General features: G+C 46.2%; 4 protein-coding genes and 1 pseudogene across 5 annotated transcripts; 3 read left to right on the top strand and 2 right to left on the bottom strand.

Annotated features, from left to right (window-relative positions):
* The first annotated feature begins 9,681 nt into the window (after nucleotides 1-9,681).
* On the top strand, nucleotides 9,682-13,499 carry LOC123101942 (LRR receptor-like serine/threonine-protein kinase FEI 1). 2 transcript variants are annotated; one of them, XM_044523188.1, is made up of 13 exons: nucleotides 9,682-9,884; nucleotides 9,969-10,107; nucleotides 10,358-10,429; nucleotides 10,549-10,620; nucleotides 10,774-10,845; nucleotides 10,939-11,010; nucleotides 11,100-11,171; nucleotides 11,343-11,449; nucleotides 11,561-11,743; nucleotides 11,829-12,161; nucleotides 12,283-12,537; nucleotides 12,763-12,896; nucleotides 13,040-13,499. In XM_044523188.1, the coding sequence occupies exons 1-13, from the start codon at nucleotides 9,767-9,769 to the stop codon at nucleotides 13,262-13,264; spliced, it is 1,854 nt and encodes a 617-aa protein (XP_044379123.1). In that variant the 5' UTR covers nucleotides 9,682-9,766; the 3' UTR covers nucleotides 13,265-13,499. The 2 variants fall into 2 exon arrangements, with proteins under 2 accessions (XP_044379123.1, XP_044379122.1); XM_044523187.1 differs by having other exon boundaries at nucleotides 13,028-13,499.
* A 9,204-nt stretch (nucleotides 13,500-22,703) lies between these two features.
* On the top strand, nucleotides 22,704-23,848 carry LOC123106272 (coiled-coil-helix-coiled-coil-helix domain-containing protein 10, mitochondrial). Its single transcript, XM_044528478.1, has 4 exons — nucleotides 22,704-22,845; nucleotides 23,053-23,226; nucleotides 23,311-23,447; nucleotides 23,533-23,848. The coding sequence occupies exons 1-4, from the start codon at nucleotides 22,830-22,832 to the stop codon at nucleotides 23,644-23,646; spliced, it is 441 nt and encodes a 146-aa protein (XP_044384413.1). The 5' UTR covers nucleotides 22,704-22,829; the 3' UTR covers nucleotides 23,647-23,848.
* Nucleotides 23,849-33,300: 9,452 nt separating this feature from the next.
* LOC123106224 (protein SRG1-like) lies at nucleotides 33,301-34,461 on the bottom strand (annotated as a pseudogene).
* A 402-nt stretch (nucleotides 34,462-34,863) lies between these two features.
* Nucleotides 34,864-37,951, bottom strand: LOC123106223 (2-oxoglutarate-dependent dioxygenase 11-like). Its single transcript, XM_044528448.1, has 3 exons — nucleotides 37,739-37,951; nucleotides 36,029-36,292; nucleotides 34,864-34,956 (listed from the first exon to the last, which is right to left on the bottom strand). Exons 1-3 carry the CDS (start codon nucleotides 37,949-37,951, stop codon nucleotides 34,864-34,866), a joined length of 570 nt encoding a protein of 189 aa, XP_044384383.1.
* A 22,306-nt stretch (nucleotides 37,952-60,257) lies between these two features.
* Nucleotides 60,258-63,890, top strand: LOC123106222 (uncharacterized). Its single transcript, XM_044528447.1, has 4 exons — nucleotides 60,258-60,282; nucleotides 61,652-62,114; nucleotides 62,609-62,673; nucleotides 63,498-63,890. Exons 1-4 carry the CDS (start codon nucleotides 60,258-60,260, stop codon nucleotides 63,620-63,622), a joined length of 678 nt encoding a protein of 225 aa, XP_044384382.1. The 3' UTR covers nucleotides 63,623-63,890.
* The last annotated feature ends 1,893 nt before the right edge of the window (nucleotides 63,891-65,783 follow it).

Genomic DNA, 65,783 nt, shown 5'->3' with positions numbered 1-65,783 from the left:
CCGAAGCCACCATCACCTCCATGACCATCACCATCAACATCATCACTCTCCACCACCACCACCCATTCTCCCACCGGCACCGAAGCCATCAGACCTTGCGGCTATCATCCTTCTCTTCAAGACCTCTCTCCTTGCGATATCATGTCATTCTTTGGTGATGTCGTCCATGTCATTGCGGTTCATAGTCATGATCTTGTTCTCCTCGGCAAGGGCTTTTCTCTCCTCAATGGCGGCCTTGCACAACCCCTCTTCCTTCAGTAGTTGCCACTTTTCTTACTTCTCTTGTGCCTTCTTCTCGGCCAACTCCTTCTTTACCTCCAATGTCTTGGCCACCACCAACTCATTTGATTGCACCATGGCATCTATCTTGTCACGCAAGCTTGATGCCTCTAATTCCCTCTTGATCTTGTCCTTGGCTTTCTTATTTCCATCGGGCTCGTTCTTGTTTCTTGGGCCATCTTCATCATCATCATCCATCTCGGTGAGTGAACCTCTTCTCAAGGGGGTTCTTTATCAATCAACTCCCACTTTTGGCTATGTTGAAGCAATTTCCAACAATGCTTTAGTGCAAATGACCTGCCATTGGAAGCTTCCATGTCCTTGTACGTTTCTTGCACAATTTTGTCCTACAAAATGAAAACAATGTCAAATATGTCACATGCTACCACTCCAACGGCTACAAATAATTTGCACTACAATGTGAAAACAAACTCACATAATCGGATTCAATGGTACCACATGGAGGTGCATTGCGTACTTATTCCAAGCAAGCAACCCACCGGCTACAAATAGGCTTGATCACGTCCCAACGACCATGAAGTGACCTAAAGGTGCATGGTGTTCTGTTGGGATACTTTGTCATCATGCGAAAGAACCAATCCTCTGTCGTTTGCCAATACCGCTTGGCGGTTTGGTCAGTGTCGGTGCACACATCAAGAGACACCGATTCCCAAGCCTTGATCTTCCAAATACGTGTAGTTCTTCAATCTTGCACACGCTTTTGCTTGCTTTTGGTCGAACACCCCCTTCTCAACCTCCTCCACCTCATCTTCTTCCTCACCGTGACCATGCACGCCACCATCCATCTCATTGTAACCGTAGTCATCGATAGAGCTTGATCGATGTCGACGGTGTTGTCATCCAACAAGTGCACAAACTCGTCAGTCGCATCATGCAAGCCGTCGCTACAGTTTCACTCAACAAGTCACGGACAAGTGCAATGGCAAATAGTGAAACATGTAGAAGAAATCGAAGTATCATACCTTGCGCCCATTTCGTCGAACACGTTGGCAGCGGCGGCAGCAGCTCGTCGGCGGGTATCCTTGGGGTAGCTCTTGCCGGGGCTATAGGGGGAGCTATTGGCGGGGTAGCTCTTGCGGTCGCCTTCGTGCGTTTCACACCCAAAACCTTGCCTTTATTCGTCGGTGTGGGCCGGACCGGATTCACTACGGTGGCGGAGGCGGGCGCGCGTGCCTTCCCGGCAGGGGCTGCGGGAGCGCCGCCCTGGACGACGACGTTACCCTGCCGCTTGCGAGGATGCGACATGGCGGGTGAGGAGATCTGCCGGAGGGGTTGGCGCGTGGATGACTTCAATGGTGACGGGCGATGGCTGGGAGGCTTCCATGACAGCGACAGGGCGGCCGGGGATGGTGGTCCGGAGCGGGCAGAGGAGGATCAATGGCGGTGGAGGGAAGGGGAAGCGGGAACTGCCGCTCTCCCACCGAAAATCGTTACCGATAGGGGTCAAGCTCAGGTCGGCTCCCAGCCCGTGTATCTAAAGGTTGAAGACGAAGATTAATCGCGCCCCGTAAGTTTTTTTACAGGCCACGGGCCGATATGGTGTCTATTTGGATCATTTTTTTTTTGCGCAAAACCATAAACTGACGGTTATTTTGCAAGTCGGCGCGATATAAGGGGTCTGCTAGAGATGCTCTATATAGCCCGAAAAATGCAAATGGAGGTCGAGACCCTGGTATCCGGAATCCTGCCACCATGTGGATCTGTGCCGAGCGTGTAATCCGCGTCCTCCGCGCGCTATATCTCGCTCAACATGAGTGAGAAGAAAGTCTCGCCTTTTTCTGAGACATGGAAGATAGTCACGAATGAAGCTTTTTGTTCCCCGCGTATTAATGGGCTAGCCCATTTTCAGCGGTTGTTCACGCTCTCTCGCTCGCTCGCTCGATTGTGCTTTTTCTTCGTTTCTTTTTTTGTTTTTCTTATGCTTTTCATCTTTAGGGGTTTCTTCGGGTTTTTTATTTGTTTTTCACCATTTCTCTGCTTTATTCCGGTTTTACTAGTTGTTCATTTCGTTCTTATTTCTTCGGCTTTATTTGTTCCTTTCTCCATTTTTATTGTTTTTTCCTATTTCCTATATTTCTCTTTGTTTTTTGTTTCTTTATTAGTTTTTGTTTTTCTTGGTTTTTTTTGTCGGGGGGCGCGCCCTTCATCCTTGTGGCTGGCTGGTGATCCCTCTCTGGTTTTTTCTTCGTTAAATATTTTTTATATATTTTAAAAATAAGCTTCATGAAGTTTCATGACTTTTGAAGTTGTGTAAAATAGGTCTCTAATATTTGCTCATTTTTCAGTTCAGAATTTCAGCTGCCGGCATTTTTCCTTTTTATGTAAACCTTGTAAAATAAGGAAGAATAGACATAAATATTGTGATATAATGTATAATAACAACCCCTGATGCAATAAATATCAACATAAAAGCATGATGCAAAATTAACATATCACTAGTGCACCAGAGTAACAACCATCACCGACGAGTAAATTCATAGATCGGAAGGATCAAACCTATAAACACCTAAACAAAGACGAACGACGACCGAATCCAAACAGATCCACCAAAGACCAGCATTGACCAAATCCACGAGATCTGAAGACATGCTTGTCAGTGCTAAATCCAACAGTCTTGGGTAGAGGGTCCTGAGATGATGATCTCGGCTAGATGGTAACATGAGACACGATATTTATCTAGGTTCAGTCCCTCTCAAAAAGCTAAAACCCTACGTCGTGTTTTTATTGTATTGATTGTGATGGGGTACAAAGTATATGATGATATAACTCGAGATTGTATGCGAATGTAGCTAAGTTTCTTTGACTGTACGAACTAAAACCTGATGCGGAGCATCCCTCGACCATCCCCACGGACGTTAGGTCAACTCCACCGCGCGACCCCAAACGGACGTCCGGTTTGGCCGGATTTTGTCCCTTTGGGGCGCCGATGGGTTCGCCCATATCCGCGTTTGTCCGATGGGTCGTGGGTGCGCCCAACATGCGGCCGCACCCCAATACCTGTTCGGGATGGACGTGAATAAAAAAATTAAAAACATAAATAAAATGACTAAAAAAGTAAATAAACGTAGTTAAAAAAACATAAAACGTATATATAGGGGTTACAGCCACAAAGCGGCCTAGTTTATCGGCCCACTTAAATGGCCCAGTTCATAATTAACATAAAACCAAAAAAACGCCTCTCGCGCGCTCCTGCCGCGCCCGTCGATGCCGTGGCCGTCGCCGTCTTCACTGGCCGCCGGTGTCGTCGTCGTCGCTGACGAGGTCGACATATTCCGGCGGCGTCCACAGGTGAGCCGGCGGTCCGTGGTGCACGGGGGCAGCGGGCTGCAAGGTGGCCGGTGGTGCCTGCACCACTTCCTCCCGAGGCGAGGCCTCCCGCTCCGGCGACCGCGGCGGTGTGGGGCACCAGTTCACGGCCCCCAGGGCGGCCACCATCTGCTTAGCGGAGCACGACCAGCTCCATCCCTGGCCCACCAGGTCAGGGTGCAACGCGGCCACCGGCGGCTTCTCGGGGATGGCGACGTCGCCAGCCGCAGAGAGGGCCATCGTCGCCTCGAGGTCCGCCCATTGGCGCTCGTCGTGCGTGTGCATGGAGTCCTCCAGCACACGCGCCATGAGCTGGCCCTCCTCCTCCGCCGTCATGCAAGGGGGTAGGGGTGGCGATGGAGATGGCGACGGCGGCGGTGTGGGCGTCAGGCCGCGGACCCGCGTACGCCCGTGCGCCCGCCTGGGGAGCCGCTCGGGGCTCACGTGGCCGCCGCGGCCCCGTTGACGTGCCGGCGAAGAACGACGCCCGCCGCACGTCATGCTCATCGCGGAACCACGTGTCCCACAATGTCGAGTCGGGGCGTACCTCTCGTCGTGGTAGAGGTCGTCCGGGAGGAGGCGGCGGCGGCGCTCGATCTCCTGGCAGCGTGCACGGCCGCTCTGCGGGACGGGCGAGATCGGCACGCGGTCGGCTGACAGATGCCAGTTATTGGGGAGGTGGACGTCGCTCCAGGGCAGCGGCATCCTCGTCTCCCAATAACGGCGGCAGGCGGCCGCCTTGATGTAGTGCCGGTCGCGCGAGCCGGCCGCCGTGGGCGCGATGGAGAAGGCGGGCGGCGCGGGGGCCCGACGTGGTGGCGATGGCGACGCGGGCTCCTCTTTCTTCACCGAGCTGCGGCGGCGTCACGACGAGGAACCAGCCTCGCGGTCGTGCTTGCCTTTGCGGCCGTAGTTCCAGAGGCCCATGGCTGCGGGCGGCCGGCCGACGAGTTCTTGGCTAGGGTTTGGATTCGGCGCTGTCGGGTTTCGAGGAGGCCGCGGGGTGGCGTGGGGCAGTGTGGACGACGATCCGTCCATGCTTCCCACTTAAAGAAGGACGGCGACCGTTCGACGTGCGGATGACAGGTGGGGCCGCCCGCTCGTGCGCATTGATGTGGGCGGGTGGGAGGTAGGTGGCCGCCTGCCACGCGGCCCCGACGCAGACGAGGCACGCGTCCGTTTGGTGTCCATCGCGACCCAAACCTGGCGCAAGTTTGCGCTCGAAATGGGCCGGCTCGGACACAAAACGGACAAGATGGGCCCGGGCCGTCGCGCGCTGGGCCGCCTCCTTTGTCTGTTTTACCCCAAACAGACGGGGCCGGACAGGATAGGGTCGCGCGGTGGAGTTGGCCTTACGTCGCCACCGCAAACACGAAGAGGCCCAATGACAAGAGCTCGCGCACGTGCCATCAAAATCGGGGTTAACTCCTTCCTCTTCGAACTCCATTCGAATTCACACGAGAGTTGGGTCCTACCTCAAACGGAAGTGTTATGCATTCTTAGGTACCAAGGAGATGATCGTGACAAGGTGAGAATGGAGACGCCAGCATCTACGGAGCAAGAGAGAGAAGAGAAGGACGAGAAGAACGAGGAATCGGAGTTCCTGGACACTCCCGGTGCCCAGGCCCTCTACCCCCGGGTGCCCGGCCACCGGCTGGAAACCGGTCCTGGCCTAGGGACATGGATGTTGGGGCGGCAGTTCCGGGCAGCGGGCTTCACGGTTGGCTTTCCGGCAGGCTCCGTGGTGGCGGTGGTGGCTCCATCTCTTGGTCATGTGGGCGACAAGGGGTGTAGTGGCGGGAGGCTCAGATCTGCACTAGCAGTGCCCAGCTCTGGGGTGGACAAGTTGGCCATTGTTGGGGTGGTGGCTCGGACTCCTCTTGGTGGTGTAGTTGAGTGTCCGAGTGAAAGGTTCGCACTTCTGGCGTCGGCGTCGGTGACGCCTGTGGGCGCCGCTTGCTTCTTAAATGCGTTGTCGTGGATCTCGTCCTTGTGCCAGGGCTTCAGGTGAAAACCTTTGTCTGTCATCAGACTCGGCAGCGGCAACGCTTTGCGCCGCCATCCTCCTGGGGGTGTTGTCATGGAGCTCAGGAGTCTTCGCTCGGGATTGGAAATGTATCTGGCTTGTTCTAGGTTTTTCTTATATCTTTTGATCTGCTTTGTAAGGGGGCTCCCCACTATATTATATCTTTTGGCCATGTACTTTGATTTGTTGCTTTATGTATAAAGCGGGGCGAAGCCTATTTCAAGAGATGGGTTCATTATCGGTAGGCCTGGTCATTTTTTTGGGAAAAGGAAGTCCACTAGAGACGATGTTACACTTAGTAGAGCGTGCCATAGTGTAATCTCTAAGGATGTACTCTCTTCATTCCAAAATATAGTGTGCCCGCGCTTTCCGAGGTCTAACTTTGACCATAAATTTAACCAACGAGACCAACTGCGGCGGGAGAAAAAATTATATAATTGAAAACTTCTTTCGAATATGAATTCACTGATATAATTTTTGCTTCCGCTGCAATCGGTCTTGGTAGTTAAATTTACGGTCAAAATTGAAGCACGGGGATAGAGGAAGCACTGCATTATGGAATAGAGGGAGTAGTGATTTTCTGTCATGAGCTGAGTCACTAGTGTTGAAGGTGCATATGAGATTCTTTTTGAAAAGAAAGGATTGCCCCGGCCTCAGCATATAAATGATGCATGCATCCATATTATTAATCAAAAGGTTGCACAAAAGGTCTGTGACATAGTCGTTGCTTTAAAAAAAAGCCAAAATAAGATGATAAATAAAGTTGTCACAACCGGCAAAAATTGAACAAGATGACTAAACACGTAGTCTATTATTCAGCTGTCATCCAAACCAGTTATAAGTATCCCGTGCTACCATCTTCCACTGATTACACCCAATAGCCATATGATCTTTGGCTTCCACATGATTGAGTAACGACCAGATACGGATCCAAGCAGTGACTTTGTATTTAACCTGGAAAAGAATTATAAGAGTTTGTCTGTTAAAAATGATGCCATTTGTGTAGTTCCATATAGCCCCGAGCAATGCACATACTCCTATCCGAATATGTCCTGCAATACTTGGCTCCACTCCATCTAGCCACGATCCAAATAACGTGTTAATACTAGTTGGTGGGTTAACATTAAAGGATACATGAACCGTACCCCACAAAAGTTTGATGAGAGGACATTTGAGAAAGAGGTGTTATATATTTTCCATTGTTGAGGAAATCGTTAACTGGTAGCTGCTCGGTCGACTGGTGAATAGGGGATTAATAGGCTAATCGGCAAGTTAATCGGCCATTTAATCAATTAATCGGACGATTTATCAGGTAATCGGCTACTCGGGGACCCTATGAGTAGGGATTAATCGGCAAGTTAACTGGTTAATCGGATGAATTCTTGAACAGGGATATTTTCACCTTGATCATAAAAACAACATCATTTACACCCCCCATCTTCGCTTGACTAAGTTAACCTTAATTAGAATAACTTCCTTGTGCACAAACCAGAGAAGGGTATCGTGTGGCTAGTGGCGTCTTCCCCAATCAAGTACTCCCCCGTCCCAAAATTCTTGTCTTAAATTTGTCTAAATACGAATGTATCAAGTCACGTTTAGTATTAGATACACCTATATCTAGACGAATGTAAGACAAGATTTTTGGAACTGAGGGAGTATCTTTCCAGAATGTAGTCTTGGTACCGTTCTCAAATATAAATTCAGTTTTATGGAAGAAGCAGCTCTCGCTCTCATCAGCGCTTCCCAGAAAGGAGAGTCATTGGGTCTGACCGTAACCCGGCCAGAGCCTTTGAACGCAGATACTTATTTCGCAAAATTTGCACCCCACATTCTTTCGGTCTCAACAGAAAAGTGTGTACAACCATTTGCCGAGCAAGCATCTGTTCTTGACCTCTGAGCTCCTAATCCTTACCCTGCCCTGGCCCTTGGGTCTATAGATAAAATCCCACTTGAAAGCCGAGTCACTAGTGTTGAAAGAGCATATGAGATGATATATTGATTACACTTATCATTGTTTGGTTTAATTCTTGTGCGTAATGCTGGATGGAACCGGGCAGTGGGCGCTCCTTTGTTTGTCTGTCATTTTATATTTTTCAAACGTGAGTGAGTGGGTGAATACTTTGGCCTCGGTTTCATCCTTTCCCATCCCATCATCAACGGCTAGCTGAGTCAATCCGTTTCCGTTGTTGAGGTTTTTTGGATTTGGATCTTGCTCCCCGCCCTTCCACACTCCCCTCAGTGCTCTACTGAACTGCTGCGTCATACTACTAAGGAAAGCACAAATTGCCACCTTTGGAGTTCATCGTCTCATCTCTGGTTAGGGCATCTTCAACGCTAGTCACCGAGTGGGCATCTTGAAATGTCCAAGTCTACTTATCCGCCCATTGACCAATGAAGGGACAAGGAAAAAAAAAGAGAGAAAAGATACCAAACAGTTGATGGATGGCACTAGTTCCTCCAGTTGAGCTGAGCTGAAGCCACTTCTCACTGCTTTTTTTTGTCTAAAGCCAACTCCAGCGCGTGACCCCATCTTGTTCGGATGCGTTCGTTTAGGATAAAATGAACATACCAAACAGCCCAGCGCGCGGACGTAAACGGATTTTTATCCGTTTTTGTCCGCTTTTGACCCATCCCCAGTTCAAGTTTGGGTCGCTTTTAAGGTGAAACGGACAGCGCGGATGGGCGGCCATGTGCGTGTGTCCTCCCTTGGCTCGCCCGTCGATGGCACAGGGATCCATTTTTCTATCCGCCACTCCCCCTCCAGCCGCACCCCCTCCAATCTTGCCCCTCGGCGCCGCCGCCGCTGCCATTGTAGTGTGCAGCTAGGACGCGCGCTCGCGCACCCCCCTTTTCCTCGACACCCCCGAGCTACCCAACCACGGTCACCTGATTTGCACACCCTGTGGCCGGATTTGGAGCGGATCCAGTCGGGTTTGAGCTCGTTCAACTGTGGAAGGTCGCGCCGTGCCATGGACTGGCCGTGCACCGGGCCAGAAGGCCCCGGCAAGGCCACATGCAGGTACTGACTCCGCCTCTAGCCGCTCGGATCTACACCGTCGACGGTCCGCCAGTAGATACATGAACGGCGGTCGGCCGGACTCGGTGCTGACCCAAAAGCTCGCCGGCACGCCGTTGCCACTCATTAAGTGCGACGACTGCCCAAAGAAGGTCTTGCGTCGCGTGTCTACAATGCCGAAACATTCCGGATGAGTGTTCATCAAGTGCTCAACCGATGAGGTATGTGCTACTTTAGCTTCGGTTGTGCTCTCGAATTTGACTAGTTGTGCCAACTTAAAATTTTATTGTGTAGAATGGATGCAAGTTTGGGTATTGGAAAAAAGAGTACATCGATATATTGATAGAGCGCAATTTAGTAGATGTTCGCGCATTTTTATCTAGCATAGAGGCTAGAGATGAGACTAGTGCACATGTTGCTAGAATAGGGGCTAGACATAAGACTAGATGCGAGGAAGCAACGTATACTTCTTTAGACTCGAAGAAGAAAGAAGCACGCAAGATCGAGCCTCCGCAGATCAACAATGAATGCATCGAGAAGGCACCGATCCAACTTACGAGAACAATTATGGAGGCTGGTTATCTTCTAAATTATATTCTTGTGGTTCTTGTTTTTTCTTATCTTGCTTTTCTAGTCAACATTTGGTGATATATTTTCATGTATCAAAAATCAATGATGAAAAAAAAGATATGTGCTTGAAAAAAATATACATCAACGGGATACGACTGAGATGTGTCCGCGTGTTGGACGCACGGTCACCGCATCCTAAAAATGACTCGGACATAATTTCATGGCTCTATCCAAACGGACAGAATCCGAATAAAACAGATGTCCGTTTGGGATCGTGCGGTCTAATCTTGAAAGCTCCCACTTTTTCGAAAGCGGCCACGACCCCGCCGCGTGGACCACGAGCCCCTGCGTATCTGACTGGGCAGCGGGACCACGGACAAGCATGGCCCCACGGGTCAGGCGCTCTACAGTGCCCCGCCGTCAGCCCTCCCACACATGCGCAGCAATCCAATAATTAAAGCCTTGCCTTGGCTAGCTTCTCCCACACCTCACTCTCACTCCCCAAGCTCACTCACTCACTCAGCCACCCCAAACCCCAGCCACCCACCATGGCCGCCAACCCCGGGAGCGGGACCAAGAAGCTGAGCGGCGGCAATGGGGGCGCCGCGGCCCTCCTCCTCTTCCTCCTCCTCTGCTGCACCGCGTCCATGGCGCTCACTCCGGACGGTACCGCATCCGCCGCGTTCCATTTCCAATCCATCTACTGTGCTGAATAAATCTTCGCTGACGTGACGTGGTGGTCGGTCGCAGGGGAGGCGCTGCTGGAGCTCAAGGTGGCCTTCAACGCCACGGCGGGGCAGCGGCTGGGGAGCTGGCGGGCCGCCGACCCTAACCCCTGCGGCTGGGAGGGCGTCTCCTGCTCCTTCCCGGACCTCAGGGTCCAGTCCATGTACGCTCCTGCCTCCTCCTCCTTCTTCTTCCCCGCTTCCTCCTTCTCCATTTTAGATCAGATTCATTAGACCGAGTAGTGGCATTTTTGGTTTCTCTGGATTGGATTGTTGCGTGGGTGCTCGCTGGCACGGTTCCCCATGCATATGTGTGTGTGTTCCTTCTTGGATTCCTTCCTTGCTTTCTAGCCCCACCCGTGAATGAATGAATAACCTCTCCCTTTGTTTTTTGGGTGTGTGTTTGTGTGGCAGAAATCTGCCCTACATGCAGTTCGGAGGCATCATCTCCCCCAGCATCGGCAGGCTCACCAAGCTGCAGAGACTGTAAGATTTGATTGGTTTCATAGCTTCCCCCACAAACGAAATCCACTCTGTTCAATTTTTCAGAGCTCTGAAACCACCTGTTTTATTGGCCTCACACCCCCTGTTTCCTCTTTCTTCAGAGCTCTGCACCAGAACAGCCTGCACGGCCCCATCCCCGCCGAGATCAGGAACTGCACCGAGCTCAGAGCCATGTACGTATGCCACCAGGATACCATCTACATTTTCTTTATACTACTAGTAGTAGTTCATTGGATTGGATTTGTTTTATTTTGTCTGCTAGATTATCAGTTTGCTGAAATAAAAAAAATGTTGGTGCTCTGATTGTCTGCCTGCATGTTCTTCAGTTACCTGAGAGCCAACTACCTGCAAGGGGGCATCCCTCCGGGGATCGGCGACCTCACTCACCTCACCATCCTGTAGGTTCTTGGCACCACCATGGTCCCCTTTGTTACACATTTGGATGCTCTAATGTGTTGTCAGTCTGATTACGTGTGTCAAATAAAATGCAGGGACCTGTCCAGCAATCTGCTGCGGGGCGCGATACCGGCGACGATCGGAAGCCTAACTCATCTGCGGTTCCTGTAAGTTGATGCTGGTGTGAATCTCCATGGCAGTGTTTACAACTTGAATTGACAAGAATGCTGATGCTGAACTTGATTTCACAATGTAGGAACCTCTCCACCAACTTCTTCTCGGGAGAGATCCCGAATGTCGGCGTCCTCGGAACCTTCAAGAGCAGCTCGTAAGCTTAGCACTGGCCTCATCTCCATCCAGTTTGTGTGCCTTTCTTTTTGATGATGTCGGTACATGTTGCAAATATGAATGAGTGGTATCTTTTACGTAGTTTGTACCACAACCATACAGTACTGGATCAGCCTGTTTTTAATGCTCTGGTGTGTTTCAAATGCTGCAGGTATGTCGGAAATCTGGAGCTTTGTGGGCTGCCCATCCAGAAAGGTTGCCGTGGAACCCTCGGGTTCCCTGCGGTGCTGCCGCACTCTGACCCCCTCTCCTCCTCTGGCAAGTCTTTTAAATTCTAATGCTGCCTTGGCAATGTGGGGACTAATTTTTGAATTTTGCTAGGATCTGTGCCACTGACTGATGTGTTCATTTCTTTTGGTCACAAAACAGGTGTTTCTCCAATCACCAACAATAATAAAACCTCGCACTTTCTGAATGGCGTTGTGATCGGTTCAATGTCAACCATGGCCGTCGCGCTGGTCGCGGTGCTAGGCTTCCTCTGGGTATGCTTGCTGTCCAGGAAGAAGACTGGTGTCAACTATGAGAAAATGGACAAGCAAACTCTCCCAGATGGTAATGAAAAACCGACACCAACTATGTCACTTGATTAAATTTGTCAAGTCTCACTAACTAACTGCGTGATGCCTTGACGACTTAGGTGCAAAGCTTGTGACATACCAGTGGAATCTTCCGTATTCGTCGGGCGAGATCATTAGAAGGCTGGAGCTGCTTGATGAAGAGGATGTGGTTGGTTGTGGCGGGTTTGGTACGGTGTACAAGATGGTGATGGACGACGGCACGGCATTCGCTGTCAAGAGGATTGACCTCAACCGAGAGAGGCGAGACAAGACTTTCGAGAAGGAGCTCGAGATCCTGGGCAGCATTAGGCATATCAACCTTGTCAATCTGCGAGGATACTGCCGGCTCTCCACAGCTAAGCTACTCATATATGATTTCATGGAGCTTGGCAGCTTGGATAGCTACCTCCATGGTAAGGCCCACTATATCTATATATCTCTCAAACATACTAACTAACATTTCATCATTATGGTTGCAATGCCATCTTATGTTGACTGGTGCTTACTCTGCTGTGTTACCATTACCAATGGCAGGAGATGCGCAGGAGGATCAGCCATTGAACTGGAATGCACGTATGAAGATTGCCCTGGGCTCCGCTAGAGGGCTGGCGTATTTGCACCATGATTGCTCGCCGGGGATCGTCCACCGGGACATCAAAGCCAGCAACGTCCTTCTGGACAGATGCTTGGAGCCACGCGTGTCTGATTTCGGCCTCGCGAGGCTGCTGGTAGACAACGAGACCCACGTAACCACCGTCGTGGCGGGTACCTTCGGGTACCTTGCACCAGGTACTCGTTCTCTCTATGCTAGTTCACATTGTAACACATTTGTTAACTAATATTTGTGCATTACTTTGAGGGAAAGATGTCTTGTTAATTCCTGTAAATTCCTTCGACACCATGGAATTGTTGTGTAGCTTATTGTTAAGAAATTTGGCAAGTTCTGGACAATAAATAAGTAGCTTATCTTTTCATCTAATCTGATAAGAGAGGTCATTTTAACTTTGCTGCCAGAGTACCTGCAAAACGGGCACTCGACCGAGAAATCAGACGTGTATAGCTTTGGGGTGCTTTTGCTGGAACTGGTGACCGGAAAGCGGCCTACGGATTCTTGCTTCCTCAGCAAGGGTCTCAACATCGTCGGCTGGGTAAGTAAAGCAGTCTTGTTCCAAAGCTGTAACCAACTCCAAAGAAGCCTCCATCCATGGCCTGGATCCCAAAACAAGACACTCTGATGAATAATCCACTGTGTGATGTCTGAACTTTTGGTTTACTGTGGCAATGCATGCAGCTGAACACGCTGAGCGGTGAGCACCGTCTGGAGGAGATCCTGGACGAGCGGTCGGGCGACGCGGAGGTGGAGGCGGTGGAGGGGATCCTGGACATCGCGGCCATGTGCACGGACGCCGACCCGGGGCAGCGGCCGTCGATGGGGGCGGTGCTCAAGATGCTGGAGGAGGAGATCCTGTCGCCCTGCCTCAGCGAGCTCTACTACGAGCAGCACCTGGAGCTGTGAGCTCTCTGGGCCGGCGAGTGGGTTAGCTAGCGCTAGCATAACAGTGCCTGTTGTGGTAGTGATGCGCATGGCCGACCACCGTGTGTGTAGGATGGACTCAAGTTGGCATCTCTAGACTAGTGTGTGGTTCTTGGGTCAGAACCAATGCAGCAACCGACTGTGCTTTTTGTACATAGGGTTCGGGATCTTTGAACATTTTCTTTCATCCCTTTTTTACGATGCGGTTGCTTCTTCATTTGCTGCGTTTCCCCCCTTTTTCTTTTACCCCCTTTTCCATTTTTCCTTTTCATTTTAGCTGCATTTTGACTGCATTGCCACTTTCTTCATTTTGACTGCAGCTGCTAGTTGGTGGTCTCACCTTTGTCAACAGCTTAATGGTGGTTTAGGAGTAGTACTAGTATCATGCAGTGGCATTAGCCTTTATGATTAGTTTATGAGAGGCCGTGCGTGCGTGCATTAGTTTATTATTGTTAGAGAATCTGTTGCCGATGGAGTGGCTCCAAATATTCCAGCTTTTCTTGGGCGAGCAGGAATCCTGGCTGCTGCACAATGCTCTAAGATTAAATGAGTGGCCACGCTTGGAAAGCCGAGCGAGCCCCTCCTACTCGAAATCGCCATCGCTTTGGAGACAAACTAGTGCAGCTTGCTTCATGGGGCGTGAGATCTGAATGTATGAATGTTGACGCCATGTTCAAGATGGAGAATGCCACTAAGTACATCTTGCTTCTGCTGTTAAAACATCTGCACACCAATCCATTTTCCAATTCCCTCCAACAATAAATCTTCCTTTATCATCTCAGCTCCCGCTGTGCCTCTAAGCATGTCTTGATTGAAAGAAGCATCGACATTTAATTTCACAAAACCTAGAGGGGGTCTCATCCATCCCTCTATTTTATTTGTTGCCTTGGAGGATTGGGCAATAACATAGTTCGTCGTTATAGCACGGGCTCCCATCGAAATTTGGTATGTATCTTGGGTCTTCTCCTGATGGACTAGCGAACGTCTTTCCCATCATAAATACCAGGCTGTTACAGCGGTCAGTTCGCGAACATTCTGTATGCCCACTGTAGATAGCTCATGTTCTGGCATAAAAAGTAGAAATTCAAGTACTGCCTCTCCTGCACGATCGACCGCACATGCTTTTTTAATGGCTTCGTGTAGTCCCAGTTTCTCCCACGCCTCTTTTGCCTTTTGACATAAAAATAATAAGTGTTTAGTATCTTCATGCCCGTTCGAACATGATGGGCAGGTGGGCGAAACTTTCATATGTCTATTAGCAAGTGTAACACGACACGGGAGGGTTCCATGTAAGGTACGCCAAATAAAAATCTTCACTTTTGGTGGACAATATAATTTCCAAATCTTGCTCCAAATAGTATTGACATTTATTCCTCCCATGCCATCTGAGTGTTGCAATTTCCTCCCATGTTGCGTTTTCCATTCCTCCAGATAAGAAGAACGAACCGTGAACAGTCCATTCTTTGTAAAACTCCAAGCTATGAAATCCGACATGTCATACGTGGGGAGAGGGATCATAAGCACCCTCTGGACATCAATTGGCCACAATGTTTGTCTTACCAAATCTTCATCCCAGCAATTGTTGATTGGATCTATAAGATCAACAACTTTTGTTAGAATCTGCCCTTTTCTAGGAGTGATAATTTTCCTATTTGCCCCATTCGGGATCCATGCATCTCTCCAGATATCAATATTCTGTCCATTACCAACTCTTCAAATATAACCTTTTTTGAGAGAATCCACTCCGGCCATAATGCTTTGCCAAGTGAAAGAGGATCCTTTTTTCAGACCCGCATTCATTAAATCTCCATCTGGAAAATATTTAGCTCTCAAAATGGTGGCACATAGGGAATCAGGGTTATCAAGCAGGCGCCACGCTTGTTTGGCTAACAAGGCCAGATTGAAACAATGTATGTCTCGAAAACCCATTCCTCCTTGGTCTTTAGGTAAACACATCTTCCACCATGCCATCCAATGCATTCTCTTCTGATTGTCTTCGTCACCCCACCAAAAATGCGACATCGCGTCAATGATTCCTTTACAAATCTTTTTAGGAATTTTAAAGACGGACATTGCATAAGTTGGGATAGCTTGTACAACCGATTTGAGAAGGATTTCTTTTCCTCCTGCTGATAGCAACTTTTCCTTCCAACCACTGATTTTCATAACAATTCGATCTATTAAGAGTTGGAAACAATCATTTTTGTCCATACCCACATTTGAAGGCAGACCCAAATATTTGTCATTGAGAGCTTCAGTCATAATGTTCAGAATAGTACATATATGTGCCTTATCTTCCACTTTCGTGTTGGAACTAAAATATATACTAGATTTTTCAACACTCACCATTTGCCCTGATGCAACACAATAAGCATCCAAAACTGCTTTCAGCGCCTCCACGTTCATGGAATTAGCTTGCATCAGGATTAATGAATCATCCGCGAATAGGAGATTTGAAATAGATGGGGCATCTCTGCTAACTTTAATTCCGGAAATTGTCGACAACACAACATGCTCTTGTTGCTTCTCCCATTCCTCCTGAATGCTCATTATTATTATCATTTCGACATCCTTGTCGTCTAAATCCGATGAGTCAATGAACTCTTTTGTATATGAATTCGTCAAGGTCCTATCATTTCTTCTGTTTGACTCCTCCTCTACCGACCTTCTCTCTCTGTACCTCTCGATCAAACTCTTGATCGATCATCTTGTAAGCCACGACAACATCCATATAAATACAAGTGCGGCTCGAGAAAAGGGTTTAACGCTTCCCACAATATTTTACAAAGCTATTCATTTTTTGAATATTTGAGAAATAGGACCACCCACAGGATGGATCCGTTGAAGAAGTGGATTGAGCCTAACCGGGCGGCTAATGCTCAAGGGTCTGAGCTTGTCACGGCTAACCTGCTTATAACGCTCAAGGGTCTGGCCTTGTCACTTATATACATACTTTTAAATCGCGGGCGAAATTACCGCTATAGCGGCGCTATCGGGGTTCAGAATCTTCCCCGCGATTTGCTTCCTTCCCAAAGTCATGGGTGATCGCGCCAATTTCGCCGGAGATCGTGACCTTCCTTCCTATAATTTCGCTGCCAATTTCCTTCAGCTAAACTCCTTCGCCCGCGATTTAAAAGTATGCTTATGTCGGGTTTCCTCTGATTGTTCCACATATGCAGGTGGAGCTTTACAAGAGGAACGAGCATCGTAAAATTCCTATGGACGAGCACATATGCAGGTGGAGCTTTACAAGAGGAACGAGCATCGTAAAATTCCTATGGACGAGTTATTTTAAATCATCCGCCCAACATGAGTGCATAAGCAACATTGGAGGGCTGTATAGAAGGACGTTTCATGAAGCTTGCTGCATAGAACTACGATCAAGTTGTCGAAGGTGGTGTCTGAAGCATTCCATTCAAATCCTGGCTCTTGTCCTGTCACGCGAAGGCCTGGAAAATGGATAGCGTACTGTCTTTAGTTTCAGCTGTGATTTAGCAGTTGATGGATATGTTTTGGTTCATTGTTCTGCTTGTAACAATGGTACTAGAAGTGAAGCTGTTTGTGCTTTGTCGGCCGGCGTGCTGGTTTGGCGCTCGGTGATGTGTTGTTATCTTTGTTCCAGACCTCTAAATCATGTGAATCTAGTTTCATTATTAGAAGGGTTAACAGTTAGTAATTTGCTTCGAAATATCTTGTCTGCCGTGCGGTATGTGCCTTTTGTTAGTTGGTATCTTGGCTACTCGTATGCTTCCTTTTCTCTTTGGAATTACATCTTTACTAGTGAATACCGGTTGCTATTTCAACCATTTTTGTATGCTACTCCCTCTGTCCCATAATATAAAAATATTTTTTTTACTTTTTTACTCCACTGGAACCAATGGATGCTTAAGTTGATAAGTAGTTGTCTTTGTTTTAGATTCTAGATGTTCTAACCCATTTCTTTGTTTTGTTGCCACGGAAGAACAAAAAATAATGAGATTAAATAACTTTTCAAGTAAAAAAAAAGTGTCAACCATACCAACTCATGGCTTCAAGTCCTATACAAGAAAATTGTTTCTCACTCCCTCTTCCTTCTTCCCAGGCAATCATCTTTTCCCCCTTCACCTTTTTTCTCACCATCGGACATCGGTGTGTGAGCACTCTTTTCAATCTTGTACTTTTATGTATTATATATACTCCTCCCATTTCATATTAGTTATGGTTGATTTAGTATAAAGTTGCTAGGTCGTACTAGTAATATATTTTTGAGGGAGAAGAAAGACAAAGGATTAAATAAAAGGAGTGCCAAGAACTCATTCAGCTAAGATATAATTTGGTCTCATTCACCTCATATCATTTTTGTTGTTGTAGCCTGTTTTTGTTGTGCAGGCCACACCCATAGTTGCTTCTAGTTTCATTGGGCCACTGGGCTGATTGTTGGTTGTCATTTTTTTTAGATTGTTGATTTGTCTAAAAATTAGCTTGGGCAGTTAAGGAGCGGTGACAGTTAAGTCGTGGGTGCCCCTACATCTCGCATTCAGCAAGACAAGAGGAAGTCTCACAGAAGGTGACTCTCTATTGGGCTGGCCCATCGCACCGCCGATCACAGGCCACAAGACATATTCTCGTTTTTTTTATGTTTTTATGTTTTTTACTTTATTTTTATTCCCAAATATTCTATATTACAATAAATACTTTACATAAAATATTTCAATAAATTTTAATCAAGCATTTAAAAAATGTTAAATGTTAAATGCATATAAATAAATGTTCATTATGTATACAAAAATATACAACATGAAATGTGTATAGAAAAAATGTTGATCATGAACTTGAAAAAGGTTAATCTATGTATTTAAAAAAATGTTCAACAAGTGTTCAAAAAATGTTAAACATGTATATACATTTTTTGACCATGTATTCAAAAGATATTAAACTTGTATTTGAAAAAGAAAACTTAAATGTGTATATAAAAATGTTGACCATGTATTAGAAAATGTTAAACTTTTTTTTGAGCAAACACGGTGGGGAAGGTCCCCACTGTAACTCTATTTTCATTAATATGATGAGGCAATTACATGAGGCTTTACAAGGATGTGTTCAAAGTAAGACCAAATCTACAAGTAATCTAGCCAAGACTGCATTTCTTGTTTCAAGCTAGGTTTTGCCTTTTTGAAGATCATATCAAAGTGTTCCTTGAAACTTGATGTACATAATGCCATGCTCTTTGCTTTGTGATCAAATATGATGCTATTTCTATGTTTCCATAGGCTCCACAAACCTGCAATTAGGCATTCTTTGAAGCAGCTGACATTATTCTGCCTTTTTCCATCCATGAGCATCTCTGTGAGGTCATAGTTTGTGTTCCATCGAAAACTAATGGCCAGCCAAAAATTCTGGCTGAAATCACAACTGAAAAATAGGTGAAGTAGGTATTCATTAGGCTTATCATCACATAATACACATCTACAGGTCTCAAAAAAATGTTAAACTTGTCTTTCGAAAATGTTAAATATGTATAGAAAAATCCAAATGATAAGTGTCACACGTGTGGGACGAAGCACTCCGGCCCTGACATTTTTTACAACTAAAGTTGCAATCCGAAAAGAGAAAACAAACCAAAAAAAGAAAAAAAAACTAAAACTTGCCCTCCGAAAAGAAGTTGCCATGCTTGACTACTAAAGTTGCCATCCTCGCATCACTAAACTTGCCTTCAAAAATATTTTGAGTTGCCATGTGTCCGTGCCACACGTGTGGCACTTATTAGGTTCCTAAAAAAATCTTGACCATGTAATCAAAGAATGATGGAAAAAAATGATCATGTATATAAAAATGTTAGCCAAGCATTAATAGAATGTTTAACAAGTATTTGAAAAATGTTAATCAAGCATTTTTAAAATGTTAAACGTGTTTAGAAAAAATGTTGACCATCTATTCGATATTTTTAATATTGTATTAAAACATGTTAATTAAGCATTTGAAAATGTTAAATGTGCACAGAAAAAAATTGACCATATATTACAAAATGGTAATCTTGTATTTAAAAAGTTTTAATCAAACATTTGAAGGACTTTGAAAGTGTGTATAGGAGAAAAGTTGACCATGTATTAAAAAAATTAATCTTGTATTTGAAAAAGAAAGTTCATCAAGCATTTGAAAAATGTTTAAAATGTGTATATAAAAAGTGTTGACCGGATATTAAAAAAAATTAAATGAGTATTGTAGCAATGTTAAACGTTTATTGGGAAAAATAAAAAAATAAAAAATAAAATAAAAAAATAGAAACAAAGATTTTTTTTGAAAAAAGCATGAAAAAAATGGGAGAAAAATAAATAAAAGAAACACAAGAAACCAAAGGAAAAATAAAATAAAAAAAACAAAGAAACAAATGCAAAAAATAAAAAGTTCAGAGAAGAAAAAAGAAAAGAAACAAAAAAAACATAAAAAGGAAGAAAAAACTCAGAGAAAACCGGTTCGAATCGCCTCGGTCACTCCTCTAGTACTAACCATGAAGGAAAAAACAAAAAGTATAGTGAAAAGACTAAACAATCAATTTTTCAATATATGGTAAGAAGTGAATATTAAGTAAAAATATAGTATATTGGGAAAAGGGAAAAGAGTGGGACAATGTTCTACGGCAACGAGAGCGACATCAGCAGGTGCCAGAACTACTTCGACCTGCTCTGCCAGTGCCGCCGAGGAGGAGGAGGAGGAGGAGCAGGAGGAGCGTCCACCATCGCCTGAGGGTTAACCCTAAGATCGATTATTACAGAGCCCTACGTCTCAGCCAGATTGATAGCCAGATGACCCTACTAGCTTGTTTCCTTCCGGGTCTTCAGTTTCCTCGTATTGCTCATTGACTTGTCAGCCAGTCAGCCGTTCGTCCTTGAATAATAGAGTGAACAAGATATGCCTTATCTTTGTAACAGACCATTTTATAACTCTTTGGTTGTGCCCTACGTGGTAGACCAATGGACCACCGAGAAAAAAAATTGATTTTGGGAAATATTAACGGGCGGTCGTCAGATATTAAGACACTTAATTCCATCGATTGCATCAGCTACCGTTCCATCTAAAGTACGCGTCTTAAGGCTCAAAGCAGCAGCCACGTCACCGCTGTCTTCTCAATCGCTGTGGGTTCTGTTGGTGCGAACGCACACTTTATCCTTTTCTCTACTCTCTCCTGCATACTCATACACCAGGCCATTTCCACTCCGGCAACTGCTGGTTCCCGATCCTACTACCCTTCTCCTCTCCGGCGATCGCTGGTTCCTGAGGCCACCACCCCTCTACTCTCCGGCGACCGGTGCTACCCCGAGGTCACCGGCCATCAAATCCTCGACGACGACATCTGCACGCGCTAGGTTTTACCGCTTTCCATTGCTCGAATTTTGCTCATGTTGCTATTTGGCTTGCATAACAAAGAAATCCTGCTGTTGAGCCAAGGCGCCCTTCATTTGTAGCAGACTAGCCCGCGCCTCCTCCCGCCATCTGACTTCTTCCAGGCGGCCTATAGTAAAGAATGTCATCATCGTTGCAATGCATAAATGGGCTTTCATGTACGTGGAAGAATGAAGATCAATGAAGCAGAACATACCTGCACTTGGCAGGTCATAGGGACATGTCAAACCAAGATTGAGCCCATGTCTTCACATGATTCCCTCTCTTCACCTTGAAGTGGGGGATTAGCACTCTAAGTCCAAAACCTTTGTGCTGGATAGTCCTGCTTGTTTGTGAAGGAAGTGCCACATCAAAGTTGTGTATTAGATCTTTTCACATCACACCACCCTTGTATACATATATTAGGGATACATGCAAGTGGGGATGGATTTCCGACACTCCCTCGCGCGTTTCCGGGCCAAAGCCCTGATCCGTGGGCCACACGACGTCCATCCCTTTGACTAGCTTCAAAAGGGTTTAGACAATGGGGCCTTTCTCTTTGTTTCCATTAGGGTAGGCCATAGGGACATGGAAGAGAAATATTGAGCCCAAGTCTTTAAAAGATTCCCTTTGATCGCCTCGAAGTGCGGGATTCATACTAAAAGTTCACAAGATTCCCTCTCGATAGCTAAATCATATGCCCCTAGCCGAATTCTTATAAGTATTTGTCCTCTTTTTTGTTGCTCAGGGTTCTATGACCAATTATAACACACACAAAAAGGATAGTCCAGATGGAACCACTCCTTTTCAAGAAAAGCTAGGGGGTAGACGATTATGGGCTTATCGAACAGAAGACTCATCAAATCGCTTGAATTATGGTCGGAACAACTTATCTTTTTTGCATGTGGTCCTAATATGGGTACACTACAGGGTGTGAAGATTACAAGGCAATACCACAACTTTAAAGTGGCAAAGTGGCGGTAATTAGAAAGCGAATGTGAAATAAATTGAGGGCATCGAAAGGCGACGAAATCTAGCCAGGAGAGATTGAGTGAGAAAGAGAGGAGAAAGAAATAGAATGCAATAAGTATAACCGCAATGAAAAACCTCAAGTTATTTTTGCACTAAGATAAACTCCCTCCTTTTCGGTTTATAGGGCTTAAATCTAAAGTCTCATCAACCAAGGTAGATGGTGAGTGGAGGAATGTATGTCGTAGTTTACAAAAGTACTCAAACTTTAATCTGCATTAACTACGGTGTATGCATGGATGACCACAAAATGAGTAGTAGGATTGTTACATGCATTGATTGGTTTTTTTTAATCCTTGCATGCACCAATTTATGCACCTCGGAATATGAACATGTGGTGAAAATAAGTGAAAACAAGACTTATAAAATGGAAAAACCAAGAAAATGAGATGAGCCTAATAAACCGGAAAGGAGGGAGTAGTTTTTATAAAAATAGGTAAAAAGCCAAGTGTAATATATCGAGTGGCTTATATTTTGCTATCTTTTGTAAAATGAGATAATTTTGTAATATAAGTCGAGCACCTTTAGGCCCTGTTTGTTTGAGCTTCAGGAACCAGATTCAGCTATGCCGGTGAAGCTGAATCTAGAATATGAAGCAAACAGTAACTTTGAATAAGCTTTACCAGTGAAGCCAACTTTGCTAGTGAAACTGAATCTGGAATCTGAAACAAACAACTATTTCAAATCAGCTTTGCCAGTGAAGCTCAATCTTGATTTGAGTCATTTTTAGTGCAAATTGTTGAAACACCTTTTCGGTTGATATAATTATGTTTAATTCGTAATAAAACTAGTCATGATGGTCTGTCCTTAAAAAAGAAAAAGAAAAGAAAATGGAGTCTGGGACCGTCACGACTCATGAAGCGCGCGGTTTTGCATGCGCGGCACCATGCACTACCATTGTTATTATTAAGTTAGCGAGGATCGATATCGACTGGACCCGACGGATTAATCCATCACCTTGCGGGAGAAGAAAGACAAAATGGACGATAATGTCACCCCCTTGATTAGCGGAGAGATCGCCGCCAGCCAGCCTGCCTGCCTGCGTATAAAAGGGCTGTGCTCTCGTCCGCGCTTGATTACCATCATCATCTGAAAAGGCTGAAACACACAAGCAAACTTTGTCTCCTGCTGATCCGTCCGGCCGGCCGATCGATCGACCATGGGGCGCCGCTCTGGTACGTCTCCGGCCGATCTCCTCTTCTCAGCATCCATCCTACAGACCGAACCATCTGATGCAGTTTTGCTTTACTTGCTATACGAACTTTGTTACGACCTACGCTACGATGATGCATGCATATATGTTGGAGAATACCGGCCAAGATCGTGACTAAATTTTTACTCTCGGCCGCTTGATCAATGCAATGAAATTCGCATGCGTGCAGGAGGAGGCGGCGGTTCCCGCAGTGCGCCACGTCCCGCAGCCCCGGCACCCAAGCCGGCGGCCAAGCCAGCGTCCGCTTCGGCGCCGGCCAAGAACTCGTCCGCGCCGGCGCCGGATAAGAAACCGTCCGCGCTGGCCCCGGCCCAGAGCTCCTTCCTCGGATCCGTTAACGACGGTACGTCGGTGAACCGAAATTCTCAGTCCGGGTGACGATCGATGCGATGGAGGTGATGATTTGATCATTTGATTTGTCGGCCAGGGTTCGGATTTGCCGTCGGGATGAGCATGGCGCGCTCCTTATTGGGCGGGCGCAGAGAGGAGCCGGCGCCCGCCTCTCCCGCCCACGCCGACGCCGACGCCGACGCGTGCGGCATCCACAACCAGGACTTCACCAATGTACGTGCGTTCATTTTTTGCAAGGAATTGGACCAGTTTTTGCCATGATCGATCTAAATCTAATTGTACGTGGATTGATGTGCAGTGCATCTACACGAACGCGAGCGACATCAGCCGGTGCCAGAACTACTTCGACCTCCTCTACCAGTGCCGCCGCGGAGGAGGCGCAGGAGCAGGAGAGGCCTCCACCATCGCCTAAACCCTAAGATCTCGAGATCTAGCTCGTCGACTTATCAGCCAGCCAGTCAGCCGTCCTTGAAGAGTAGAGTCAACAACAAATGAGATAGATAGATAGTCAAGAGTCAGAGAGAGAATGAGACGGATATGTCTGTCTTCGTAAAACATTTGTATCTTGTCTCCATTAGCTCAATGGATCGAAGAACAAATTTGTTCATGCTCTTTGGTTTTGCCATGGGTCGATCGATGAACCAATGGATGAGAGTCAATTTGATTTCTGCATCATTGCAGTAGCGTATGAGGAGATGTGGTTTCGCCAACCAAGACATTAGCGGCTGCCTTTACTTTGGGTCCAGTATGTCCATGACTTCAAGTCCGAAATAAAGGTTCTAACAATAGAATGGGATGGTTGTCGTTGTTATGTTTCCCAAAGACGAAGATGACCGACGGGCAAATGTTGTTGTCGAGGCTATGTCGCGTTCTAAACCGGTTGCAAGTGGAAGTGGGAGGCAATTGCCAAGAGCGCAAGTTTGCATGGAGAATATCTATCTTGCACTATTTGGTTTGCGTAGGCCGGTAGCGTGTATTGATCCATCGCACGTGTGATGCACGCACATATGTACAATATATGACCAACAAGTGTGCATACATACATGGACAAGTGATATATGTTGGTCCACGTAGATAGGGCGCATCTATCAAGTGAACATATTTCACCTCCGATGGATCAGGCTTTGTATACTACGCAAGGGCATAGGCCGATGGATGATCTTCTCAATTTTCTCACGCCTCGGGTACCAGAAGCAATGGATGATCGAAGACACCTGGTGTGGATGGATTTACTGCTAGTTTTTATCAGACACACTGGGATATTCTTTGGGATGACTCAGTGGCGGCCTTGCTGTGGGGTTTGTGAATGGTGGAGTACTGCCATTGGGACTTAACGAAACGGCAATTACTTTAATCACCCATTGCCTTGTATTCGATTCAACAAGGCTACAAGAAACCATTTTAGGGGGATACTTGATGAGGTCATTAGCGAGGAAAAAGTGCCTTGGCTCCTTTGCATTTAATCACAGATAATGTCTTGGTGGCATACGAGAGTGTACATGCCCTTCAGAAGAAGAAGAAATGCAAAAGGACGTTTTGTGCAGTTAAACTCGACATGTTGAAGACTGATAGGGTCGAGCGGCACTATTTGGAGACAATGTTGTATAAATTGGGTTTCACCGAAAGTATTATCCGGGTGATCATGAAGTGTGCCTCCTCTGTCAGGTTTACGGTTAACGTTGATGGAGAACGTTTACATGTCTTTACTCCGTCGGGAGGACTCTGATAGGGAGACCCAATGCCCCAGTATTTATTTCTCACTTGCGCTCGGGGCCTTACTTCACTTCTGAATAACTATGGTGTCAGTTAGGTATAAATGGTACTCAGGTGAGTACCCAATCACGGTGAGTTAATCATCTCCTTTTCTTAGATGATGCCATGATGGTATGATATTTCTCGGTGCAAAAATATAAAGTGTTGACATTTGAACAAAAATCTCCGGATATATGCCGACTGCTCCGGTCGGATGGTAAACTGGGAGAAGAGCTCGATATTTTTTTCAGTCGTAATATTTCGCCCTCGTCAAGAGCGGAGTTGAAATAACGGCTTGGAATTGTTGAGGCCTTTTCTGAAAGATATCTGAGGCTACCCACAACGGTAGGTTAGATAAGTTCTACTTTCGATCACATTAATGGGAGGATCCAAGGGAAAATTGTCGGAGAAAATTTGGGCATGTGTTGGGAGGGAGGCTCTTTCATAGTATGTTATACACACAATTCTTACTCATGGCATGAGTTGTGTTGAGCCAGCAAAGATGGCTTGCAATAATATATTGTCTTAGTCGTGGTGGGGATCTAGAGTTCGATGGCGCGTCCGGGATGTTGTCCCGGTTTGATTCGTTCAACGACAATGGCTTCACTTATGGTGAGCCACCTTGGAGGTCCACAAAGCTGCATATGAGTGATGGAGCCGCATCGAGCTCGGGGTGAGGAGGTGATCCGTAAATCTTTTCTTCGGTGGCTGCTGTGGTGGGGCCGGAGGCAGGTGACGAACATTGGTGTTAAGCTTAGAGATGTTCTACTATCTTTTTAGTTTTGTCATGTCGGTCCTTATGTAACTTGTACTTTAATCTTTATGCTATGAATGAGACACGTATTACCATACAAAAAATGCCAAGAAACAAAGATAGAAACATGAACGCGAGTCATTTTTCCCCATGGGAGGCGACTAAAACCCTAGTCGCCGCCAACGAGTTCCTCCCGACGCCTTCCTCCGGCGGCTCCCCTCCACCAACGACCTCGGTCATCGGTGGTGAGGGACTCGCCGGATCTATGAGTGTGAGTCGTGTAGCTTTAGGTTAGACCTTAGTAGTTTAGGTTTATGGGTCATCCATCGTCTTGGCTTCGGCGGTGGCGATGACGACGATGAATAAAGAAGCTTTAGATTCTTCCCCAATGAGGCGATTGATTCATGGTTGAGGATGGATTTAGAAACCCGTCTCCTCAAGCAAGAATGACATGGGGGAACAGAGATATAAATAAAACACATATTACCATAAAAAACAGAGATAGAAACGGAACGAAAAACAAGGAATCTGATAGCACATGATAAATCAAACATTTTTTTAATACAGTATATACGTACATGCTCATATATATGCACATACACTCAGTTATATGAACACACATATGCACACCATACCCCTATAAACACCTTTGAGAGAAAAAATTGCCGTGTATTGTCAACTAACTTGTCATCATCTACTGTATCTAAATAGCTAGCCCCCACTACTAAGAATTCTCTAGCTTCTCCTTGAGCCACATCATCCTAATTATTTTAGCCGTGTACTACTAGATTAGTCTACGATAGCCATCAGATATACACTAGGGAACCGCAGTACCAAGCTCATGCATGCATGCATGCATGCAATGGCACTGGTAACTGACGCCTAAACATGCAAAGGTCGCCATTTATTGTGTCCAAGCCATACACTTGATATATGTGATCACATTGGCTGCCTTGATGTAGGCTTATTGGTCGTGACAAAATTTATTGTTCTATTTAGTACCAAGTAACATATTTATACAAATAGCAGGTTTTTTTTGAGGGAATATACAAATAGAAGGTTATTTTCACTACTGTTGGTAATGTTTTTTTTTATGTTCCCGTTGTGTGTCATAACTATTGTCTCCTCAACTGTGCCTTCTGTCCTTATTAGAGCCCTACCTACAGCCATCTTCGATATGTGGAGATCCTTTTATCACAAACTAGCTGAGTGCCCGTGCGTTGTCAAGGAACATAAATTTAAACATCGCTCACCATTGTTATTCGTCTCCAATGTTGATCCAACCTTGCTAGTTGCTCGCTGTTATCTACTAACCCACTTGAAGCCCTGACAACCCCTCCTGCTTAAAGCGCTCACCCCACAAAATAGTATGATACCTTCTTCCCTATACAATGTACTCCCTCCGTTTCAAAATAAGTGTCGGTTTAAATTTGAACTAAAACCCAACGTTTATTTTGAACGGAAAGAGTACTACTAAACCAAGTACATGTGACTCAAACTTGAATTCTAGATATACATACTTATCATCACGAGTTAAAAAAGTATCCCTATGTTGTTAATCAAATCTCGTATAGCTTGAGGGATATTGGTCACCAAGAGAAAAATGTCCGCACAGTGCCAGAAAACAATAAATTTAGGCGTAGAGATCTTGAGTCAGAAAAAAAATCAAGAATTTATGTGTCGTATGTTGCTTATTACTATAGTGTGACAAATATCAAACCACCAAACCAACGTACATAGTGAAGTTTCTGAAGCTTGACATATTATAATCAAATCAAATTATCTCAACTGTAGTAATGCAGCATATATCTTTGCCATGATGCTTCCTTGATAGTCTTGTTCAAAAACAATTTTCTCTCTAAAATCTACCAAAGTAGCCTGATAGACAAGCAAGTAGCAAGTAAGCAAATATTAAAAAAATACACATATCCACATCAAAGGAAGCATCACTGCCTCCACATAACTAAATAAGAATCCTATCAAGCAGGTGCATCTGATATATCCATCTTCAATCTATGTTTTCTTCCAACTAAATAGCTCCAAGTAAACCACTATAATTGTAATCCCAGAAGCTTTACTATTGATAAAAGCATATGAAACAACAAGTGCAAATGACAGATGAGTTATCGCTCCACGCTAACTATAGACATGTACTCTGTTGTAAAAAAAAAGAACTACTGCAGAGATGTACTCTACATAATAGTATTCAAGGCGAATCCTTATCCATGCCAAAAGGAAAAAAATAGAAGAGGCTCAGCAGTCTGGAATACATTTAGAAAAGGTTCTCCTTAACGACAGAACACGATTCATGGTAGTATCCATTAGGAATCCTACATAGCTACTACGACTCAACGACTTGCAAAACCAGATTGATTAACAATTCACATGACTGATGCTTGTCCTAGTCCTTACTCTGCACCTAGTAGCAGTGGTCACACCAAACAGACTGTAAAATCATTTGATGGAAAAACCTCACCTCGTCGGCGGCCGCAGAATCACTGGAGCAAATCCACCTACTAAGTAAGAAAAATACAAATAAACATACATGCTCTATCTCTCCAACAGATGCGCAGCTTACCGCACCACATTCATGCCGGCCCAGAGCTGCAGACCTGTATTGATGTCACGCAATGTGACCGGATGGGAGGGCGGTGCTGACCGCCGGGATCAGACCAACAACACTGCTTCAATGCAAATGCATCGTCCCAAGAAGGCAACTCCGGTCGATTCGCTATATTGATGCAGGCTGACTGTCAATTCACCTGGTTTCTCCATGGGTTTTTTAAAGGACATCTCAAATTAAAAACTGATTTCATCTTATTGCCATGTATGATAGATTTTCCACCGCAGAGAGAGAGAGAGAGAGAGAGAGAGAGAGAGAGAGAGAGAGAGAGAGAGAGAGAGAGAGAGAGAGAGAGAGAGAGAGAGGTGTAGAGTACAAATTTATTTAGAGAAACTGAGTGTTATTCAAGTGGCAATATACATCAAGAAACAAAAACTGGAGCATACTACTCAGAGGAAGAGACATATATACATCAAAACTATGTAGCATGTGCATATAAACTTATGTCCAGAAAGGAGTTGGATTAAGATTTTGGTATATGAAATCAATCTGGATGACATTGAGGCAAATCCAAAAACACCAAGAGAACATGAAACTGATATTCTTCAAAACACAATTAGCCAACATCTATCATGGTCCCCATTATGGGATAATCAAAATTACCTCCCAGGATTCTTCCCTTGCCCTGCTGATTCCCACCTTGTAAGGCACTGTGTGATCTGAATTTGGATGTATATACAACCACCTTGATCTGAATAAAGAAAGCGAGGTTGATGAAAACTTCAAAAGAAAAGCATACATAACACGGAATGAGAGGATGATGGGTCTGAGCTAGATATGTTGAGTCTACAATGCAGTGCTAGATCCAATAGATTTTCCTGTCATGGTAGGTAAATATTTTGGAAGTAATGTGGTCTAGCAGGTAAGCTAAATATTACCTGGATCCCAACCTCCAAGTAGGATGTAATTATTCAATAGACGGATTAAAAATATATTCAGCTAGCGTAGAGGCATCAAACCAAGTGTTCCTTCAAACATTTAAGCTGCACCATTACACAAGTACTGTTGGCCTCTCATCCCACAATCCAATAAAAGCAAATTACCTGCAGGTGTACAACACGCTATCTTCAGATTCCTAGCAAGAACCCTGCAAGGTACACAGTGGCGGTGTACGTCATTGCAGAGCATGCATTCTCTCGTCACTTTTGCGCTTGGCTCGTTTGACCGCTGGGAGAGCTCGACCGGGTAGCCTAGCCTACTGCTAAAGTTGTTTCTTCCGCGCAGTCAAGGAGGAGGAGGAGGAGGCCACGAAGGTCACCAACTTCGCAATCAGCTATTACGACTTACGACGTGGACAAGATCATGGCGAGCAGCACACTCCTCCCGGCCAGCCAGGTACGGTACACGAAGTGCGGCCCCGACGAGAGTGCTGGTGTGGCCGACGCCGCGGCCACTCTCGTGCAGGGGGCGGCAGCACCGCGGACTACTCATCACACCGAGGAGGGCCTGCCTTCAGAGAGGAGAAGGGAGACCGTGGAGGCTAGATGGCGACCATACAGGCTTCACGGCGGCGGATCGAGAGGGCAGAGCGGCGAGACCGTACAGGCGAGAGATGTGATCGGAAGCGAGGGGCTGGGGAGACCAGGCGTGGGACGTGCGATCGTGGGATGCAGAGTTGCTTCTACACTTGAGTGCTTCTGTTTAATCTCAAGCGAAGTTCCCCATGGAAATAAATTAAATGTGCAATATTAATAACATAGGATGTATTTAGGGCACATCTAGATGTGCTCTAGTTATTGCACATCTAAATGAGTGAATCAAACATAAAGAGAAAAAGAAAATATCCACACGAATCTCGACGTAAGATCAATGGCATAAAACTTAGATGTACGATACTTATGACACATCTAGATGTGCTTTAGCAAAACTGAATAACATATTATTTCATACTTCCTTCGTACCAAAATAAATATTATTAGTACAAAGTAGTATTAAAGTTGAAACATTTATTTTGTGACGGAGTGAGTATATTGCCACGACTACACCAATTACATTATTAAATTAATTTTCATTCTTAATCCACCAAGTCTCTAAAATTTGTCAAGAATTCCTGCAGCAACGCGCGGAGTATCTTCTAGTTGTGTCAATAGGATTGCCATCGAAAACGTTTAATTTGCATGTGCTTGTACCTTACAGTGAGTAGTAGAATTGCTATCCTTTTATTAGTAGAATTGCCATAAAAAAACCCTTTGATTTAAAAGTAGATGTGACATCTTTAGAAAACATCTACGTAGATGTGAATTAGACAAACCGTTCGATTTAACATGTGCTCGTACCTTACGGTCAAGTACTTGTCATTTCCCAAAAACGAAGATAGAAACGGATGGATCCATCAACGGTTTTCTCGGGATCGATTCAGATTCGTCACCGTCACCGGCTACCAACCAAGAGCGTCAATCCATCTAAAATCTAATCTGACCTCTCCGGCCAACCGCACCGCCTCGCATCGCCGGCCGGCCATGGGACGCAGAGGAGGAGGAGGAGGAGGAGGAGGAGGAGGAGGGGGTTTCCGGTCCGCGCCTCGCGTTAGGACCCCGCCCACCAAGCCGGCACCCAAGGCCCCGGCTACTGTAACGGCATTCGCCGGCGGCCACAACAACGTCATGTCGGCCCTGGCGTATAACATCGTCGACGGTTCGTTTGATTTTTGTAGTCGTCCGCATTCGTCTACATCAGGATTGATGGATAGAGAACGGATTCTGGTGTTCTGACGTACGTGCTTGCATTGCAGGCATCACCTGGGGCGCCGGCAACGCCATGGGCCACAGGTTCGTCGAGTTCTTCGCCGGGCCGCGCACCATCCAGGTCGTCCCTCGACTCGTGCGGCGCCCACAACAAGGCCTTCGCCGACGTACGTACTCATCTTTCTTCTGGTATCTAGTAGGTATATCTATTTGTATGATGACAGCCAAGAGTTTCAATTGATTGTTTGGTGCGTGCAGTGCCTCAACCACTCCCGGAGCTACATCGGCCGGTGCCAGTTCTACCTTGACTTGCTCAATCAGTGCCGCCGCGGCTCCAGCAACGCCGGCCTCGCCACCGCAACCACCATCGCTTAGACATCGGCTCAACCGGTCGGCTAGTTTTTAGTTCATATCTGTTTATCTACCAAGATTAATTCCTGTTGCCAGTCATGGTATTTGTAGTAGTGCTAGACATCTCGTGGACTTATCGTCTCAAGTCTCTCCTCGTCTCCTTGAATGAATGAATGATTACTTAGAGATTGATTCATATGCTCTGTTTTTACTTAGAGATTGATTGATGCCAATGGGAAGCTGCCGACATGGCCATGCTCCACCTACACAACATATTGGTTATTTTGTCGGCCGGCAGTGGCGGAGCCAGGATTAGTGCAAGCCCCGGGCCCAAAAAAAATTAGGATGAGGGAAAAACTTAGCGTCCATAAGGCTGCAACTACCTCAAAAAACACCCCATACGAGAACATACACAATATGGCTCAATTGCACAATAATATTAGGTATCAAACTTAATGCTTAACAATACAATAAAATGGATAAAACACAACAAATAAAACGGCATGGGATACAAAAGAGTACCTAGTCAATGTTGTGCTTCTTTGCTGCCACCCGTAACCTGATCAACAGTTAAAGAAGAACCAACACCTTCAAAACATGAAAAACATAGTTTCATAAGAGAAGGCATAAAATGAAGTGAAATAACTAACATTGGTAAATGAGTACCAAATCAGTGGGTTGCTTGAAGTCGAAGGCTGTGATGTTGATTCAGTGTCTTCAGGCCCTTGATTCCCCTGAGCTGAAATCCAGGCGTAGACACCTTCTGTGCAGGTGACCGACCAAAGAAAATATTTTCTTCTTCTACTTCTACAAACATGAAATATGATTGACACAAAAATGAATCAATATCGACTTCAGCAATTCACACCTGCCAATACATATATGCAGAATTTTCAATTAAAATTTATTTAGTTGAATTCAACAGTTCACATGCCAATAGAGTAGTAGACGTACACAAGCAAAGTATGGAGGACTCAATTAACTTGTACAGTTGTACTGAAACAATTAAGTCACCTTGTTTTACAAATTACAACTGATTTTTCAGATGCAAGATTGACTAGTGGTTGATTGATCTGCACTCCTAGTCTGCAATAGCAAGATTGACGGCGACTGCACGTCTATAGCCAGCAGCAGTTGGCCGGGGCCGCGCACCCGCGCTTGCGCAGGACAGCGGGACTTGGCGGAGGGACCAGGATACTCGGGTGTCACGAGGCCGTAGGCGGCAAGGGAGCGTTGGATCACGCGCACGGGAGGGAGTTAGGTCGTGCCTGGGTTGTGCGTGCGTGGGCACGTGTTCAGCCAGCCTTGGGCCTTCAGCTCTGCGGGCTGCAGGTGTGCTGAACCCCGGGCCTATACGAATTCTACCTAAGTAATATAGCCGGAGGAAAACCTACGCCCCGGGCCTGGGCCCTGGGTGCCCTGGTCGTGGCTCCGCCCCGGCCGGTGAAAATTATACATGTGAACTTTTGTACTCTCCCTCTCTCTCTTTTTTGAGCAGAGATATTAAAACCAATAAGGGCCAAAGGAAGATGCCAAGACTGGGCTATCCATGTGGCGAACTGGAAGAAAAGAAGAAGAGTATATCTCTTTTCAAATTACAATATCAAAAGTAGCATATAATATACGTAGTTTATTACATAGTTCTGAAAGACTTAAGCCAAGCCATCATTTGATAACCCCACAGGGTTCATGGTTGTTGCATAGGCCAAGAGCTACTCGGAACGTCACAACGGTGATAGGAAAATCCATCCTTACATAAGAGAAACCGTCTCTTTATTCCATTTATAGGTAATCACTATTAAAACTTGAATAAAATCTAACATATATAAAATGCTTTGCTTAAATTATCAGGGTGTCGATAAGCCTTTTTCCTTGGTGGAAATGCCCAAAGACAGTACAATACTAATCCTCGGCCTTTATTTTCTTGAATCTTGCCAGTCGCTTCTCATCCAACAAACCAGGTGCTGGTTCAACCACCGTTTCCACATCCACGCCATAGAATATAGCTACTGAGGTCCTTTCCTTCTCTGCATTTGTCAAGACCCTATGTGGTGGGCTCTTGAAGATGCCATTACTCATTATCTGCGTGAAAAAAAATTAAATGCAACTTTGTGACGACTCAGAGGCCACACTAGGATATTCAATTAATCAAATTCTTCCATATTTATTAATACACCCTTCGTTTCTCAATAATTCACATTCTAAAAAAATTTGGACAAAATAAGCAAAGCATTTATCAGTACTATTGAGCCATATAACCAATCAATCAAAACCATGTTAGCAAAAGAAGCCCAAAATAAGGGGTGTCGCTTTTTATTTTACTGTTGATTACTCCTTGGAACATTAATTCAGATTGTGAAGTAAGATGACATAAATCCAAGACCCATAATCTGAAGTGTTTGACATAGAGGGAGTAGATGAAGTAGCTTGTATTTGTAGGTGCCTACCTCAATGCACTCTGCTATGTTGATCAACAATGTATAAGGCTTGGCTAGAACATTGTACCATTTTCCATTTCTCAGAACTTACAAGCCACCGACGTTCTCTTCGAGGAAAAGGATTGAAAGGGCACCACCATCATAGTGAGGCTTGAAGCCCAAAACAAGGTCAGGCCTCGGACATGGAGGGTAGTAGCCTAGCCTAGCTAAAGCTCGGGCCCTGGTTGTGGTCCTATTGATGAAGAAATCCTCATCGAGCTCTAGAAGATTTGCCAGGGTTCGCATGATACAATCTTTTATTATCTTGGTTCTTGACGCGTAGTGAAGTAGCACATCCCTGTAGAAATGATCTGGAAAAGTCAAGTTCAAATATTCAACAGAAACATTAGCATACTCTTTCAGTTTCTATATGTTGTTTCACAAATGTTTCACATGGAACTATTGCTTCCTGCTTAGGGTAGTCTCATGTCAAATTTGTTAATAGTGTGGGTAGAATATAGGGAAATCTAGAATACCACTCACTTGGCTAACTGAGAAATTATCTCTAAGCTATCACTGATGCAAAGGTCCTATAGTTCTCTCAAGCTAAGCCTTCTCACCAAATCAAGGCCGCCACCCCTCCCATCCTCTCACTCCCCACCTCATGTAGGGCCCAATTTAATTTGCTAGTCTCTGCTCTGTACCTCGTTCAAAGCCCCATGTTCATTGGTCATGCTACATACTATTACTTCGTTTATCACAAATATTTTGATGCTTGAGCAAATATTTGTTTTGCTAAATGCTGGTTAATGGTTATTGCTCGTGTGTTCTGTATATTCTGGTGTAGATTCGTATGTTCTCTCGCCATTAGCAGGTAGTCCAAAATGTTGTTAAAATACCCACTTAGAACTTGAGCCCTTCAAAATTAGAAATGGATATGCTAATATTCCCTCTGATTGTCTATTCGAGTCTCTAGAATCTTTGCAACTGCAATGTTATGTACATGACCATTAGTGTGAAAAATTCATCATCAACATCAAATTGATACTCAGGAAGTCGTCGTGCTAAGGCCCCATAGGACCAGCGCACTAGAACAGTAACCGCTGCCGATGAAGAGTAGTGTAGATCGGAAGGATCCAATCTGAAGACACGCGAATGCCGATGAAAGACGAGCAGATAAAAAAAACATCAAATTGGTACTACAAATTTATCTTTCACTATCTGCTTCCCAATATTTTCTATCTGAAGGAACCACATCTTTATATATACTCCATACTAATTTGAGGCTTCATACTAAGCTCCTCATCAGTCCACATCATTCAAATTAATTCGGACGTTAGATCTAATAATCAATGGTTGTGATTAAAACATAAATCATGGTATATAATAGCTGTCCAGTTCCACCTTTTTAGTTGGAATATAACTTGAGTTAGTATTTATGATGCCAAACCAGATAAGGCATTAAGTTTGTACCTATACCATATATTTTGGCCCAATTAAGAAAAACAATCACGTACAAAAGAAAACTAAAGCAGACGTAAGAAAAGAGAGTCCTACCCTTTCACGTACTTTTAACAAACATACCCAGCTCTAGTTAGAAAATAAGTAAAAAACCATGTACCAAAAAGGGAATCCTCAACCCACAACAAAGAGAGTCGCCCTATATTTATCAACACTATTAAACTAGTCTCCCTAAAAAAGACTATCCTAAAGTACTCAATGCAGACATAAAAAGGATTGTAATAGTAGTAACCAAAATTTTCTCACACAAATAGTCAATAGATATTTTAAAATCAGATTCTATAATATTATACTTCTGCCATGTATAATTTTTTATAAAATAACTAGCCCGTGCGCTGGCATGAGTTGATGGCTAATTTTCCTAATTGATGGTCCAAATGTCACTTTTACCACCAGATGCCTAAGTCCAAAGGGACTAAAATTTTGAGCCATCTATTGCTTTTAACAGTCTTTGATTTTAGTAAGTGGCTAAAATACATTCACTTTTATCACTCTTATTGTTAATACCTACAGGTACAAACATCTTTACCACATTATTTTCTACGCACAAAATAATTATTATATGAAATTTTGTGTGTGTGTGTGTGTGAATGCATTGGCTCAACAGTCTTATTATTTAGCTATCTGGATGATTAGATAATAGTGGTTTTATTTCCTTCTACTTATTAGTGAGCTATGGATAACCAGATTACTTGCCTCAAAGATTTGGGATACTTGGGCCAAAGGTGGAAACTTCTCTCCTCTTCCGGTTCTACTTGCAGAGATAAACGGCAAGACCAATCGAGGGTCTGGCCTTCAGATTGCAGCAGCTCACTTCTGTACCCTTCAAGACGAAAACGCTTGCCATCAATTATGTTGTTGTATTTTTGCTTCTCTTCAATAGGCTGCCCGAAGAACTCCTTGGATGCATTCATCATCGCATCCATAAGAGAGGCCTCGATACCATGGTTAGTAATCTAGGACAAAATAAGTTGGAAATAATTAATAACAAATATTGCATGTACAAAATAAAAGGATTAGAAAAACCGAATATATCAATAATTGGGTTCAGAATACAAGGTGCATAGTGGTTTTTTGGCTTTGGGGCACCATGGCTCTCAGTGAGCCAAAACTACTTCAGATAATTAAAACATAATTCCAAAAAAAATGTGAAGAATATCAGATGTGTAGATTGGAAGTGTTTACGGCAATGAAATGTTTTAGAAAATAATACAACGATTTAAATCCTGCACACAGAAGTAAAAAAAAGAGAGGTAAAAATAGGGTTCAAAATAGAAGTCTCAAAATTTGAATCTTGGGCTCAAAATTGTTTCATTGTATTTTCTCCAAATGACATACAAGTGAATTGTTCTATGTATGGAACATCGCTAGGTTAAGTAACATGTCGATGAATACAAGTATAAATTTATTCGGATTTTATGACTTATGGGTAACTGGAAACAGATTTGGTTCGTGCATGGTACCGATGGTGGCCTTGAGGCAAACCTAAGAAATATTTTGCTTTAGACTATTTAGATTCTAGTTAGCTCACTAAACCAACGGAGCCCATGATAGTAACTTTAGGTCCGTCACGTAGTTGCACAGCAATAGACCAACGCAAGTATACGTCCTATCATGTGGTGTAACCAATAATGTGTGTTTTTATAATTTCAAAGAAATTAGGGCGTCTTTGATTCACATGGTTCTCAAAATGCGGGAATAGGAAAATGTAGAAATAGACCGTCATGTCCTTTTGTACCCTATAGAATTTGGAAGAGTGTTTGATAGCACAGGAAAACAAATGAATTCAACAAAAAGGTTTGAGTGGATGAATTTTTTTCCTCCAAAATGTAGTACAAATGAATCCGGAGGGAAAATCCCTAAGGATTTCAATCCTACGAATCAAACGACCATCACAAGAAAAAAATCCTATGGATCCAAATCCTCCAAAAATCCTACGAAATTCCATTGTATCAAAGGAGCCCTTAAAAAAATCATCCATGGGTAGTTTTGTTATGCCATGTGTAAAAACAAAATAACAAATAAGGGCCAAAAAGCAACTATTCATTATATTGTTATATGTTAAACAATTGTGTTTTCCTTGTGTATAGAGTAACAGCATGTGCACACTAGTAAATATCCAATTGTCCCCACTGTTTAAGGTGGGTAGAAAATTTAATTGGTTTTGCCTGGTATCAGGTCAGCCGGAGCTATGGCTCAAGTTACCCAAGTTCAACTGTCACGATGAGCTCATCCACAAGACACCGTTAAAATCTTTCAAAAGCTGGACCAGGAAGCATGTGAGCAATTAACAAGATATGCAAATAAAATCTAACTTATACCGTTTGACAAAAAATTAGTCCCCTAAGAATGCACTGTTCCTAGAAAGATTACTAATTTTCTTTTGGTGAAAGAAAGATCACCATGAAGAAGCCCCAGGTCTCGAGCGCCCACCGGAGTTTCGCTGCCTCCTCGACGGCACCACCATCGGTGTCAGGCCTGGAAAGGCGGCCGAGGTCGATGACGGGGATAGGCGCAACACCTGCGGCAGCGGACGGGCGGTCCTGCTGCGGCATGACATACCGGGCTGGTACGTTGCCTTCGAGTTTCAGCTCAGGGTTCGCTTCTCCCTCCATTGCCCCTTTCATATTGCCCGGTGGTATACTCAAGTGCATGCGCTATGGGCAGGAGGCCAAAATATATAGTGAAGCTGAAAAGCTGAAACGTCCAGCTTGAGCGTGGCCGGCCCAAAATTTTAATCAGTGTATGACTGCTACCCAAATTTTAGTATAGCACCAACATTTTTTTTGAAGGGAATATATGTATAGCACGTGTACACCTACAAGGCTACAAAGTGCATTGTGAAACATGCGGAGAGGGCAAGAGAGTTACCGCCCAAGTTTTTGAACCTTTTCGAACATGGTTGGTAAGATGCTCATTTCTCCACGTGAATATTTAATGAAGGCCATCGACACATCCACAGGTTACATGTGGCCATTTGCCTTTCTTTTCAAGATGGAAAAAATATGGTTGTTTGGACAGATGTACGAAAAACCGCTTAATCTTTTGTACTTATGTTTTTTTTAAAACGAAGACGCCAGATGCGTCCGGCTTTAAATTAATAAAGCCCCAACGACAGCGTACCACAAACCAAGTCTTAATACAACACCAAAAGCCCTGCCGGCTTGAGCACCAAAGTTCAGATGAGACTAAAAACAAGCCGCCAAACGAGATTACAGGGCAGAGCCCGTACAGGCACGCAGGCTCGTCAAGCAACAAAAGAACTGAAGTCATGACTCCCTAGCCATCGCATACACTTGCACCAGTCGTTGTTGGGCGGTCTTGATTAGCTCAACATCCTTGCGCCTCCCCAACGGACTCCACTACTGCAATAGAAGGTTGCATTTGAAGATGATATTAGCCGGATGATTTGGGAAGCACCCTTCTATAGTAAACTTATTCCTAGTTAGCCATAAGGCCCAGAGAAGTGCCCCAACACAACTCCACATAACCGATATGCTGGGCCCTTAATCGCATCAAGGAGGTTGAAAAGCTCAGTAGCCGAGCGCGGGTCCCAAAGGACACCTGCCGCGGTGCGGACATCACTCCACGCAAACCTTGCTAACGGGCACCGGAAAAACACATGATTGGCATCCTCCGGTTCCCCACATAACGCACACGGACCCATGGCCGGCCCATTACGTTTGGCTACGTTCAAGGAGGTAGGAAGCCTATCGTGAAACAGTTGCCACATGAAAAGTTTAATCTTCAAAGGCATCCGCGCTTTCCATAATCCTGCAATCACAGGCTGTGTCGGCCCTCGACACAACTTGCGGTATAAGGAGTTCACCGAGAATTTCCCCGAGTTAGTGAGCGCCCAACTCACCGTGTCAGGTTGATCCGAAAGACCCACCGGTTCGATTAATTGCCTCAAGGCCGCGAGGCTTGCCTGCTCGGGTCCGTTGAGTTCCCGTTTGAATTGAATATCTCAGGTGGCGTCGCGGCAAGCGCATCCGCCACCGATAATGCGGTGTCAACGGCAATATCGTACAACTCCCAGAATTCTATCCAAAGGGGTTGAGTACCTATCCAAAGGTCAGTCCAAAAATGCGCGGATCTGTCGTTCCCAACCACAAATTTTGCCCCCATGGCAAAAGCTGGTTTGATCAACTGAAGATCATTCCAAAATGGTGAGCCCCTTGCCCTTCCTTCAAAAAAATTCCCGTTAGGAAAATATTTGGCCCGTAGGAGATCGACCCACAACCCGGAGGCCCCCTGGGTGATTTTCCAAATCCATTTGCACATCAGCGCGATGTTAAGCCATTTGGAATTGGTGATCCCGAGACCGCCCAAGTCCTTGGGCCGGCACACCCAGGCCCATTTAACCATGTCGTATTTGTGGTGCGGGCCAGTTCCTTCACAAAAGAACTTGGCTCGCGGCGTGTCAAACTTGGCATGGACCCCTTCAGCAAGAAAAAACAGCCCCATGGCAAACATCGGCAAAGAAGACAGGCTGGAATTTGTGAGCACTAGCCTTGCCGCTTTCGACAAAAATTTGCCCCGCCAAGGACAGACCCTAGTCCTCACTTTGGCGCATAGAGGCTCCCAATCCTCTATCGTGGGTCGTTTGGTGTCTATCGGGAGGCCCAGATAAGTGAATGGGAATTTGCCCACTTTGCAGTTGAGCAAATCCGCAATGTGCCCTCCCTCCTCGGCCTCGATCCCCATCGAGAGCACCTCACATTTGCGGAAGTTAATTTTGAGGCCCGACATGAGCTCAAAACTGAGAAGAATTGCCTTGACCGCAGCAATGCTATGTAGGTCCGGACGAAACAGCAGTAGCATGTCATCCGCATACTGCAAGTGGGTCACTCCCCCTGGAATGAGATGTCCTACCAACCCTTTGATATGACCAGCCTCCGCCGCTTTCCTCAGCATTGAGGACATCGCATCGACTACAAAGTTGAATAGGAGGGGGGAAAACGGATCCCCTTGCCTGAGGCCTCGCTTGTTTCGGAAGAAGTGCCCTACTTCTCCGTTCACCGAAATAGCGGTTTGTCCTCCCGAGACCAATTGCATGATGCGGTGCACCCAAATAGCGGAGAAACCCCGGCTGAGTAGCACCTGGCGGAGGAAATTCCAATTAACCCGATCGTGATAGTCCCACATACTTGTGGCATTGCCGCCTTGGTCACATAGGTGTCAAACGCATGAAGAAGCTCCATACAGATGGACTTTTAGAGTCTCTTGATTATGAATCATTTGACACGTGTGAACCATGCCTCATGGGTAAAATGACCAAGACTCCGTTCTCAGGAACAATGGAGCGAGCAACCAACCTATTGGAAATCATACATACTGATGTGTGCGGTCCAATGAGCGTTGAGGCTCGCAGTGGCTATCATTATGTTCTCACCCTCACTGATGACTTGAGTAGATATGGGTATGTCTACTTAATGAAACACAAGTCTGAAACCTTTGAAAAGTTCAAGGAATTTCAGAGTGAGGTTGAGAATCAACGTGACAGGAAAATCAAGTTTCTACGATCAAATCGTGGAGGAGAATACTTGAGTCACGAATTTGGCACACACTTAAGAAAATGTGGAATAGTTTCACAACTCACGCCGCCTGGAACACCTCAGCGTAATGGTGTGACCGAATGTCGTAATCGCACTCTATTAGATATGGTACGATCTATGATGTCTCTTACCGATTTACCGCTATCTTTTTGGGGCTATGCTTTAGATACTGCCGCATTCACTTTAAATAGGGCTCCGTTGAAATCCGTTGAGACGACAACGTTTGAATTATGGTTTGGGAAGAAACCTAAGTTGTCGTTTCTAAAAGTTTGGGGATGCGATGCTTATGTCAAGAAACTTCAACCTGAAAAGCTCGAACCCAAGTCAGAAAAATGCGTCTTCATAGGATACCCTAAAGAAACTGTTGGGTATACCTTCTACCTCAGATCCGAAGGCAAGATCTTTGTTGCCAAGAATGGATCCTTTCTAGAGAAGGAGTTTCTCTCGAAAGAAGTAAGTGGGAGGAAAGTAGAACTTGCACTACAGGAATCAGCTATTTTGCCGTCTGCCACGGCGGACGGCAAAGGCTAGGATGGCGGACGGCAAAGGCCTTTGCCATCAGCCGCGGACGGCAAAAGGCTCCGGCAAAGTAGGCTACAGTAAACAGTTACTTTGCCGTCTGCTTCCTGGCGGCTGACGGCAAAGGCCCTTTGCCGTCTGCGGCGGACGGCAAAGAGAGCAGACGACAATAATTGCGCTGTCAGTCCGTTAAGTGGCTAACGGCAGGCCTTTGCCGTCCGCCACTGACGGCAAAATTTCTAGTGTCTTTGCCGTCCGCCGTATGATGTCATCTACACGTCACTACATGGCAGGTTCTTTGCCGTCTGCCCCTGATGGCAAAGTCTTTGCCGTCTGCCACTATAGGCAAACTGACCAAATGGGTCAGCTCCCAGGAAGCACAGCCACGTGTCTTCTTTGCCGTCCGCGGCAGACGACAAAGAGCCCGTTGCCGTCGGTGGCAAACGGCAAAGAGCCTGCATATTGGCTCTTTTATCTGTTTTTTATTAAATCCAACAATTTTCATCACAAATATATATGACATATATAGATATATTTCAAAAGGCCATTACAGAGCAAACATATAAGATATCCAACACATAACTTCATCATCCAACCATATATATTACATGCATAGTTCCATCATACATAACAAGTTCAACATAGAGGCATCCAACCATATATATTACAATAGTTTCATCCAACAATACATGCATAGTTCAACGATACAAAAGAAACAGAGAAAGGGATAAGGAGCACTCCATCTATGCAAGCTTTCGTCAAGTGAATGAAATCTGCAAAATGAAAAATAAGAAAGTTAGAACAAGAAAGAGTAGAACAAGAAGAAGACTAGAACAAGAAGAGTAGAACAAGAAGAAGACTAGAACAAGAAGAGTATGTCATTTATGAGCTAACTTACGTGAAATGGATCATATATGAGCTAACTAAGTTGAAATGGGTCGTTTATGAGCTAGCTAAGGTGAAATGGATCATTTATGAGCTAACTTAGTTGAAATGGGTCGTTTATGAGCTAACTAAGGTCAAATGGATCGTTTTTGAGGTAACTAAGGTGAAATGGATCGTTTTTAGCTAACTTAGGTGAAATGGATCATTTATGAGCTAACTTAGTTGAAATGGATCGTTTTTGAGCTAACTTAGGTGAAATGGATCATTTATGAGCTAATTTAGTTGAAATGGATCTTTTTGAGCTAACTTAGGTGAAATGGATCATTTAAGAGCTAATTTAGGTGAAATGGATCGTTTTTTAGCTAACTTGGTGAAATGGATCGTTTATGAGCTAAATTAGTTGAAATGGATCGTTTATGAGATAACCTAGGTAAGATGGGTCATTTTGGAGTTAACCTAGGTGAAATGGGTCATTTTAAAGCTAACGTAGGTAAAATGGATCATTTAGGAGCTAATCTAGGTAAAATGGGTCATTTTTGAGCTAACTTGGATGAACTGGATCATTTATAAGCTAACCTAGGTAAAATGGGTCATTTTAGAGCTAACTTAGGTAAAATGGATCGTCTATGAGCTAACTAAGCTAATTATGCAATTTTTGACATAAGTAAGCTAAGTACAGATCGTTTTAGAGCTAACTTAGGTAAAATGGATGGTTTTGGAGGTCAGTAAGCTTATTAAGTCATTTTGGAGGAGAAGAAGCTAAGTCTAGGTCATTATGGTAAGCATTGGAGGAAATAAAGCTAAGTCTAGGTCTTTATGCATGTGTTAAGCAAAACACTAGATAAACTTACCAAGATCCAGGAGGTGTAGGAGCGGGGTGGCTCGTGTCGGTAGCTGGAGAAGGATCGTGCGATGCTTGTCTGGAGTTACGCTGCACCAAAGATCATTTCCAATGTCTTGTTAGCATGATGACACTCAAATGTTAAGACTAGCAAGTAATGTCCATTCAAATAAAACTCACCGTGGTCCCAGGAGCAATCACTGGCATCGGCGGAGCGGTCTGACCTGTCTTCTCGCACACAGACTGCACATTTGGTTTTGACGACTCAGTCATACTAGTTAGTAATGAGACAAACACTACATGAATGTTTTGGCTAATCTGCAGAAGAAACTTACCACAAGGAGCTCGTACATGGCCCTTGCCTGCATGTCATTCCGTGCCCTCTCCTCCTCCATCATCTTTGTCGTCCTCTCCTCCAACTCCCGCTGCCTCTCCGCCGCCTCCGCCAGAAGTTTCTCCGTTCTATCTCTCTCACTCTGTATAGCAGCCTGCAACACCACTCACATGACCATTTGTAATCATTGATGGAAGCGCACACAATGTAATGGAGAAAGATAACTGAGTACGTATCACTAACCTTGATGGCGAGTTGCACTGGCCGTTCACGAGGCCTTATCTCAGGAGCGGAGCTCGACTGGCGCGCCTTGATCTCCGGGAGAGTGCTAGGACAACGGATAAGTCCATCTCCAATGGCTATGGAGCCATGGGACCTCCCGCCACCAGATATCATCAACAGCTCTGGATCAATGGGACCCTGGCTCGGGTTAAAGTCCTCCCCTTTCCTCGCCTTCCCCTCATCTCTATATCTCACGAGCTTGTTGTGGGAGGAGATGTTGGTGAAGTTGTTTGCATCATCGAGGTCAGACTGAGAGAAAGCCTTGACTTTCTTGAAAGAGGCAGTGTGGGCCATGGCATACAGGTCGTACACCTCTGGCACCTTATCCGCCTTATTGTAGCGTGCCTGAAAGAGAGAAACAATGAAAATTAGTAATTAAAGGGCTCAAGCTAGCATGATGAATGAATTGCATGAATCATGAAGCAAACCACATACCCAGTTGCGCCCGAACTGATATAAGTTGGAGCTGCCTTGATGGTGTGGCACACCTTCCATTTGGGCACGTTTGTCCTTGGCCTCGTTGTGGAGGGCTAGCCATTGTTTTGAGCACCACTCATCGACCAACACCTCCCAACAATCCATCCGATCCGCACACCATCTCGGAGGCGCCTAAGTTAGCAAATAGAAACTTGAGCGCTACGGCTAAGAATTACTAAATGAAGGAACTTAAGTAGAGAAGGCCTTAAGAATTACCTTCATGTACTGCTCCTTACTCAGGAACTTATCGCGGCACGCCGGCTTGGTCTTCTTGATACCACGCAAGGCGTAGTAGTCTCGAACAGCCTGCACCCGAGCCTCGTGCCGTAAGTTCTGGAGTAGGCGCTTGCAGACGTTCTCGATAACATGTGCCGCGTCCTCCTCGTATCCCTCCTCACACCTGTAGAATGTCTGCAATCAAATGAGACAATATTGATTAGTACAATTAATAACTAGCTAGTTGAAGATTTTTAAATGTGTAAAGGAGAAATTACCCAGAACTTTCTGATCACCATGTCTGCCCTCGTGTCGCACACGACACCGTCGATAATCTCATCCGGCAGGGCCGGGGCAGCCACGTAGTGCTCCCAGCTCAATCCAAGCTCTGGAAGCCGACCCTCACCAGGCAACGTGACAAACCCCGGGAAGTTTTGCCGGCAAAGAACTCCAAGGACAGAGTTGGGCCGGCGGACACTATGATGGTGGTCCCAACCCCTGCAGCATGACAAGGCCAACGCATTAGTTATTTGAAGAAACGTGAATGCACAAGATACAAAAATATTAAATGCACTTACGTACCTCTCCCCATCAGGGAAAATCAACCACCTCTGCTCGCGGGTCACCGGCACGGACGGGAGCCGTGTAGCACCATGCTGGTAGACGGTGCCCCCCTCCTCCTCAAGATCAGTCGGCTCCCCGCCATCATCAGCATGGCCACTCGGCTCCTCGGGCTGATCCGGCCAGGTACCCCATCCGGACGTGTGCTCCTCCGGGGTCACGTGGGCCGAACTCTCGTGGGCCGAAGGCCAGTCGACCCGAGGCTCGTGGGCCCAAGACCCGTGGACCGGAGGCTCGTGGACCGGAGTCCGTGTAGCCTCCTCCTCGGACGAGTCCACCCTAGCAGTCATGTGCTCGGGTGAAACAGCTGGGGGTGGCGGCGAGGAAGGTGCCGTAGCAGTCACCCTACCTCCTCTCCCACGACCACGTGCCCCACCTCCTCTCTTCCTACCTCGTCCCCTGCTGGGCACCGCGGTCGACGAATAAGGGCCCGGCGGTGTGGCCATACTGTCCAGCAACGCTCGGCGGAGAGGTGCGTCTGGAATGGAAGACCTCAGACCACGCGCCGACGAAGAAGGGGCCTTGGCGCGCTCCCGACCAGCGCCCACCATCTTTCAACACCTGCCATGACAAACAGTAAACGAAATTAGTACAACATAAAAAAAGACCGACATGAATAATAATATGTGTATCACTTAAGTGTATCATCATCAAGTACAACATAAAAAAATTGAATACCTGACACTACTAATAATCTCGATCAGTATCATCAATAAATGCATAATCATCATCATCACTATAATCAATGACGGGCTCATAGGGTTCATTGGCATCAACATGTGCAAGGCCACCTTGACGTAATCGGTCAAGCATTGACAGGTCATCCGCAACAGTAACCTCTTCTTGTTCCGGCTCTTCTTGTTCCTCCTCTGGGGTGATGTCGGATTCATTGTCGCTGTCTACTTCAATGTTTTGGGGTGAAGTATAGCGGTTCTTGAAACGCTTTTTGGAAAGACGTGTCTCTTGGAAGAATTCTCCTTCATATGTGTCTGGGTTAATGTGAGGTTCATAATCCTCTTCCTTTGGGGGAGAAAGTCTAGCACGTGGCGGCACTTCATAAACGACATCCCAACCTTTCAGATTTGGATTAGTTTGGCAGGCCCACGGTAGATAGAATACTTGGGTCGCCTGTTGAGCCATAATATAGACATCAGGAACATCTAAATGAGTGCTTTGGTTGATTTCAACTAGCCCTATATGTTCATGAGTCCTTCTAGTCTCCTTCGGCTGAAACCAATAACATTTGAAGACTACGACATTCGGTGGGTTTTCACCATAGAACAGAAGTTCATAAATTGCTTCAACTCTCCCATAATACTCGGTACCTCCTTCGCCGATAGCAGATACACAACAATTTGTAGACTTTCGGTCGGCCATAGATAGCTCTTTGCCATAGGTACGAAAGCGATACCCGTTGATGTCGTACTTGTCAAATGAACGGACCTTATAGTCAAAACCATTAGCGACTTGTCTCAATTCGGCGTCCATAGACTCTGAATTAGCCTACAAGTTTAATATGAAAGGATTGTTGCATTATGCACAAATTAGCGAATGAAATGAAATTGTCTAATAGAAATTACCGTTTGTTTGAACCAAGAGATGAAACCGGGATAGCCACCTCCTTGCTTTGCGAGAAGCTCATACTCTTCGACGGAATCCTTTTGGATCTCCGCTCCATACGAGAATATGGCGACGTATCGACTGTATGACATATCCAGGAATAAGAGTAGTTCAAAGGAAATAGAAGTTGCGAAACAATGTACCGAGAACTTACTCGATGTACGGCCGCACTTCTATCAGGTTGTTGAAGATATACAACGAAATGGTCCGCCATTCTTCGTTATCCAAAGATACTGGATGTGAAACACTAGCTGGTGCGAGATTCCCTTTGAATAGGCTGAGGTTGGATCCACCCTTTTTAGGCTCGTCAGCATTGTACCGAGGCTTCGGATTATGCAAATGACGATTTTTGGCTTCGTAGTGCGCTGTTACGAAGTTTGCCGCCTCCTCTGTGATGAATGCCTCAGCCATCGATGCTTCAATTCTACGTTTATTTTTACATTTTTCTCGAAGCGTCTTCTGCATCCTCTCAGTTGGGTAGCACCAACGATTTTGCACGGGCCCCCCCAATCTTGCCTCGGTCGGGAGATGCAAAATCAAATGCTGCATTGGATTAAAGAAGCCCGGTGGAAAGATCTTCTCTAACTTGCAGATCAACTCCGGCGCCAACTCTTCCATTTCTTCTAGCACGCCAGGCGATAGTTCTTTCGCACAAAGAACACGGAAGAAATAGCTGAGTTCTGCCAGTACTAGCCATTCATCCTCAGGGATGAAGCCACGCAACATCACCGGCATTACCCGCTCAATCCATATGTGCCAATCATGACTCTTGAGACCAAATATCTTCAGTTTATCAAGATTCGCTCCCCTCTTTAGATTCGCTGCATACCCATCGGGGAACATCAACTGCTGTTGCACCCACAAGAGAATTTCCCTCATAGCTGGCCTTCCAAGATTGAACCATGCCTTTGGCTTCGTCCAGTTCTGCTTTCCTTTCGGTTCTTTCATGTTTTGTAACGGCCTATCACATAGCGCCTCCAGATCGACTCTAGCCTTAGTATTATCCTTTGACTTCCCATCTATGCCGAACAATGTACCAAAAAGTGCCTCGGCGATATTCTTCTCAGTGTGCATCACGTCGATGTTGTGTGGGCAAAGGAGGTCTTTGAAGTAAGGCAGATCCCATAAGCATGTTTTGTGAGTCCACGCGTGCTTAGTATTATACCCCTTGAAGTACCCTGGACGTTGTGGATCTGGCTCGAGAGCGTTTAACTGATCCAGGGTCTGTTGGCCTGTCAATGCAGGTGGTGCAGAGTTTTTGACAACTCTACCCCTGATGAAGTTCTTCTTGTCTTTCCTGAACTTATGGCGAGGATCCAGGAACTGTCTATGCATGTCGAAGCAAGAAAACTTGCGACCGGCCTGAAGCCAACGAAACTCAAGAGCTCCCTTGCATGTGGGGCACGGGAACCTTCCATGCACACACCAGCCAACGAATAGCGCATACGCCGGCAAGTCATGCGTCGAGTACATGTACCAGACACGCATTATGAAGTTCCGTTTGCTAAAGGCGTCGTATGTCTTGAACCCATTATCCCAGGCTTCTTGCAATTCGTCCTTAAGCGGCTGCATGTACACATTCATATTTTTGCCCGGATAGTTGGGTCCTGGAATTATCAACGTCAGGAAAATGTTCTTTCTTTGCATAATCTGTCCGGGGGGGAGATTGAGTGGAAAGACAAATACGGGCCAACAACTGTATTGGGCTGCCGTCATACCAAACACACTGAACCCATCCGTGCTGATGCCGACTCGAGGATGCCTCGGATCTGCCGCTTTGTCAGCATGTAATTCATCAAACTTTTTCCACGCAACACCATCCGATGTGTGTACCATCATCAGATTCCCATCTGCATCTAGTTCGGTTCTTTTGCCTGTTTTGTGCCATGTCATCTGTCTGGCCGTCTCTTCGACCATGAAAAGACGTTGAAGTCTTGGTACGATTGGCATATACCGAAGAACACTAACGGGGATTTTGGTCTGTGTCTTCTCACCCATACCGTTGTCTACCACAATATACCTGGAAGACTTGCAAATGGGACAATAGTTCAAGTCCGCATAGTCAAGCCTAAATAAGGCACATCCTTTCTCACAGGCATGTATCTTCTCATAGGGCATCTTCAGTGCACGGAGGATTTTGTCCGACTGGTACAGGTTTGCAGGCATTACATGGCCTTTGGGTAGAAAGCGTCCAAATACTGTCATAATTGCGTCATAGCATTCTCTGCCCAAGTTGAACTGAGCCTTCAGAGCCATTACTTGTGAGATGGCATCCAACTGACAAAGCTCAGTGTGCTCGTGGAGCGGACGTTTCGAAGACTCCAACATTTCATTGAAGGCCTTTGCAGATTCCTCCATCTCCTCGTCCGAATCCCGAGCATCATCATAGCCTTGCACCATGTTTTCCATCCCGGTACCATGCTCGTCGGTGCGACGACGATCCACCTCAGCTCGGTCACGTTGGGCAGACTCACCATGAAATGTCCACACCGTATAATCGGGCGTAAAACCACTCTTCTGCAGGTGTTTGCCCATTTCAGCCTCTGTCTTCTTTTCCCAATTGCCGCACCGGAAACAGGGGCACCAGGTTTTCTTTTGGCCATTTGCAAATGCGGCTTGCACAAACCCCTTAGTTTTTGTGAACCATTCAGCGCTCCATTTGTTCTGACCAGTGTGACCGGTATACATCCAAGCACGGTCACTCATCTTGACTTTCAGAGCTACTGGACACACAACAATTATATATGTAATTCACCATATATATATTCATCAGTTGATCTACTTTGTCAATTTTATTACGTCCATGCAACCTACACTCTAATAGGTAATGATAGGTCCTAATCCCACCCGTGTATGTGTAGATTGGGTTCATTTTCCCATGCTATGCTCCGGATCCGACGCAAAATTTCGGCAGCACCTCCCCGCTGTTCTCCTGATACACGTCTCTGCAATAAACAGAGAGGATGTGTACCCGGAGAACAACATGGGAGGCACTGACGAAATAAATGCGTCGGATCCGGAGCAAAGCATATGGGAAAACGAACCCAATCTACACATACTCGGGCTGTCCATGGATAGCGTTGGACAATTCGAAAGAATCAAGGTTATAAATATGCAAATGCATGCATATTTGTAACTATGACGCTTTCGAACGGGAGACACATATTGGTTACGCATACTGATGATTCAAGACACATATATAGCTAGCTATCAAGTTTCATCGGAATAGATCAAATAATTAATGGGGGAGGAGGACTTGTCATTTGTGCTCACCCACGAACGAAGGGGCAGAGCTCGTCAAACGCACGACGAGGTCGTCGAACATCAAACCTCGCAGCGATGAAACAACTGCACATTTAAAACTACACGATCAACACAATTATATATGATGTTTTTTATAACAAAATCGAAAAATATATGACCTAACTAATAATTCACAAATATATGACCCCGTCGGCCTCTGGAAGGCCAAAGAACACCTTTTCGGGAGGTGTCGATGGTCGGGGTGTCCTGTCGATGTCGGGGTGCCGTGTCGGGGTCGGGGTCGGGGTCTCGGGGTCGGGTGTCGGGTCGGGGTGCCGGGTCGGGGTCGGGGTGCCGTGTCGGTGTCGGGGTCGGGGTGTCGGGTCAGGCTCGGGGTCGGGGTGTCGGGGTCGGGGTCGGGGTCTCGGGGTCGGGGTGTCGGGTCGGGGTGCCGGGTCGGGGACGGGGTGCCGTGTCAGTGTCGGGGTCGGGGTGTCGGGTCAGGCCCGGGGTCGGGGTCTCGGGGTTGGGGTGTCGGGTTGGGTGCCGGGTCGGGGTCGGGGTCTCGGGGTCGGGGTCTCGGGTCAGGCTCGGGTCGGGGTCTCGGGGTCGGGGTGTCTGGTCGGGGTGCCGGGTCGGGGTCGGGGTGCCGTGTCGGTGTCGGGGTAAGGGTGGGTGTGGTGTCAGGGTGTCGGTGTCGGGGTGTCGTGTCGGTGTCGGGGTCGGGGTCTCGGGGTCGGGGTGTCGGGTCGGGGTGCCGGGTCGGGGTCGGGGTGCCGTGTCGGTGTCGGGGTCGGGGTGTCGGGTCAGGCTCGGGGTCGGGGTGTCGGGGTCGGGGTCGGGGTCGGGGTCAGGGTGTCGGGGTCGGGGTCGGGGTCGGGGTGTCGTGGTTGGGGTCTAGGGGTCGGGGTGTCGTGTCGGGGTGCCGGGTCGGGGTCGGGCTGCCGTGTCGGGTCGGGGTGCCGTGTCGGGTTGGGGTTTTTCCCTCTTTTTTCCTTTTCTTCTTCTTCCTATTCTTCCTTTTCTTCCTTTTTTTCCTTCTTCTTCTTCTTCTTCTTCCTCCTCCTTTCCTTTTTCCTCTTCTTCTTCTCCTCCTCTGCTCTTTCTTCTTCTTCTTCTTCCTCTTCTTCTTTTTTCTTCTCCTCCTCCTCTTCTTCTTCTTCCTTTCCTTTTTCCTCTTCTTCTTCTCCTCCTCTCCTCTTTTTCTCTTCTTCTTCTTCTTTCCTCAAACTAAACTAAACCTAAAACTAAACCTAAAACTAAACCTAAAACTAAAACTAAAACTAAATCTAAACTAAACATAAACCTAAAACTAATAAAACAGAAAAAAGGAAAAAACTAAATCTAAACCTAAAACTAAACTAAAACTAAACCTAAACCTAAAACTAAAACTAAATCTAAACTAAAACTAAAAAGGAATAAACAGAAAAAAAGGAGGGGGGCTCACCTGGGGCAGGGCCGGTGGAGGAGGGGGGTGGGGCGGTGGAGGAGGCCCCCGGTGAAGGAGCTGGCCGGGGCGCGGGGGCGGCCTGGGGCGGTGGGGGGCCGGGCCCGGGGCGGTGGGGCGCGGGGCGCCGGGGGGGGGGGGAGGGGCGCCGGGGGGCCGGGGCGGGGCGGGGGGGGCGACGGGGCGGGGGGCGGCGGGGGGCCGGGCCCGGGGCGGTGGGGCGCGGGGCGGCGGGGGGGGGAGGGCGCCGGGGCGCCGGGGCGCCGGGGGGCCGGGGCGGGGCGGGGGGGGGGGGGGCGACGGGGCGGGGGGCGGCGGGGGGCCGGGGCGGCGGCGGCGGTGGGGTGGGAAGTGGTGGAGGGGCGAGGAGAGAACAGAGAGGGGCGGGGGGGGGGGGGTACGGGCCGTTAGATAGTGTCCTCTTTGCCGTCTGCCTCTCTTTGCCGTCCGCCCTTTTGCCTCTTTGCCGTCTGCTGGCAGACGGCAAAGAGGTGGGCCGTTAAGTTTTTTCCAAACGGGCGGGGGGTGGGGGCCACCTCTCTCTTTGCCGTCTGCAAGCGGACGGCAAAGATTCTTTGCCGTCTGCTGGCAGACGGCAAAGAGCTCGCGGACGGCAAAGAGCTTCTTTGCCGTCTGCCGTTTCTTTGCCCTCTGCTTTTGGGTAGCTGATGGCAAAGAGCTTCTTTGCCGTCAGCTAGCAGACGGCAAAGAGCTGGCAGATGGCAAATTAGCTGATTCCAGTAGTGTTGATGAAGTATTACCTCTTGAACCGGAAAATGGCGCAACTCAAGAAAATGTTCCTGAGGTTCCTGCACCGACTAGAGAGGAAGTTAATGATAACGTCAAGATACTTCTGATCAAGCTCCTGCTGAAATTCGAAGGTCCACAAGGACACGTTCCGCACCACAGTGGTACGGCAACCCTGTCTTGGAAATCATGTTGTTAGACAATGGTGAACCTTCGAATTATGAAGAAGCGATGGCGGACCCGGATTCCGACAAATGGCTAGAAGCCATGAAATCCGAGATAGGATCCATGTATGAAAACGAAGTATGGACTTTGACTGACTTGCCCATTGAACGGCGAGCCATAGAAAATAAATGGATCTTTAAGAAGAAGACAGACGCGGATGGTAATGTGACCATCTATAAAGCTCGGCTTGTCGTTAAGGGTTATCGACAAGTTCAAGGGGTTGACTACGATGAGACTTTCTCACCGGTGGCGAAGCTAAAGTCCGTCCGAATCATGTTAGCAATTGCCGCATTCTACGATTATGAGATATGGCAAATGGACGTCAAAACGGCATTTCTTAATGGTTTCCTTAAGGAAGAATTGTATATGATGCAGCCGGAAGGTTTTGTCGATCCTAAGAATGCTGACAAGGTGTGCAAGCTCCAACGCTCAATTTATGGGCTGGTGCAAGGATCTCGGAGTTGGAACATTCGCTTTGATGAGATGATCAAAGCGTTTGGGTTTACGCAGACTTATGGAGAAGCCTGCGTTTACAAGAAAGTGAGTGGGAGCTCTGTGGCATTTCTCATATTATATGTAGATGACATACTTTTGATGGGAAATGATATAGAACTCTTGGACAGCATCAAGGCCTACTTGAATAAGAGTTTTTCAGTGAAGGACCTTGGAGAAGCTGCTTATATATTAGGCATCAAGATCTATAGAGATAGATCAAGACGCCTCATAGGTCTTTCACAAAGCACATACCTTGATAAGATATTGAAGAAGTTCAATATGGATCAGTCTAAGAAGGGGTTCTTGCCTGTGTTGCAAGGTATGAAATTGAGCTCAGCTCAATGTCCGACCACGGCAGAAGATATAGAAGAGATGAGTGGCATCCCCTATGCCTCAGCCATAGGTTCTATTATGTATGCCATGCTGTGTACCAGACCTGATGTAAACCTTGCCGTAAGTTTGGTAGGAAGGTACCAAAGTAATCCCGGCAAGGAACACTGGACAACGGTCAAGAATATCCTGAAGTACCTGAAAAGGACTAAGGAAATGTTTCTCGTTTATGGAGGTGACGAAGAGCTCGTCGTAAAGGGTTACGTCAACGCTAGCTTCGACACAGATCTGGATGACTCAAAGTCACAGACTGGATACGTGTATATTTTGAATGGTGGGGCAGTAAGCTGGTGCAGTTGCAAGCAGAGCGTCGTGGCGGGATCTACATGTGAAGCGCAGTACATGGCAGCCTCGGAGGCAGCACATGAAGCAATATGGGTGAAGAAGTTCATCACCGACCTAGGAGTCATACCCAATGCGTCGGGGCCAATCAAACTCTTCTGTGACAACACTGGAGCTATTGCACTTGCCAAGGAGCCCAGGTTTCACAAGAAGACAAGGCACATCAAGCGTCGCTTCAACTCCATTCGTGAAAATGTTCAAGATGGAGACATAGATATTTGTAAAGTACATACGGACCTGAATGTAGCAGATCCATTGACTAAACCTCTCCCTAGGGCAAAACATGATCAACACCAGAATTCCATGGGTGTTCGATTCATCACAATGTAACTAGATTATTGACTCTAGTGCAAGTGGGAGACTGTTGGAAATATGCCCTAGAGGCAATAATAAAAGCATTATTATTATATTTCCTTGTTCATGATAATTGTCTTTATTCATGCTATAATTGTGTTATCCGGAAATCGTAATACATGTGTGAATGACAGACACCAATATGTCCCTAGTAAGCCTCTAGTTGACTAGCTCGTTGATCGACAGATAGTCATGGTTTCCTGACTATGGACATTGGATGTCATTGATAACGAGATCACATCATTAGGAGAATGATGTGATGGACAAAACCCAATCCTAAACATAGCATAAAGATCGTATAGTTCGTTTGCTAGAGTTTTTCCAATGTCAAGTATCTTTTCCTTAGACCATGAGATCGTGTAACTCCCGGATACCGTAGGAGTGCTTTGGGTATACCAAACGTCACAACGTAACTGGGTGACTATAAAGGTAGACTACGGGTATCTCCAAAAGTGTCTGTTGGGTTGACACGGATCAAGACTGGGATTTGTCACTCCGTATGACGGAGAGGTATCACTGGGCCCACTCGGTAATGCATCATCATAATGAGCTCAAAGTGACCAAGTGTCTGGTCACGAGATCATGCATTACGGTATGAGTAAAGTGACTTGCCGGTAACGAGATTGAACGAGGTATTGGGATACCGACGATCGAATATCGGGCAAGTAACATACCGATTGACAAAGGGAATTGTATACAGGGTTGCTTGAATCCTCGACTTCGTGGTTCATCCGATGAGATCATCGTGGAGCATGTGGGAGCCAACATGGGTATCCAGATCCCGCTGTTGGTTATTGACCGGAGAGTCGTCTCGGTCATGTCTACATGTCTCCCGAACCCGTAGGGTCTACACACTTAAGGTTCGGTGACGCTAGGGTTGTAGGGATATGTATATGCAGTAACCCGAATGTTGTTCGGAGTCCCGGATGAGATCCCGGACGTCACGAGGAGTTCCGGAATGGTCCGGAGGTAAATAATTATATATAGGAAGTGCTATTTCGGCCATCGGGACAAGTTTCGGGGTCACCGGTATTGTACCGAGACCACCGGAAGGGTCCCGGGGGTCCACCGGGTGGGGCCACCTGCCTCGGGGGGCCACATGGGCTGTAGGGGGTGCGCCTTGGCCTACATGGGCCAAGGGCACCAGCCCCAAGGGGCCCATGCGCCTAGGGTTTCAAAGGGGAAGAGTCCCACAAGGGGAAGGCACCCCCTAGGTGCCTTGGGGGGAAGGGAATCCTCCCTTGGCCGCCGCCCCCTAGGAGATTGGATCTCCTAGGGCCGGCGCCCCCCCTAGGCCCCCTATATATAGTGAGAGAAGGAGGGCCTCTCAATCCACGCCTTTGGTTCCTCCTTCTCCCTCTCCAACACCTCCTCCTCCTTCATAGTGCTTGGCGTAGCCCTGATGGAGTACTGCAGCTCCATCACCACCACGCCGTCGTGCTGCTGCTGGAGCCATCTTCCTCAACCTCTCCTTCCCCCTTGCTGGATCAAGAAGAAGGAGACGTTACACTGACCGTACGTGTGTTGAACGCGGAGGTGCCGTCCGTTCGGCGCTAGGATCTCCGGTGATTTGGATCACGTCGTGTACGACTATCTCATCCCCGTTCTTTGAACGCTTCCGCTCGCGATCTACAAAGGTATGTAGATGCATCCGATCACTCGTTGCTAAATGAACTCATAGATGGATCTTGGTGAAATCGTAGGAAAATTTTTGTTTTCTGCAACGATCCCCTACACTACGATCGTAGTGGTTGTGTGCTCGAACTAGCGCCGTGGCAAGCTGGAACCAGCGACAATTTTTGCTACATCCACTCGTGGAGGAGCTACGACCTGCGACGGTGGAGACGAGGATTTGCTGCAACCGTCGTCTGCTTTTGCTACGACCGATGAGAAAATTTGCTACATCCATTCATGGCAGAGATGCGACCCGGGGCGGTGGCGACGATTTTTGCTGCAACCGTCGTCTGCTTTTGTTACGACCACGAGTAAATTTGCTACATCCATTCATGCAGAGATGCGACCCGGGGCGGTGGCGACGATTTTTGCTGCAACCGTCGTCTGCTTTTGCTATGACCGGCGAGAAAATTTGCTACATCCATTCATGGTAGAGATGCGACCCGGGGTGATGGCGACGATTTTTGCTGCAACCGTCGTTGTTTTTGGCTACGACCATCGAGGTTTTTTTGCTACATGGTGGTGATTGGTGTCCGCCGTTCGTGCTAACCCGTGCAGCGAGCGTCGACCGAAAATAAAAAAGTTCAATGGGCATGAATAAAAGTTTCAACCCGTGTGAGAAAAAGCTTCAACGGTGAGGTGGATAAAAAGCTTCAACGGGCGTGAGAAAAAGCTTCAAACCAAGGTGCGAGCGGTGACACTAAGAGCTGTGGTCGGTGGTACGGTGGTGCTTCGATAGACGTGCTATGGCGACGGCGGCGGTGGGAGCGGCTAGGTGCTGCAACAACAGAGACGTCGGGACACACGATTTTGCTACGAGGGGCGACGACGTACTGTTAGAACTGGCGAGGACGGGTGCTACGAGGGCGAGCATCAGCGACGAGGGCGGACCGGCGTTGAGGCAAGCGGCGAGGACGCCCGGCGAGCTGGCTGCCTTAAGAACTCGCGATGGGGCGCCATATGGCTTTTCCTTTGTTTCTCTAACGAAGCAGATTTTTTTTTTTGGATAACTCTCTATCGAAGCAGTTTTAGCAAAGGAGACGGCTACATGCAAATCCTACGGCTGTAACTTACACGAATCGTACGGACGCGGTGCGACTGGCCGAACCTTCGGCCGGCGCGTATTAATGGCCTTTCATGTATGCGTAATGTTGATGTATATTTAAAGGGGTGTGTCTAGGGCACATCTAGATGTGCTCTAGTTATTGCACGTCTAAGTGAGTGAATCAAGTATAGAGAGGAAAAGAAAAAAGAAAAAAAATATCCACACGAATTTCAACGTAAGATTAATGACCTAGGACTTAGATGTGCAATACTTATAGCACATTTAGATGTGCTTTAGCAAAACTGATATTTTAAATGCACGGATCAACTCTAGCTGTAGAAAAACATGCATTGGCAAAACGAGGTTTGTACTCATCGTTTTTTTGAGGGAGAGGTTTGTACTCATCTTAGCATGACGAAAGATGCTTAGAGCAGAAACCAAAATAATGCGCCACGTCTCCCTCTTCGTTGTCATATCTAACGTGCTAGTAGCTGCTACTAACCGCACATTATAATTTACCACACACCAACAAGCAAATTGGTAGGTGCGTCGTCCAGAAACAATTTTCTTGCCGTATAATTGCGCGGCCCCAAAGTGCCTTTCTTTGGATTTTTCTAAGCTGATCTCTTGTCGGTCTACTATTTTCCTATGGTTGGCCACTTCGTTGTTAGATTAGGTCTAAGCCTCGACATTCATGTACGCAAGTGAAAATGACGTCTTAGGCTGTGTTTGGTAGCAAAGTATTGAAAAACCACAATATTTTACCCTGTAGGTACATGATACCACAGTTTTGACATACCAAGGTATTTTAGAGTATTGATAATACTGTAACCCTGTTTGGCAAAAGCAATTGTACGAACACAATCTGCAGAGACTATAGAGCGGCTACGACTTGGAAAGAGGTCCTCAGTTTTCAAAAAAGAGGCTGAGGGTTTTTTTTAGACAGAGATAATACTGTGGTTAATACTATGGTATCTTCGAAACGTTTTGAAGATACCATAGTATTAATATAACAGTGTTTTAGAAAAATAGAACCAGTGACAATCATCATCTTGAGAGAGAATCTTACGATCAATCGATCATCCCGCCAGCCAGTACTCCACGCTAGACCGAAGTGGCGCTCTGCGACATCCACCACCATCCCGGGCTTCTTAAAATTGGTTTCGCGGCTAGAGCTGAAACTGCAGCTTCAGAAGAAACTTTGAGCGGTTTGAAGAGGCCAAATTGATGCGTGGTGACGTTGGGTGTCCAAGTTTCTCAACGACCTTCGAACACCCAGGTCGTGCCGCACGAAACCAAAAAGATTAACTAAATGGACATGCTTACCTCGATCTATCAGTATGGCGCACTGGCGCGTACTCACCATCTGGGAGAGTGCACTTAGGTTTGGTCACTTCCAGTATACTTTTCGCCCCTCAACTCTTGGTGAAGTCTAGATTTGGTCCTTCAACTTTAAAACCGGACAACTTGCACCCTCAACTGCCGAAACCGGACAAGGTTCGTCCCTGGACTCGGTTTTGACCGGTTTTTGGTGTTGACTCACCCCGGTTTTGACCGGTACTCATTCATATTCCTATAATTTTTTTATATCCGTTAACTTTTTGAAATTTACATACACTTTTCAACTCCGCGTAGTTTTTTCAAGGTCGCGTATTTTTTTAAAAACAAACATACCTTTTTTCAAATCAGCGAACTATTCTGAAATTCACGTACTTTTTTCAAATCCATGTTTTTTAACATTTACGTACTTTTTCCAAATCCCCGTATTTTCCCAAGTTTGTGTAACTTTATCAAATCCAAGTATTTTTCAAAGCCATAAATTGTTTCTGAAATTCGCATACTTATTTCAAATCCACATGCTTTCCAAAGTCTGCATTTTTTTTCAAATCCGTGTTGCTTTTATAATCCATGAACTTTGTATGAAATTCACGTACTTGTTTCAAGTTGAAATAATTTTTGAAATCCACATATTTTTGCGCAAAAGAAGTCCATATCCGCGTACAAATTCGCATAAAATTTTCAAATTCATGAACTCTTTCAGAAAAAAACGTACTCGAATATGAAAGGTGCATCAATTTTAAAAAATTAAATGAACTTAAAAAATAAATGAACTTTAAAAAATATGCATATTTAAAAAAGCACATGAACTTGGAAAAAAGTACGCCGGTTTAAAAAAAGTACACACATTTTAAAATGGTTCACGTATTTAAAAAAGCAACCGAATTTGAAAACAGTACGTGGACTTGGAAAAGGTAGGCAAATTTGAGTCGGAACGGTCAAAACCGGGGTGGGACAGCACCAAAACCGGTCAAAACCGTGACCAGGGATGAATCTTGTCCGGTTTGAGAAGTTAAGGGTGCAAGTTGTCCGATTTTGGAGTTGAGAGACCAAATCTAAACTCCGTCAAGAATTGAGGGATTAAAAGTATACTTTTCTCTTATAAAAATGAGAAGAAAGATTTGGGAAAACTCGACCTATCGGTACGGTGCATACTCACCATCTGGTAGAGTGCATCATCTCTTCCACACCTAGACATGCCGGAAGATAAATACATTTGTGGTCACTCAAATTGAGGTGAAAGCACACTACGTATGGTTATTGGACTTTAGAATACACTCGATATGGTCATTAAATACAAGTTGTGGTGATTATACGATCACTGGCTCACCATATAGCATCGTACTTTGTCTGGTTGACCGATCAAATTGTCTATTTGCTACTTAGGACCCACTTAGGACCGCATTGTCAGCCATAAGTTGCGTCCCTACTCTATCGGTCCCATGTGTCAGTGAGTATAAAAGCAAAATGAAGGAAAATAATTTAGTGCGTGAGTGCAGATTCGAACTTGAAACCTGACGCCGCTAACCATTTGGGCCGTCGTCATTTCGTGTTAATAAACCGAGGACCATCGTTTAAAAGTACACATAAGCTATCTTATTTTTTTTTTGATTTTTTTTTGTTTCGACATCTTCTCTCTGTGTAAGTTTCTTTTTGTTGACAACGCATGTTAGCATGTTTTTTCTCTTTTTGGTTTTGCTGTGTGTGTGCGTGCGTACATGTTAGTGTGTGTTATCTGTGATTTTTCTTTCTTCGATTTTCTGCTGTGAGTGTGTAATATGTGCATGCGTGCGTATGTTGTATATATATGCATGTTAGTGTGTTCGTCCCTGCATACGGCCTGGACGTGATTGTTATGGGCCTCGATCTAGGGTTGGAGGTAGCAACGGAAGGAAGGGGGAAAGGGGGATCGGGTTAGGAGGAGGACGAAGAGCAGCTTCGTTCTTGGTTCACAGATTATAATAATACTCGATACCCTCCTCTCTCTCTCTCTCTCTCCCCCTCTCTCTCTCTCTCTCCCCTTTCTTAACTACTCGCGGCTCACAGGCCACACACGCAACTCCTCACGACGCCTGGTCCCACGCACCAGGCAGGCACGCGCCTTCCTTGGCCGTCAAGGCTTCACCTTTCTCGTCCCCTGTCCGTCTCGCCTTCACTGGTTGATGGGGCCCTTGAGTCAGCCGTGACAGTGATGTTCCATGGAGACGAGAATCAGCTGGGTAGTTGAGGTGGGCCACCTCTTGTTGGCGATAGGCCTCCTCCCGCGCCATGCCCACAAGGCGTACAATGGGAGGTGCTTAGGGGAGGTGCTTAGAGAAATAAACCAGGCTTTCCTTAAGCACCGATGCTTATTTGTACAGGGTAGACGCTTAACTAAGCGTCTCTCCTGTAGAAATAGGCACCGGTGCTTCAGAAAATCTCGGTTTATTTTTCTAAGCACCCCTCTAAGCATCTCCCATTGTACAAGACCTAACGTGCCTAGCCATGGCCAAGCCCTTCATCGCTCTCGACACACTCATGTTTTTCTTTTGCTCACCATGGCCTCTCCCTGACATGCTCGACGTCAATGCGCTCCTGCATGGAGTCCCACTCGAGCGGGGGCCACTCTTGATCACCTGCCGAATCCGTCCCTCGAAGAACCTCATCGCTTTGCCACGATGGCCCTAGCTCCCGCCCTGCCTCTTGCGCCTCCTGTTGTCGGTTGTCTAGTCTCCTCTCCATCCGAGTCCGAGAAGCTCTCCTCGCCCACCATCGTGTGTGTTCCACCGATGCTCTAAGGCCGAGGCCGCGGGCGCCTTCATCGAGCAACGCCGACAAAAAGGTGCTGCAACAAATGGCGTAGGGCGCTGTAGGACAATGAACGGGACGTCACAGCACACCTCCATGCACCCGAGCGTGCATGCGTTGGGCGTCGCCCCAGCCATCAGGGTGTGCATGCGTTGCGTACGTGCGTGATGTGCATGCTGTTGTGCGCGTGCATGCTGTCCTTGCTTGTGTGCATGCGTTGCTGCTTAATTATATAAAAAAAAGAATGATCTACATGTAACCATCTGAATGTATTGTGTCTTAGTGGTTAGTCATTGTAGTCACTGACCGGCGTTCGAATCCCTTCTCTTCGACCACAGTTCTTATTCTTTTATTTCTTTTTTCACCAACTGACAGGTGGGTCCCACCGAACAGAGAGAGAGAGCACGGGGCTATTTGACCGGTCAACGAAGGGCCATGCATATATAATACAGTGAGCCAGTGACCGTATAATCACCGCAACTCGTATTCAATGACCGTATTAAGCGTATTCTGAAGTCCAGTGACTGTAGTGTGCTTTGGCCTCAACTTTAGCGACCATCAGTGTATTTTTTATCTCAAAAGGCGACATCATGTCAACTTACATGTATGGTCGACACATGTAGGATGGATGTCACTTCAAAGTTTCCAAGTCCAGTAAATTCCTCTTTTGAAACAACGGTAATCACAGAATTTGTAAAACCATCAAATCTGCAACTGATTCTACCATCTATAATTAAGTACCATCAAGCTCAAACAGAATTCGGATGCAAGCAGTTTTCAGTCTGAACCTTTTCCTTATTGTTGGCTCAGACGCAGGGGAGGTGGTCTCACATCGCACATATTGACACATACTAGAGGTTGGGGCGCCACCTAAGGCCTCATTTGGTTTCAAGGGATCCCGGGGGGATCCCCGCTGTTTCCCGGGGTTGGAGAACCACGGGCCAAGTTGGCCCAGGGAGATTCATCGCGTCATTTGGACCGTGTCACTCGAGGGCTAACCCTGCCCGACCCACGTCCTTTCCTCGGGGAGGAAAGCCACGACCCGAGAGGTCGGGGAGGAAATCCATGGCTCGACAGAGGCGAGCGTACTCCAGCGTCGTCGACCAAGATCCAGGGCCCCCGACCGCCTCCCAGCTCCTCCGCCGGCGACAGAAGTGACACTCCCGACCCCCTCCCTCCGGTGCTAAGGATCCAACTCCGCTCCTCCAGCGACGGCGACGGACCGCGGTCGTCACCGTCTCCTTCCCCGGATTTAACCTCCGCCTCGAAGCTCCAATGCCCTCCGGCGACGGCGACGGCGTCAGGTCCGCGAACGTATTCTATCTCATCTGATCAAGGGTTAGCCCCCTCCTCCTCCCCCATATATTTTCTTCAGTTCATGCCTTCGCCGTCCCTGATGTTGAACCACTAGATGCATACGAGTTTGTATTTTTCTTGTGTACCTACCAGTTGTATTTTCTTGTGTTCTGCCTACGAGTTGTTTCTATGTAGCATGCTATGCTCCCCATACAAATTGTGAAAACAAGTCTGAAGCTTGATGCCTGTAGTTGCGCATATATTTGATAAATCTTTGCACCTGTATGCACCAGACCTGTGGGTCAGTTGGTTCAATTTCATAGTTATGTATTTGTCCATAGTATTTTCAATAGTTTGACATCAGATTTCATATGTTATAGGAGGTACAGAAGACCAATTATTAATTAGATTTACATGCGAGCAGATCAATATAGTTGTATGAATCAAGTTCTTGTGAGCAGGTGACATTTGTGAGCAACTATTCTGCATCTTTTTTAGATATAAATAGTAACTCGAGCACTGCTGCCGTGTTGCAGGCTTTCAACTCACTATAGCATCTTGATCTTGTTGTCTTTATTGGTCATTGAGAAGAAAAAGAAAGGTATGATAAGCTTAAATTCATTGATGTGATAGGTGATGTTTACTTTGCTATGCATATACTAGCAGCTGCTTAATGTCAGACTATAATCTTTGTTCAATCAATTGACCTGAAGCTAAACCTACTCTGTTGGCAGCTAGAATTAGAAAGATGTTATTCCTTCTGGCTGCCTAGCTAGTTGGCCTTGATTTCCAGACCTTGATTAAGCAAGAAAGAGGATGCAGAGATAGTACTACCAGCTTGCCAACTGCCTAGCTAGTTAAAGATGTTATTTCTTTACTTTCTTTTCTCTATTGCTTCAACTAGGATATATTGTCATTCAAGTGAACTTGTAGCAATCTGCTTGACAAATGATTTACTCATCAGGAAAGTAACTTCTTGTAGCAATGGAGTGTGGCCACATACCACGTATTTATTAGTAAGTTGCTACTCCGGTTGTGCTTTTCAATACCGGCTTGTGATAATTTTTCTTGCCTGCTTTGGTCACAATCTTGTCCAACGTTTTTACATGTCATAGGATGACACACACAAACACCTGCTGGATCATAAAATATGATTCTTTTGCTTTATTCCCTGATTAAATATGAGTACTTTGTAGTGACTGCAAGTGGCATTCTGGTTCTTAGGACATTCTGAATCTGATTAATCTGTAGATGTTCAAAGAAGCTTGAAGAAATTGTATTCTTTTCGCAAGCAATGTAGTCTCGATTTTTTTATGCACGCTGCACATATCATATGATGGTTGATACTATTTCATCTTAATCTGCTTATACTTAAAAATAGTCTATTGAAACTGTGAACTGTTGCTAACTTTTTTTGTAGTTCAGTCAACATGAAGCTGTTGGTACCTGATGTCGATGCGGAGTGGAGAAAAGACCTGAGTAGGGCTAGTGATCTTCGCCTTGCAGTTCATCTTGTTCGAAAGTATCTCTGCCTCGGACATGGCAATTGATAATTTCAATACATTTTGTCGTGCACAAACTTGAACGATGATGGCACATGAAAATAGTTTAAGCCAACACTTGATCGCATTGAAACATAGCCCGACCGATATTTGAACCTTGGTGAATTGATGGTTACCAGTTGGAATATTTCTTAAAATTCTAGTTTACATGAATTTTGAAATTTTGTATGTTTTTTTTTGAATTATTTGTGGATCAGAGCCCTTGTATCTTAATTGCTGTACTACATCATCAGGTGATCTTATTTGAGTTGTGTTTGTTATCTGTGTTGTTTGAGGGATTTCCTTCCCTCCCCCCTGTTGCCATTTGGGCACCTGGGGCAGTGGAACGTCTCCCACGTTGGGGGAGGGATCTCACGAGAACAGGGAAATCCCCCTCTAGGGGTTTATTTCCCTGGTATTTTCCTACCCAACAACCAAATGAGGCCTAAGAGGAAGTTCGGCGGGGCCTGGTAGGTGGCCGCACCTTTTCACTTGCCTTTTGTGGTCTAGGCAGCAGTGTACTTGCAACTATTGCTGAACTGATTGAATGCAGATAAACTTCTTAGCTTTGGTACATGCACATACGAGAGCGGCCGTCCTGCACGCAGTGGCAGATGCACGCAGCGCATCGACGGCCCTGCTGCGCGAGGTGATCTGTGCAAAAGAAAACGTCAGATTCAGTAAAGCCTGGATACAAGCAAATACATCCCCTAAGTCGCCCCTTGTGGGCTCGCCGAGGTACGTTCGGTCGTACGATTGGGCCGGTCCGGTCAGAAAATGCAGGGCGCACATTATTGCATTTCGGCTCACGGGCCCTCGCTTCGGCTGGGTGGCGTGTACGTCTAGCACGGCCACTCTCAGGTCCTACGTCCAGCACGGGATTCCTTTTCGGATTTGGGGGGAGGACTGCGGCGAGCCGGAGGCAGTGGCGCGCGCCCGTGGTCGGTCAGGCTCTGTTCATGGCGATTCCAGCTGCGGAGGCGCCGGCGCTCGACTTTGGGTGAGTGAAAACTCTGCTCTTTTATTTTTGTTCTTCGATGGAATCTGTAACTTACGAGCTCGCACCGCTCGCCGGTACTGCAGATCGACGTCGACTGCCAATGATTCAGCAGCGCGCTTGGGGGCTTCCGTTACGGCCGGTGGCGGCGCCACGGCGGCCGCGTCAGGAGTAGGCCCGCCGGAATCAGTAGTCCGCCCGTTCTCTCCTGATACGCGCCGCATTATGTACACTGGTTATTTTCCATTGACTAAAAAAATATACATCTTCCATGGCGCGTCCGATACCAAACATCACGTTGCTCCCACCTCCGGCCGCCTCGATGAGAAGGTTGATGCCAACGCCGGTGATGAAGAACGCGTACTGGTCCTCCCACAACCAAAAGTCGCACGGGCCTCCGTCCCGCGTCAGTTTCAAAACTGAAAACTGAATGATGAACAAGAAAATACAAAGCAAATAGAAGAAAACTGCAACATCTGATGGATGGGTGTACAGATAACAGACTTGCTCCCTGGTTCGGGCACTTGTAAAAACGGACGCCGGGATTCCGGTCTATCCCGGAGACAAACCATCTAGTCCTCGTCCCGGCACACCTCGGGCACAGGATCAATGGCAGTGGGGGCAGGGGTGTCCGGAGACGATGAGCGGAAGATGAGCTCCGGGACATTGCGGCACGGCGACGTCGACGGATCACGGCAACTCGGGGTGCTTGTGTGCGTGTTTGAAGCAGAACGTGCAAAACGATCGGTCCTGCACGCAGCGGCTGGTTCATGAGCCTTAAATACATGCAGCTGGGTAAAGTGTTTACGTTATACAGTGTTCGGTGCAACGGTAATATTGTGTCCTTCCGCCTGTACATGTGCAGTGCTTGCAGCAGATGAGTCAGTCCGGCTGTCAGTGCATAGTACAACGGATACAACGAATATGAAACATTACGCTAGTTGGCGGTGCTCTATACTCGAAGTAGCACTTCCAGCTAGTCCTAATCGCGACGCTCCGCCAGCCGTGGATGCACTGCGTGCAGCGATGGACTTCTCATGCACATACACCCTTTTCACTCCTCTTTTCTGATCTAGGTAGCACATGCCAATGGATAGTAGTAAAATAACACTGACAGAAGCATGCTGCTGCTTCTTGGACAAAAAAGATACAACACAAAAGTACAGCGCACGT

Source organism: Triticum aestivum, chromosome 5A (assembly GCF_018294505.1).
Source record: "Triticum aestivum cultivar Chinese Spring chromosome 5A, IWGSC CS RefSeq v2.1, whole genome shotgun sequence".
NCBI classification, from domain to species: Eukaryota; Viridiplantae; Streptophyta; class Magnoliopsida; order Poales; family Poaceae; genus Triticum; species Triticum aestivum.
This window is presented reverse-complemented; position numbering and strand designations above follow the sequence as displayed.

Bases quoted from the DNA above. Each gene is read 5' to 3' on its own strand.
- LOC123101942 (XM_044523187.1), top strand. From the start codon at position 9,767: ATGGCCGCCAACCCCGGGAGCGGGACCAAGAAGCTGAGCGGCGGCAAT. The intron at 10,621-10,773 runs GTACGTATGCCA...CATGTTCTTCAG, and splicing joins TGCACCGAGCTCAGAGCCAT to TTACCTGAGAGCCAACTACC. The intron at 12,897-13,027 runs GTAAGTAAAGCA...GGTTTACTGTGG, and splicing joins GTCTCAACATCGTCGGCTGG to CAATGCATGCAGCTGAACAC.
- LOC123106272 (XM_044528478.1), top strand. The intron at 23,227-23,310 runs GTACGTCGGTGA...TTTGTCGGCCAG, and splicing joins CCTCGGATCCGTTAACGACG to GGTTCGGATTTGCCGTCGGG. The intron at 23,448-23,532 runs GTACGTGCGTTC...ATTGATGTGCAG, and splicing joins ACAACCAGGACTTCACCAAT to TGCATCTACACGAACGCGAG.
- LOC123106223 (XM_044528448.1), bottom strand. From the start codon at position 37,951: ATGGAGGGAGAAGCGAACCCTGAGCTGAAACTCGAAGGCAACGTACCA. The intron at 36,293-37,738 runs GTGATCTTTCTT...ATTTTGTCCTAG, and splicing joins AGACCTGGGGCTTCTTCATG to ATTACTAACCATGGTATCGA. The intron at 34,957-36,028 runs GTAATCTGGTTA...GCGTGTCTTCAG, and splicing joins ATCCCAAATCTTTGAGGCAA to ATTGGATCCTTCCGATCTAC.
- LOC123106222 (XM_044528447.1), top strand. From the start codon at position 60,258: ATGCCCACAAGGCGTACAATGGGAG. The intron at 62,115-62,608 runs GTTAGCCCCCTC...GCCGTGTTGCAG, and splicing joins TCTATCTCATCTGATCAAGG to GCTTTCAACTCACTATAGCA. The intron at 62,674-63,497 runs GTATGATAAGCT...TTTGTAGTTCAG, and splicing joins CATTGAGAAGAAAAAGAAAG to TCAACATGAAGCTGTTGGTA.